This window comes from Herpailurus yagouaroundi, unplaced genomic scaffold (genome assembly GCF_014898765.1).
Source record: "Herpailurus yagouaroundi ecotype Mexico unplaced genomic scaffold, PumYag 29, whole genome shotgun sequence".
NCBI lineage: Eukaryota > Metazoa > Chordata > Mammalia > Carnivora > Felidae > Herpailurus > Herpailurus yagouaroundi.
Window position 1 is genome coordinate 66,149,744 of NW_024412377.1, and position 71,416 is coordinate 66,221,159.

Here is a 71,416-nt window from a genome sequence, read left to right on the forward strand (position 1 = left end):
AGCAAATAACTACAGATGATAATGTGAAACTACATGAAAAAAGAATTGGTAGGGGTGCCTCAGTGGCGTCCAACTCTTTATATAAGCTCAAATCGTGATCTCGAGGTCATGAGATCAAGCCCCACGTCAATCTCAGCATAGAGCCTGCTTGGGATTCTCTCTCCCCTCTCTCTGCCCTGCCCCCCACTCAGATGCGTTCCCTCTCATTCTCTCTCTCTCTCTCAAAATAAATAAACTCCAAAAAAAAGGAAATGACAAGTGTAAATCTAGATGCATCAATAATATTATATGAGAATGGGCTAAATACTCTAATCAAAAGTCAGAGATTGTCAGACTGGATAAAAAACATCCAATGATATGCTGACTCTACACACTATTTCAAATATAAAATTAAACTGAAACTAAAGGATGTAAAAAGATATCATGCACACAGCAGCCATAAGAAAACTGAAATGGCTCGAATGATATCATACAAAATAGACTAAAACAAAAAGGCTACTAGAGACAAAGAAGGATATTTTATAATGGTAAAAAAAGATCAATACATCAGAAGATATAACAGTTACAAACATCATGCATCTAAATAACAGACATAAAATATATGTGGCAAAAGCTGACAGAAATGAAAGGAAAAATAGACATCTCAACAATAAAATTTGGAGAATCTAATACCCTTCTTTCAATAATGGATAAAACAACTAAACAGATGATCAATGAGGAAAAGAAAACTTGAAAAACACTATAAGGCAACTAGGTCTAACAGACGACTATAAAACACTCCACCCAACAACAGAATATACATTCTTCTCAACACAACATGGGACATTCTCTAGGAGCAATCTTATGATAGACCATAAAACAAATCTCAAAAAATTTAAAAAGATAAAAATAATTCAAGGTATATTTTCTACCATAATGGAAAAAATTAGAAATCAACAGCAGAAAAATATTGGGGAGACATACAAATACATAGAATTTAAACAATGTATTTCCAAACAATCAAAAAGTCAAAGAAGAAATTAAAAGGGAAATCAAAAAAGGGCCCTAGTTGGGATGAGCACTGGGTGTTGTAAGCCAATTTGACAATAAATTATATTCATTTAAAAAAAGGGGGGGGGCTCTGGGTAGCTCAGTTGGTTAAACATCTGACTCTTGCTTTCAGCTCGGGTCACGGTCTTGAGGCTTGTGGGATCAGGCCCCACATCAGGCTCAATGCTGCCAGCGCAGATTCTCTCTCTCCCTCTCTCTTTGCCCCTCCCCTGCTCACACTCTCTTTCTCCCTCAAAATAAATAAATAAACTTAAAAATAAAGGGAAATCATAAAATACTTTGAGATGACTCAAAATCAAGGCACAACATATCCAAATTTAAAATATAGCTAACACAGTAGTTAGAAGGGTATTTATAGCTATAATGCTATTACTAAGAAAGGAAAGAGGGCACGTGGCTGGCTCAGTTGGAAGGGAATGCAACCCTTGATCTCGGGGTTGTGAGTTCAAGCCCTAGGTTAGGTGTAGAGATTACATACATACCTATATGCATACATACATACATGCACACATATATACATAAAGGAGAGAGATCACAAACCAATAACCTAACGTTCCACCCTAACACACTGGCAAGGGAAGAGCACACTAAACAACCTAATGCAAGCAGAAGGAAGGAATAATAATGAATAAAGCAAAAAATAATAAATAGAGAATATAAAAAACAGCAGAGAAAATCAGTGATATTAACTGCTGGTTCTTTGAAAAGATCTACACAATTGACAAATATTTAATAAGACTGATCAAGATAAAAACAGAGGTAAATTACTAGAATCAGAAATGAAAGATGGAACAATACTATTGACCTTGCAGAAATGAAAAGGATTATAAAAGAAAACTATGAACAATTGTAGGCCAAAATTTTGATAAATTATTTGGCATGGACAAATTCCTAGAGAGACACAAACTACCAAAACTGGCTCAGAAAGAAATAAGACAATTTGAGTAAGACAACCCAAAGAACGGGAGAAAATTCTTGCAAACCATATATCTAATAAGAGATTAAGGTCCAGAAAATATATTTTTAAAAACTTTATATCTCAACAACAACAAAACACAAACAACCCAATTCAAACAAAAGGTCTTAAATAGGCATTTCTCCAAAGATGATATGCAAATGTCTAATATGCATATAAGGGGTGCCCTGAGTGTCTCAATTGAACATCTGACTCTTGATTTTGGCTCAGGTCATGACCTCATGGTTCATGGGATCAAGCCATGTGCTAGGCCCTGTGCTGGCAGCACGGAGCCTGCTTGGGATTCTCTCTCTCCCAATCTCTCTGCTCCTCCCCCACACTTTCTCCCTCTCAAAATAAACATTTAATATGTGCATAAAAAGATGCTCAACAATATTAGTCAAACCAAAACCACAATGAAATACCACTTCACACACATTAGGATGATTGTTATTAAAAAAGTGGAGGGGCACCTGGGTGGCTTAGTCAGTTAAACATCTGACTCCTGATTTCACTCCTCATGATCTCACAATTCATGAGTTCAAGCCCCCCATTGGACTTTACACTGACAGTGCAGAGCCTGCTTGGGGTTCTCTCTCTCTCCCTCTCTCTCTGCCCTTCCCTGCTCACGCTCTCTCTCAATAAATAAATAAATAAATAAATAAATAAATAAATAAATAACTTTTTAAAAATGGAAAATAAAAAGTGGTCAGGATGTAGAGAAATCAGAACTGTATTACATTGCTAGTGGGAATGTAAAATGGTGTAGCCACTGTGGAAAACAGCTTGGTAGTCCCTCAGAGAGAAACACAAAATTACCAGATAATCCAGCAATTTTGCTCCTTGGTATACACCCAAAATAATTAAAAGCAGGGACTCATTGGGGTGCCTGAGTGGCTCAGTCAGTTAAGTGTCTGACTTTGGTTCAAATCATGATCTCACAGTTTGTGAGGTTGAGCCCTGGGTTGGGCTCTGTGCTGACAGCTCAGAGCCTGGAGCCTGCTTTGGATTTTGTGTCTCCCTCTCTCTCTGCCCCTCCCCTGCTCATGCTCTCTCTTTCTCTCTCTCTCTCTCTGTCTCAAAAATAAAATAAAAACATTTTTAAAAAATTTTTTAAAAAGCAGGGACTCATAATATCCAACGTATATAAAGAACTCATATAATTCAGTAGAAAAGAAGCAAATAATCTTATTTAAAAATGAGCAGAATATCTGAATAGACATTTTTCCAAAAAAGACATACAAATAGTTGACACACTCATGAAGAGGTGCTCAATATCACTAATCATCAGGGAAATGCAAATCAAAACCACACTGAGAAATCACCTCATATCTGTTAGAATGGCTATTATCAAAAAGACAAGAAATAACAAGTGTTGTCAAGGATGTGGAGAAAATGGAACACTTGTGCATTGTCGGTAGGAATGTAAAATGGTGTAGCCACTATGGAAAACATTTTGGAGGTTCCTCAAAGAGTTAAAAATAGAATTACCACATGATCCAGTAATTCCACCTCTGGTTATATACTCATAAGCAATGAAAGCAGAACCTCAAAAAATATTTGTAAATCCATGTTCATAGCAGCATTATTCACAACAGCTAAAACAAGGAAGCAACCCATGTGTCCACTGACAGATGAATAGATAAGCATAATGTGGTATAAACATACAATGAAATATCACTCAGCCTTGAAAAAGAAGGAAATTCTCCAATATGCTACAAGACGGATGATCCTTGAGGACATTATGCTAAATGGAATAAGCCAGTCACAAAAATACAATCACTATATGATTCCTTTTATAAAAGGTACTCCCAAGTTATCAAAATCATACAGACAGAAAGTATAATGGTGGTTGCCAGGGGCTGGAAGAAGGGAGGAATGGGGAGTTATTGTTTAATGGGTAGAGGGTTTCAATTTGACAAGACGAAGAAAGCTCTGGAGATGATGATTGCACAGCAATATGAATGTATTTAATACCACTGGACACTTAAAATGGTTAAGATATGGGGTACCTGGGTGGCTCAGTTGGTTAAGCATCTGACTTCAGCTCAGGTAATGATCTCCCAGTTTGTGCCCTGCATTGGGCTCTGTGCTGACAGCTCAGAGCCTGGAGTCTGATTCTGATTCTGTGTCTGCATCTCTCTCTGCCCCTCCCCACTCATGCTCTGTCTTTCTCTGTCTCTCAAAAATAAATAAACATTAAAAATATTTTTTTTGTTTTAATAGTCAAGATAATGGGGTACCTGGGTGGCTCAGTCTGTTGAGCATCCAACTCTTGGTCTCAGCTCAGGTCATAATCTTGAGGATCATGAGATCAAGCCCCACATTGTTATCAGTGCAGAGCCTGCTTGGGATTCTCTCTCTCCCTCTCTCTCTGTCCCTCCACCACTCACACACACACTCTCTCCTTCTCTCAAAACAAATAAACTTATAAAAAGTGGTTAAGATAGTACATTTTATGTTATGTGTATTTCACCACAATTAAAAAATGGAAAAACTCCCACAAATTCATTATCTTCTCCTCAAAACCTATATACCTGATATATTTCTTAACTCTGTTTTTGGTTTTTTAATTGTCAAGTTAGCTAATATACAGTGTAGTCTTAGCTTCAGGAGATTCCTGTGATTCACCACTTACATACAAAACCCAGTGCTCATTCCAATAAATGCCCTCCTCAAAGCCCATCACCCATTTTCCCTACCCCCCCAAGCTCCCCACCCCCATCAACCCTCAGTTTGCTCTCTGTATTCAAGAGTCTCTTATCGTTTGCCTTCTGTTAATGCTATTAATACCCAACCATTAAGAGTCAAAATTCCCTTACCTTCCTAGTGCTTATATTTCAATGATTACATTCTAGTTCCTTCATTTACTCAACAAATATTTACTGAGCTTACTCTGTCTGCCACTGTGCCAAATGGTAAATATATATATATATATATATATATATATACACACACACATATATATACACATATATACACACATATATATACACACATATATATATGTTTATATATATATGTATATATACATATATACACACATATATATACATGTTTATGTGTATATATATATATATATACATCTATGTATATGTGTATATATATATGTCTATATATAATAACAAGTCCTTACCTAAGGTTATTGTCGAGCTGATTCCAAATTTATATGATATATTATTGCCAAGGCAATCTTGAATAACAAGAAAAACAAAGTTTTAGGAAATATGCTACCAGACCTCAAGATGTATTATAAAGCTATAGTATAGCTTTATATGGGCAAATAAACCCATGAAAGACAGCATGGTTCTGGTACAAATGTAGGCAAGCAGAATATTTTTTTTAATGTTTATTTATTATTTTGAGAGAGAGAGCATGAGTGGGAGAGGGGCAAAGAGAGAGGGAGACACAGAATCCAAAGCAAGCTCCAGGCTCAGAGCTGTCAGCACAGAGCCTGATGTGGGGCTTGAACTCACAAACCATGAGACCATGACCTGAGCCAAAGTCAGACACTTAACCAACTCAGCCACCCAGGTGCCCCGGCAAGCAGAATATTGATACAGAATAGAGAATCCAGAAACAAACCCACACATACACGGACACCTGATATGTGACAAAGTTGGTACCTTAGTGCAGTGGGGAAAGGCTGATCTTTTTTCTTTTTTTTTTTTTTTTAATTTTTTTTTCAACGTTTTATTTATTTTTGGGACAGAGAGAGACAGAGCATGAACGGGGGAGGGGCAGAGAGAGAGGGAGACACAGAATCGGAAACAGGCTCCAGGCTCTGAGCCATCAGCCCAGAGCCCGACGCGGGGCTCGAACTCACGGACCGCGAGATCGTGACCTGGCTGAAGTCGGATGCTTAACCGACTGCGCCACCCAGGCGCCCCGAAAAAAAATTTAAAAAAAATAAAAATAAATAAATAAAAATAAGTTAATCAAACTGAGTATCAAATTGGTAACCACCTAAAGAAAAGGACTTTAGAAAAAGTCCTTTTGACTACAGTATTTGACTACACATCCTAAGTGGGACACAATCCAAGAACAAAAAGATCTCTAAAGAAATTTCAAACTTTTATCAGCACTTTTATTATCTGTAGTAATTTCAGATTTAATATTTTAGACTTTGTTTTATAGTATACATTAAAGCAAAGAAATAATTATGTTAATGATATTAGGAATCAAGATTTTCAATAAAAGACATTTATATATATAATTTGAAACTAAGGGAATGAGGGGCACCTGGGTGGCTCAGTTGGTTAAGCATGTGTCTCTCACTGTCTCTCAAAAATACATAAATATTAAAAAAAATTTTTTGAAATCAAGGAAATGAAATGAAAACACCCTGATGTTAAACTTGAATGGAAAACACCAATATGAACTAATTATTTTAATGTTTTTTTGTTTGTTTATTTGTTTTTGAGACAGAGAGAGACAAAGCATGAACGGGGCAGGGTCAGAGAGAGGGAGACACAGAATCTGAAACAGGCTCCAGGCTCTGAGCTGTCAGCACAGAGCCCGATGCGGGGCTCGAACTCATGGACTGCGAGATCATGACCTGGGCCGAAGTCAGCCGCTTAACCAACTGAGCCACCCAGGTGCCCCTAATGTTTATTTTTAAATTCCATCCTCCAAAATGGACTAGCAGCAATGTCTCCCCATTAACAAAGGGTTTTCTATCATCCAGATTGTAATGTCTAACATCATTCCCCACTAAAAATGAACAAACAAAGAACACAGGGCTTCTTAGAGGAATGGCTGAATCAAGTTCTGGTATGTAAAAAGTACAAGATGAGCCTAGACTATCTTATTTGTGCCAGAAAACAAATAAGCTTCCAAAGATTTGTAGGGTGATATCAAAAGGATCAAAATTGGAACGAAAGATCAATTAATGGGCAGAGTAATAAAAATCTGAGGTTCAGGGGCACATGGGTGGCTCAGTTGGTTAAACATTCGACTTTTGCTTTCGGCTCAGGTCAAGATCTCATGGTTTGTGGGACTGAGCCCTGCATTAGGCTCTGTGATGACCGTGCAGAGCCTGCTTGGGATTCTCTTCCTTCACTCCTCCCCCCCTTGCGCGCGCTCTCTCTCTCTCAATATAAATAAATATTAAAAAAAAAAATAATGGAGTCCAAATGGGTAAGGAGAACATCCATGTAGGAGAGTTGCCAAGAATGGAGAGTAGTATACATGTAGGATAAAAAGAACATCCTGCAGACCAGCAGCCTGGCACAGAATATCAAAGCCTGTGCATGAAAAGGAGGTTACCTGCATAGGAAGCCAGCCCAGTTTGAGAAGTCAGAGCCTGAATGGAGTAAGAAAGATTTCTCCATGGAGGGGTAGCCTATCTGGGGATGTCAGGGTCTGAATAGGGCAAGAAAAGTCGATCCAGAATGGGTGCCGTAGCTGTGTCTACTGAGAGGTCCCAAGAGCAGCAACTCCCCAATGGCAATGAGCATACCTAGTGCCTAGCCTATGGTTTCTAAGTATCATTTCTCCACTAAAATGATCCAGCATTCTTTGGGGAAATGACTGATTCCATTTCATTACATGGATGGGGCAGATTAAGTATGAGATGAGCCTGAAGCATCTTGTTATGCCAGAAAGCAAAGAAGTATGTAAATAAAGGTAATGAACCTATCAAAAGGAATTGGAGGGGCACCTAGGTGGCTCAGTTGGTTAAGTCTCCGACTTTGGCTCAGGTCATGATCTCACGGTTCGTGGGTTTGAGCCCTGCATTGGGCTCTGTGCTGATAGCTCAGAGCCTGCAGCCTGCTTTGGATTCTGTGTCTCCCTCTCTCTCTGCTCCTCCCCCATTCATGCTCTGTCTCTCTCTCTCAAAAACATTTTTAAAATTTTTAAATAATTATTAAAATAATTATTAAATTATTAATAATTTAAATAATTAAATAATTAATTTGAATAATTAAATTAGTTTAAATAATTAATAAAATAATTATTAAAAAATAAACATTTTTAAAAACAGGAAATGGAAAATAACAAGTTTGGCAATGATATAGAAAAACTGGAACCCTCATGTGTTGCTGGTAGGAATGTAAATTGGTATAGCTGCTGTAAAACATTAAAAAGTATGACAATTCCTCAAAAAGTTAAACACAGAATATACATATGATTCAGCAATTCCATTTCTAGGTATATAACCAAAGGAGTGAAAGCAGGGATTTGAACAGATATTTGAACACCAATGTTCATAGCAGCATTATTCACAATAGCCAAAAGGTGGAAGCAATCCAGTATCCATTGAGTGATGAATGAATGGGTAAACAAAATGTGGTATGTATACATATACGTTTGTATGCATATATATACACACAATGGAATTTTATTCAGCATTATAAAAGAAGTAAATTCTGATACATAATACACTTTGGATGAATGTTAAAAACATTATGCTAAGTGCAATAAGCCTAACACAGAAGGACAAATATTCTGATTCCACTTATAAGAAGTACCTAGAATAATTAAATTCATAAAGACAGAAAGTAGAATAGTAGTTATCAAGGGCTAAGGGGAGTGGAGAATAGAGAGTTACCATTAAATGGGTACAGAGTTTCAGTTCAGGAAGATGAAAACTTTCTGGAGACAGACCCTGGTGATGGTTGCACAATAATGCAAATTACCGAATGCCACTGAACCATACGCTTAAAAATGGTTACGTTGTTAAATTTTATTATTTATATTTCACCAGCATTTTATTTTTTAATTATTTTTAATTATTTTTATTTTATTTTATTTTATTTTATTTTATTTTTAATTTTTTTTTCAACGTTTATTTATTTTTGGGACAGAGAGAGACAGAGCATGAATGGGGGAGGGGAAGAGAGAGGGAGACACAGAATCGGAAACAGGCTCCAAGCTCTGAGCCATCAGCCCAGAGCCTGGCGCGGGGCTCGAACTCACGGACCGCGAGATCGTGACCTGGCTGAAGTCGGACGCTTAACCGACTGCGCCACCCAGGCGCCCCAATTATTTTTTATTTTAGAGAGAGAGAAAAACAAAGAGAAGTGGGGAGAGGGGCAGAGGGAGAGGAGACAATCCTAAGCATGCTCTGTGTTCAGCTGGGAGCCCGATGTGGGGCTTGATCCCTTGGTCCTGAGATCATGACCTGAGCAGAAATCAAGAATCAGATGATCAACCAACTGAATCACACAGGCACTTCTATTTTACCAGAATTAAAAAAAAAAAAAAAATTCCATGAAGGCAAAACAGGACATTTTCTGACAATCAAAAACTGAGAGGGTGCCTGGGTGGCTCAGTTAGTTAAGCATTTGACTTTATGTCAGGTCATGATCTCAAGGCTGAGCCCCGCATATGGCTATGTGCTAACAGCTCAGAGCCTGGAGCCTGCTTCAGATTCTGTATCTCCCTCTTTCTCTGTCCCTCTTCTGCTCATGCTCTGTCTCTCAAAAACAAATAAACATTAAAAAAAAAAAAAAAAAAAGCTGAGAGAATTCATCATGAGCAGACCAGCACTATAAGAAATACTAAATGGATATTTTTAGTCTGAAGGTAAAATGAGCCAGATGGAAACACGAAACTGCAAAACAGAATGAAGGACACCTCAAAGGGTGGCTAAGTTGGTAAATATAAATAAAAACTGACAATTTAAAACAACAACAAAAATAACATCTTGTGGATTTAAAACAATGCATTGAAATAAACTGACAACAATAACAAGAAAGCAGTAAGTGTTAAATGACTTTTTTTTTTTTTTAATGTTTATTTTTGAGACAGACACAGCATGAGCAGGGGAGGGGCAGAGAGAGAAAAAGAGACATAGAATCCGAAGCAGGCTCCAGGCTCTGAGCTGTCAGGATAGAGTCCAACACGGGGCTTGAGCTCAGGAACCATGAGATCATGACCTGAGCCGAAGTCGGATGCTTAACTGAATGAGCGACCCAGGCGCGCCTAGAGTGACACAATTTTAAAGTTCTAGCATTTTCAGGAAGTGTGGAAAATGCTAATTTAGTATTGTAACTGTGACGAGTTAAGGATGCATGTTATAATCTCTAGAGCAACTACTAAAAGAATAGTCATATCATGATCAAATATCTAAATAGTTAAATAACAATAAAAAACAAAGGATAAAAATGATAGTAAATATTGTTGAATAGGGCACCTGGGTGTTTCAGTCAGTTAAGCGGCCAACTCTTTTTTTTTTTTAATTTTTTTTTTCAACGTTTATTTATTTTTGGGACAGAGAGAGACAGAGCATGAACGGGGGAGGGGCAGAGAGAGAGGGAGACACAGAATCGGAAACAGGCTCCAGGCTCTGAGCCATCAGCCCAGAGCCTGACGCGGGGCTCGAACTCACAGACTGCGAGATCGTGACCTGGCTGAAGTCGGACGCTTAACCGACTGCGCCACCCAGGCGCCCCATAAGCGGCCAACTCTTGATTTCAGCTCAGATCATGATTCCATGGTTTGTGGGATTGAGCCCCAAGTGGGCCTCTGTGCTGACAGCACAGAGCCTGCTTGGGATTTTCTCTCTCCCTCTTTCCCTGTCCTTCCCCAGCTTGTGCACTCTCTCTCTCTCTCTCTCTCTCTCTCACAAAATAAACAAATAAACTTGAAAAAAAATTTAAATATATATTGTTCAATCCAAAAAAAGGCAAAAAAAAAAAACAAAAAAACAAGAGAATAAAGGAACAAAGAACAGATGGAGTGAATAGAAAACAAATAGTAAAATGGTAAAAACAACCTCACTATATCAGTAACTAAATTAAATGAAAATGGACTAAACACTCTAAAAGAAAAAGATGGACTAGATTAAAAAAAATTTTTATTAACTTTTATTTATTGGGGGGGGGCACGTGGGGAAGGGGCAGAAAGAGATGGAGAAAGAGAACTCCAATCAGGCTCTGCACAATCAGCACAGAACCCGATGACCATCTCGAACCCACGAACTGCGAGATCACAACCTGAGCCACAGTCAGACACTTAACTAACTGAGCCACTCGGGCACCCCTAGATTTTTTTTTAAAGCTTATTTTATTTTTGAGAGAAAGAGTGCAAGCAGGGGAAGGTCAGAGACAGAGGGAGACACAGGATCTGAAGCGGGCTCTGCACTGACAGCAGAGAGCCCAATGCAGGGTTCAGATTCATAAACCATGAAATCATGACCTGAGTTAATGTTAAATGCCTAACGGACTAAGCCACCCGGGGGACCCCAACAGACTGGATTTTTAAAATTCAACTATATGCTATACAGAGATACACTTTAAATATAACATCATCAAGTTCAAAAGAACATAAAACAACAGGATGGAAAAATAAATATTTTTCCACAGAAAAGATGTGGCTCAGCTAAATTAATATCAGATAAAGTAGACTTTCAATAATAAGTATTACTAGAGATAAGGATAAGACACTGATAAAAGTGTCTAACTGAAAATAAGATTTTCCTGGGGCGCCTGGGTGGCGCAGTCGGTTAAGCGTCCGACTTCAGCCAGGTCACGATCTCGCGCTTCGTGAGTTCGAGCCCCGCGTCGGGCTCTGGGCTGATGGCTCAGAGCCTGGAGCCTGTTTCCGATTCTGTGTCTCCCTCTCTCTCTGCCCCTCCCCCATTCATGCTCTATCTCTCTCTGTCCCAAAAATAAATAAACATTGAAAAAAAATTAAAAAAAAAAAGAAAATAAGATTTTCCTATTATATATTCAGAAATCAAACACGTGAAGCAAAAAATAACAGAACCAAAAAGAGAAGTAGACAAATCCACAGTCACAGCTAAAGATTTGAACACACACACACACACACACACACACACACACACCTCAGTAATCGATAGAACTAAATAAAAATCAGTAAGGATACAGAAGATCTGATCACATTATCAACCACATTGACACAATTAAATATTTATATGACAGTATGCCCAACAACTGCAAAACATGCATTCTTTTCAAATACAAATGTAATGTTCACCACATAGACCATATGCTGGACATAAAGCAAATCCCAAGAGATTTCAAAAGACTGAAGTCTTACAGAGTATGTGCTCTGATCACAATGGATTGAATTAGAAATTAATAACAATGAGAAATCTAGAAATGCCCCAAATATTTGGAAATTAGCAACTCATTTATACAAATTTCAAGAGTGGGCAAAACTAATCTATAACGACAGTATTCAAGATAATGATTTCTTTTGGCTGAGAAGAACAGTCAGCATTCAAGGACTTGAAATGTCCTATATTTTAATATAGGTAGTGATTATACAGCTCTATTTATATATAAAAATTTATTCAAGATTTGTACTTATATACATTATTCCATATAAGCTATACCTCAATAAAAAAGTAATCAGAAAAATAGAGAGACATTAAATTCCCTAGGACCTAACAAAATATCTAGTTCATGCAGGATGCTTAATAAATGATGCATTAAAAAAGGAAAGAGAGATAAATAGAATGAAAAGACCTACCATACATTTAATACCATTTATACCCACTAGATTGGCAAAAGATAAAGAAGTGTGACAGTACCAAATGCTGGAGAGAATGAAAATCAATAGGAACTCTTATCCTTTGCTGATGAGAATATAAATTGATACAATCACTTTAGAAAACAATCTGGCAATAGCTCATAAAGTATAGCATTCATATACACATACCCTACCAACTGGCAATTCAATTCCTAGGTGTATACCCTGAGAAACTCCTGTCCAAGTGCACCAGGAGTTAAGCATAAGAGTGTTGGGGGTGGGGATGGGGGTGGGGGCGCCTGGGTGGTTCAGTCAGTTGAGCATCCGACTTGTCTCAGGTCATGTTCTCACAGTTCATGGATTTGAGCCCTGCACCAGAATCTGTGCTGTCAGCACAGAGCTCACTTTGATCCTCTGTCTTCGTCTCTCTCTCTCTCTCTACCCCTCCTCCACCTTCTCTCTCTCTCTCTCAAAAATAAATTAACATTAAAACAAATTTTTTTACTTAAGGGCGTCTGGGTGGCTCAATTGGTTGGGTGTCCTACTTTAGCTCAGGTCATGATCTCACCATTCCTGAGTTCAAGCCCCCACGTCAGGCTCTGTGAGGACAGCTCAGAGTCTGGAGTCTGCTTAAGATTCTGTATCTCCTGGGGTGCCTGGGTGGCACAGTTGGATAAGTGGCTGACTTCAGCTCAGGTTGGGCTCTGTGCTGACAGCTCAGAGCCTAGAGCTTGCTTTGGATTCTGTGTGTGTGTGTGTCTCTCTGTTCCTCCCCTGCTTGTGCTCTGTTTCTCAAAAATAAATAAATGTTAAAAATTTTTGTTAAAGTATAAGAGACTCTTAAAAACTGAGAACAAACTGAGGGCTGATGGGGGGTGGGAGGGAGGGGAGGGTGAGTGATGGGTATTGAGGAGGGCACCTGTTGGGATGAGCACTGGGTGTTGTATGGAAACCAATTTGACAATAAATTTCATACATTTAAAAAAAATTTTCTTTTGTTAATAAAAAAATAGGTGGGTTGATAATTTCTAGCTCAGATTAGATGATGAATTCATGGGTGTTCATTATATTATTTCTCTTTATAAATTACATATAATATTTTTATATGTATTAAATAATGATAATTTAAAAATTTTAAATAAGGAAAAGACAGTAGAAAGTGTTATAGAAGTATGGAGAAATGAGTTATTTACTTCTTCCTAGAGGAAGACAAGAAGTCAAGGAGAATTTCATTTAGCAGGTGTGTTAGGGATCCACATGATCACCCAGGTTTGATGATCGACTCAAGGACTCATAGAATTCAGTATACAGTTGCACTCACAGCTATGATGTATTATAGTCAAAGAATACAAAGCAACATCAACAAAGTATGTCAAATGGACATGACAATATGGTGGAAGGGCATTAAAGGCAGTGGGAACAGTACACACAAAGGAAAAGAGCTGTGAAAGGATGCCCCAGCCAGAGAACAAACCACAAGGCTGAAAAGTCCTTTCAGTGTGGCTGGAGCACAGGTGCTTTGGAGAGTATTAGAAAAAGAGAGTGGAGAGGGAAGGAGTTAGACTATAGAGTCAGACTCTTATACCAGGTAGGACATTTTAACCTTGTCCTATAAGCAACAGGAAGCCATTAAGTATTGTCTGTAGGGGAGTATAGTACAGTGCCTGTCTGTAGTAAACTGCTTAAGTCCTCCAAAAATTAAAATGCTGAACTCCTAACCCTCAATGTGATGCTATTAAGAATTGGGGCCCTGGGGCGCCTGGGTGGCGCAGTCGGTTAAGCGTCCGACTTCAGCCAGGTCACGATCTCGCGGTCCGGGAGTTCGAGCCCCGCGTCGGGCTCTGGGCTGATGGCTCAGAGCCTGGAGCCTGTTTCCGATTCTGTGTCTCCCTCTCTCTCTGCCCCTCCCCCGTTCATGCTCTGTCTCTCTCTGTCCCAAAAATAAATAAACGTTGAAAGAAAAAAAAAAATTAAAAAAAAAAAAAAAGAATTGGGGCCTTTAGGAACTAATTAGGTGATGAGTGTGGAGCCCTCATGAATGAGATGAGTGACCTCATGAAAGAGACCATAGAGAGCTCTCTCACCCCTTCATCCATGTGAGGACAGAGGGAGAAGATGGCAGTCCATAAACTAGGAAGACAGTTCCCACCACACACCAGATCTACTGGTACTTTGATCTTGGACCTTTCAGCCTTCAGAACTATGAGAAATAAATTGTTCTTTAAGCCCTACTATCTACTTTATGGGAGCCCGTATGGACAAACATACTGACATATAATAGAGTAGGCCCAAAATAAAGCCTGTTGATGTGATGTGACTCAAATTACTATGACAGTTCAAGATCTTTACTGATTTCTTGACAGTTCTTCAGCAGAGATGACAGAGCTTCACTGGATCATTTTAAACCATTCTAGGGGCACCCAGGTGGTTCAGTCAGTTAAGCATCTGACTCTTGATTTCAGCTCAGGTCATTATCTCACAGTTCTTGAGTTCAAGCCCCAAGTCAGGCAGTGCACTGCTGGCACCTGTTTGGGTTTTCTCTCTTTTTCTCTGCCCCTCCACCAACATGCACACTCTCTCTCAAAATAAATACATACACATTTTTTAAACAAATAAATAAACCACTCTAGATTTCCTTGGATACATTAAACTAAACTAGATCCATAATCAAATGCACAATTAATTGAAACTGGTTCTAGAAACTGGGGGATCTAAAACTCATTCTAGAAAACTGGGGTTTAGCTTTACCAAAATGGAGCCTAATATCAGTTTGTGAAATTATCAGAAAAATACAGCATTCAGAATAAACCAGTAACAGCTACTATTTACTTTGTGCCAGGCAATGTGCTAAGTAGTTTATGGAGATTATTTTGGTTAATCTTCACAATCACCATTTAAAGTAGGTATCATTTCCAAATTTTATAGTTAAAGAAGCAGACTTACAAATGTTAAATAATTTACCTAAGGTCACATAGGTCATGACTGCAGAGTGGAGCAGTTGATGTCAGGCTGAGTACTTCATGGCTTTAATTGATGTCCTGTTTATTTCTCAGAGATTATAGGGGCTAATCCCAATACTGCTTACTTCAGACACTGTCAGGGTGTAAAACATCATGGCCATCCATTGCACCTCACATGGCTCTGAACATCCATCCCTCCTGCCCCAAGGGTGGCTCAGCAGGGTTAGAATGGTTGGAGTTGCTGGACCACCACTGGGGTGAGAAGAAGCTGCCATATCTGTTTACTTTAAGTTGACATATACATATGCTCATTTTCTAAATGGGCTGTGACAAGAAAAAGTTGGAAAGCTCTACTTGAATCTAATCCTCCACCTTCCCCTCTTTCTCAAAACCCTCTGGAAATCCTAATCCATGATCAGCAAACTCCCCTATATGTAGGCCACTTTCAGGCAAACAGGCTTGAGCAATGGAACGTGGAAAGGGCCCACAACTGCCACCTGACTGAGTACAGACAGGAGGAGACTCACCTCAAAATATCCAGAGGCCCTAACTAACCAATGGGCTACTTACAACTAGGCACAGTTACCAAAAAACGTAAAATTCCGTAAATTGCCATGCTTCCTCACCTTCCCTCCTTAAAAGCAGCCCCCTCCCACTGCCTTGTTGCAGACAGCCTCTCTGCTGTCTTGCTCACCCACTACCTTGCTACCTTGTGGTGTATTCAATAAACTTCTATCTCCTTTTTTCTGCCTCAGTGAATTCTTTCACCTCCTATGCAACCTGCTTGCTTCCACCCAATCATTGCCCCACATTTGGAGACCGTCATCTAATTGAGAGACACACCATTTAGACACCACACCCTAGACCTTCAATCTGTCTTTGGAAAGTCACAGATGTAAAACCTGGCATCTCCTAAAGACAAGGCTTACCTGTAACCCTGAAGTCACTATAAAACGACCCACCCTGGGGTGCCTGGGTGGCTCAGTCAATTAGGCATCCGACTTCAGTTCAGATCATGAGCTCACAGTTTGTGAATTCAAGCCCCGTGTTGGGCTCTGCGCTTACAGCTCAAAGCACAGAGCCTGCTTCAGGTTCTGTGTCTCCCTCTCTCTCTGCCCCACCTCTGCTTGTGCTCTTCTCTCAAAAATGAATAAACATTAAAAAAAAAATTTTAATATAATAAAAAATAAAATAAATAAAAATAAATAAAATAAAATAACCCATCCTGAGAAGTAGACTAGGATTGCAGCAAAGATGTGCCCTCATTCTCTCCCCTGCCCCCAGCATAGCTTTTCCAGTTTTCCTCAAGAGCAAACTCTGCTGTTTTGGACCAATCTCAGATTCTGACTCAAACCATGCTTGTTAACATCCTGTTAGTAAAACCTAAATTATGGTCACTTCTAACAACTAGAAATGTGTTCACAGAGCTGAGAAGTTGAAAGCCTCATATGAGGTAAGTCAGAAACCATCAAGACTCCCACAGCTGTGGCTTCATCATCCCACTCCATTCACACTGGCCTTGGTTGTTTTACTAATCATGTTGTTGTTGTTGTTGTTTTCTGTATTTTATTAAGCTTTGACATCTTTGAAGACTAGGGTGGAATGGCCCCTCTCAGGATTAGGCAAACGACTAAACACACATTTCATATGCAAATCAACCAATCCAAAGTCAGCATCTCCAGCCATCTCTTTTATCTAACTCACACACCAAGCCAATATTCCCCCTTTCCTAAATCAGCCCAAAGTTAGGTACCAGACTACTAGGGGTCCACTCCCATAGCCTGGAGCCCTGCTATAATTATTCAAACTAGTCAATCCTCAACTTCTTACCTAGCCCCACCTATTCCTTCCAGTGTTGACTACAATAAAGGCTCTGGGCCATGCTCTTGGCTGTTCTTTCTGCCTCCTGACCAACCCTGGTACTTTCCCTGTGTACTGTGGTTCTGCATGGCATGGCATAACCCTTCCTCTTGGGAAGTGTGCATAATAAAACTCTCAATGGCTCTGAACTCTTATCAGCATTCAGTCACCTCTATAAATCCCAGGTACAATCAAAACAGTTGTCACTTCTTACTATAGCAGTTAACACATACTGTATGATATTATGCATACGATAGATAATTTCACCTTTAGAGTTTAATCTCCCTGAGAACAAGAGCCATAGTTTACTAATCTCTGTACTATGGGTTTGCATGCCCGAGAACATACACAATCAGTGTTTACTCAAATGAAGAATCTGCCAAACAGTGGCCAATTTGTCCCTTGGCAAAGCCATTTCCCTGGGATTGTTGTTCTCTCATAGCAACAATACACAAAACATGTTGGGAAGTGGGTCTCATTATCCACAGGGAAGAAATAAACGCCAGCCCGAAATACAAGGCATCACATGCACTGTCAAGTTCCAACAAGGAGTCCAGGCCTGGGCCATTACTGAAAGCACTTACACAAGGACAAAGCAGAAAAAGGGCTATTCAGACACTCAGTGCCATAGCTCAGGACTCTGCCTCAGTGGCACAGAAAACAAATCATGGTAGCATTCACTGGAGAATAAATCTAAATTGTTTTCAGGGGCGCCTGGGTGACTCAGTCAGTTAAGCATCCAACTCCTGGCTTCAGCTCAGGTCATGATCTCACAGTTTCATGAGTTCAAGCCCCGTGCAGAGCCTGGTTGGGACTCTCTCTCCCCCTCTCTCTGCCCCTCCCCCACTCATTCTGTCTCTGTCTCTCTCAAAATAAATAAATAAATAAATAAATAAATAAATAAATAAATAAATAAAAATAAATATTTTTGAGCATCTAATTAGATGGGAGCAAGGGGAGGGGGACTGTATTTTGCTCCATTGTGTTAAATATATATGCTTGAATTCTGGGATTTTGACTAAAATGTCCTCTATACCTTGGGATTTCTAGTGAATAACTCAGGCTATGGAAATTTGGATAAGTAGAAACTTTCTTTAAGATTAATAAGTAATGTACAGTCCTTGGTTTTTAGGTTGGTCATCTGGTACTGACAAAAGGACATGGATGTGCAGTCTGAGGACTGGTGTTCAAGTATGGACTCTGTCATTAACTAGCTGTGTGACCCTGATAAAACGTTCACTTCTCCCAGTCTGTTTCTTTACTGTCCAATAAGAAAGAATCCTTCATAGGAAAACCACTCTGAGGATTTAATGTTATAATGTATGTTAAAGGTGCTTCATAAACTATAAAACACTGCATAAACATCAATCATCTATTACACTATAGAGGAGTCAGGCATGAAGGCTGCCACTAGCTAATGCTCAATATTTACAGTATAAATAAGTATCTCTTGCTGGTCAGCTGTGTGATCTCAGGCAAGAAACCTGTCTCTTTCTTTTTTTCTTTTTGCCTCCTCTGATATTACTTCTCCCTTGTTCACTGGGCTCCAGCCACAGTGTTCTTTTTCCTATTCCTTCCAACAGAGCAAGTTCACTCCTGCCATAGGGGCTTTGTACCTCCTGTTCCCTCTCCCTGGAACATTCTTCACCAGTTCTTTACATGGCCTCCCACTTCTCATCAATCAGGCTTAGGTAAAATGTCATTTCTTTAGAGGCTTTCTCTGACCACCCTGACTAATGTTCCTTGCACATCATTCACCCAATATATATTCGTTTTATGTTCTTAGTACTTATTACAATCTGTTGACTTATTACACTCTCCTCCAGTAGAATAAAAAACACAATACCAGAGATTCCCTTTCTGTCTTGTTCACCATTGTATTCCAATGCTCAAAACAACATCTAACTCATAATTAAACTCTCAATAAGCATTTGAATAAATGAAGTTGAAATAAGGTAATTATATCAAAAATTTCACTGACAGATATTTTATATGTACCTATGAGAACCCAGGCTCTATTTCAAGGTGCTGGAGTTCCATCTGAGAACAAAATAGACAAAAATCTCTACTTTCTAGGGGTGTGCCTACTAGTGGGGAAACAAACAAAAAAGATAAAAAGTAAAATCATACTATGTCTGATAATGTTAAGTGTTAAGAAGGAAAAAATAATAAAGCAGGAAAGAAGAACATGACATGTGTGTTTTAGATAGGGTAGCCAGAGAAAGAAGTGAAAGACTGAGCCATGAGAATATACGGGGAAAATGCAATCCAGGTGGTCAGGGTAACTGGGACAGTAATGAAGGTGTCGGAGGCTAACACAGGAGATAAAATCAGGGAGGTTAAAGGAAGTCAGACTGTATAGGGTCTTTTGGCTAAACTAAGGACTTTCTTTGGCTTTTATCAAGAGTAGGATAGGAAAGTGTTGGAAAATATGAGCATCAGGGTATCATGACATGGTTTGCTATGAGGACTGCTAGGGCTGTTGTGCTGAGAATATCTGAAGGGCAAGGGAAAGGACTAGTGAAGATGCCACAATAACCTTGCCAAGAGATGGTGGCTCCTGAAAGACTATGGATCTATGGGGATGGAAGATAAAATTTCAGGTTTGACAGTTGCATTGAGAGTTTAAGGGGTGGGGGGGTGGGGTCTGGGCTAGGAGTTAGAAGTTGAAACTCAACTGGTATTTATTACGGAGATGGAGTCCTAGCTCTACTACATTCTGGTGGCAAACTTGAGTAAACTTTTTTTAGGTTCTAGGCCTCAGTTTCCCTAACAGTAAAACGGAGAAAATATTCCCACGTAACGGGCCTTCAAGAGAACTATTTCGAAGTGTCAAAGGCTGATGGTGAGCAAGGTGAGAACCTGCACGAACCTGTATCAGAGTAAGGGGGCTACTGTGAAACCAGCGACTAACTTTCAGCTCCACGGAACACGCTCCGAGGCTCACCAGCGATCAAAGGGAAGCACCAAGGCCCGCATTGCAACGCGGGCTGCAGCTCCCAAACCTCGCGAGACTTGTTGGCCCGGCAAAGTCACCCTCCTACCCACATCTCGCGAGACCAAGGTTTATGAGCGGCTATCTGCCGGTTACGGCTTGCAGGAAAGATGGAGTATACTGCGTTGGGCACCGTGGAGGCCGCGGACAGCGGAGGGGCCCTGCCATACACCAGCTCGGAGGAGCGAGAAGGCCGGGAACCGGACGGACTGCGCTTCGACCGCGAGAGGGCGCGCCGCCTGTGGGAAGCAGTGTCCGGGGCCCAACCAGTGGGGAGGGAGGAAGGTGAGTCCGCGGACCTCAGAGGCAGTAAGTCCCTCGCCCACCCGCTCGTTTCGCTGGGAGCGGAGGAAGCGCGGGTTGGGAATGCGGGACTGCCCCCGGGTCTCCGGTCACACCCCCTGGCGCCCGGCCCGCCCCCTTGCGTGACGCGCCCGGGACTCCTTGACTCGTGCAGCCCAGCAGGGCCTGGGTACCGTGGGCTAGCTCCACGGAAAATTGAGGCCGCCGCACCCAGCGAATGAGGTCTCCGCTCTCCAGTAGTCAAGGGCCTTCTCATGCTCACACCGTTGGGGGTGGGGGTTCCCCCGCCTTTCTCATCCACCAGAGCGCAGCTCTTCCCTAAACTCGATGACTGTAATTCCTATCCGTGCCTTCCCGGAGACCCACAGAACCTTCTCCGCCAGACTGCTATCCCCCCACCATTTTCCCCTGACTCTCCATTGCCCCAGTCTCCAAGTTCCCCCACCCCTAGTGTATCTTGCCTCTCTTCTCTCATGCCCCACACTTGCAAGAACTCCAGAAGGCCTTCTTACCCCATGTTCTTCCTGGCCTTGGTGACTGAACCTGGTTTATCCCTGTTTCTATTTGTCGAGTTTCTACTACCTGGGTCCTTTTTATGCGATGGGGGCCAGGAGCCTGAAAAACTGGCCAGGGTATACTTTGGGTCCAACTTCTTTGTATCCTAGGCTTGTCCCGAAGTTGTGAAGAACAGGGTACACTGGGGGGCACTTCTGGGCTGAAGCTTCCTAGCTTGCTCTGCATTTGACCTGGCACTGGGTAAGATGGAGATAGAGGAGGATGGAAAGGGCTGGCCTGACCTGGTTGCGTGACTCCCTTCATGGTCCTTACCACTAGCTGCTTAACTCCAGTCCAGAAGTACAAGAACCGTCTGGCCTTCTGTGCTAATCCTGTCAAGTAATCTCGGAAATCAGAAGGTTTGTTTGTTTGCTGAGCAGACTAATCATGGAAAGTTTAATATGTTGCTTGTGAACTGATTGTCCTGGGATAAAATGGACTTTTTGACCACATCCAAAGAAGATATGTTTAAATTTGGGGTCTGTGGTACATAGACCTATACCCTTGTATGTACTTCTCCAGTTTGAAAACTAGTCTAGTCTGACTCCTACTAAATTAATATGGGCCTTCTGTCTCCCTCATAATTTCAAACTTGTTTGGTACAAATCCCCCCAAATGCACCCCAATTTTCCTTTCACTAATTTGACAATCATTGATGTATGCTCAGTTCCTAGGACTGGCTGGGCATCAGAGCTACAGAGATGAGGAAGATACTGTCCTTCCCCCTGGGAGGGGTTTATAGTCTAGTCCAGGAAGCAGACACCAAAACAGTTTCAGTATAATGTAATGGGTGCAGTAAAGAGGAATGTGTAAGAATTGGTCGTGCACAAAGAGGAAGTGACCTTTGTCCTTGAGGGACAGGGAAGGCATCTGCTGGACCTTGAAGCAGAGAACACAGCAGCTGTGCTCTAAAAAGTGAATTGCTTATGTGTGTATGAATGTACAATGTCACTTAGGACCCAGTTCATTTCCCTACTGTCCTCACTTTCCAGTATTTATATGAGGTCTAGATAGATATCTGTAACACCAGGTTCTACTCATCTTGGTTTTTGTTTTGTTTTTCTCTTAGCACTTTTATTGAGTTATAATTTATATACCATAAAATTCAGCCATTCTAACTGTACAATGCAATGATTTTTTGCTAAAAGTATAGAGTTGTGTAGCCACAATTCTGTTTTTGAATATTTCCGTCACTCCAGTTAGTTCCTTTCTGCTTCTTTACATTAAATCTCCACTCTTACCTCCTGCCCTGGGCTACCACTGTCTCTAAAATTTGCCTTTTCTGAACATTTCATATAAATAAAATCATACAATATGAATGCATTTGGCTTCTCTCAGCATGTTTTTGAGGTTCAGCCACGTTGTACCGTGCATTCATTATGTGCTTCATTATGTTTTGTTGCTAATAGAATCCCATTGTATAGATCTTGCTTTTTATCCTTTGACAGTCTCTGGCTTTTGAGTGGGCTGTTTAGACTGTTTGCATTTAATTTAATTATTGATAATGGCTAGATTTACATTTTCTATTTTGCTATTTATCTCCTTTTCATTTTGTTCTTCCTTTTCTCCTTTACTGACTTCCTTTGTGGTTAGTATTTTTTAGTGGACCATTTTACTTCCTCTGTCAATTTTTTATACTTTTTTTTTTAATGTATTTATTTTTGAGAAAGAGAGCACAAGCAGAGAAGGGGCAGAGTGAGAAGGAGACAGGATCTGAAGCAGGCTTTGTGCTGATAGCAGAGCCCAGTGTGGGGCTCAAATCCATGAACCGTGAGATTGTGACCTAAGCTGAAGTCAGACTCTCAACCAAGACACCCAGGTGCCCTTTTTTTTTTTTTTTTTTTTTTTTACTTTTTAATTGTATTTTCTTAGTGTTCGAGGGACTATATGATGCATCTTAACTCATCACAGTCTACTTCAAATTAATACTAACTTAAATCTGATAAAATGTATAAAAACATTCCTCTAATAGTGCTCCATTCCTCACCCTCCTTTGTACTATTATTGTCATATTTGTTACATTGATATATGTTATAAACCTAATTATTCAGTGTCATAATTATTGATTTATACAACATCTCTTCTAAAGAAGTGAAGAGAAGTTATTAAAAAAAGTATATTTGTGGGGCACCTGGTTGGCTCAGTCAGTTAACCCTCCGACTTCAGCTCAGGTCATGATCTCACAGTTTGTGGATTTGAGTGCCTCATCTGGCTCTGTGCTGACAGCTCAGAGCCTGGAGCCTGCTTTGGATTCTGTGTCTCCCTCTTTATCTACCCCTCCCCTACTCACACTCTGTCTCTCTCTCTCTTTCAAAAAAAACATTAAAAAATTTTTTGGGGGGGCGCCTGGGTGGCTCGGTCGGTTAAGCGTCCGACTTCGGCTCAGGTCATGATCTCACGGTCCGTGAGTTCGAGCCCCGCGTCGGGCTCTGGGCTGATGGCTCGGAACCTGGAGCCTGCTTCAGATTCTGTGTCTCCCTCCCTCTCTGCTCCGCCCCTGTTCATGCTCTGTCTCTCTCTGTCTTAAAAATAAACATTAGGGGCGCCTGGGTGGCGCAGTCGGTTAAGCATCCGACTTCAGCCGGGTCACGATCTCGCGGTCCGTGAGTTCGAGCCCCGCGTCGGGCTCTGGGCTGATGGCTCGGAGCCTGGAACCTGTTTCCGATTCTGTGTCTCCCTCTCTCTCTGCCCCTCCCCTGTTCATGCTGTGTCTCTCTCTGTCCCAAAAATAAATAAAAAACGTTGAAAAAAAAATTTAAAAAAAAATAAATAAAAAAAAATAAACATTAAAAATTTAAAGAAAAAAAAAATTTTTTTGGGGGGTGGGCGCCTGGATGGCTCAGTCAGTTAAGCATCCAACTTCAGCTCAGATCATGAACTCGCGTTTCGTGAGTTCAAGTGCCGTGTTGGACTCTGTGCTGACAGCCAGAGCCTGGAGCCTGCTTCAGATTCTGTGTCTCCCTCTGTCTCTGCCTCTACCCTTCCCCTATACTCTGTCTCTCTCTTTCTTAAAAGTAAATAAAGATTAAAAAAATTTTTTATTGATTTTATTTATTGATTTTATTTAAAGATTTAAAAAATATTAAAAAAATATTTATAATGTCTTTTATATTAGCATACATATTTACCATTTCTGGTGTTCTTTTTTCTTCTTCCGGATTCATTACCACTTAGTACCACTTCCTTTCAGCTAGCAGGGCTTTCTTTAGTATTTCTTGCAAGGCAAACCTGCTAACAGTGAATTCTCTCAGTCTTTATCTGGGAATGTCTTTATTGTGTTTTCAGTCTTAAAGTATATATATATATTTTTTTTTATTATTAAAAAATTTTTTTTAATGTTTATTTATTTTTGAGAGGGGGGGGAGACAGAGTGTGAGCAGGGGAGGGGCAGAGAGAGAGGGAGACACAGAATCTGAAGCAGGTTCCAGGCTCTGAGCTGTCAGCACAGACCCCGACACCAGACTCAAACTCACAAACCGCGAGATCATGACCTGAGCCAAAGTCGGACGCTCAGCCACTGAGCCGCCCAGGCGCCCCAAAGTATATATTTTTTAAAATAACATCTTTATTGATACATAATTCATATACCATAAAATGCATCTTTGTAAAATATATAATTTAGTGGTTTTTAGTATATTCACAGAATTGTACAACCATGACCACTATCTAATTTTAGAACATTTTCATCACCCCGGAAAGAAACCCTACACCCATTAGCAGTCACCTCTGACAATTGTTTATCTCCTTTCTGTTTCTATAGATTTGCTTATTCTGGATGTTTCATGTAAATTGAATTGTATAATATGTGGCCTTTTGTGACTGGCTTCTGTCACTTAGCATACTGTTTGAAGGATAGTTTTACTGGACATGGAATTATTAGTTGACAGTGTTGATCTTTCTCACTACTTTGAATATGTTATTCCACTGCTCTCTGGCTTTCATTGTTACAGATAAGAAGTAAGTCATTAATCAAATTATTCCACTGTACAGGATGAGTCATCTTTCTCTTGCTGCTTTACAGAGTTTCTATCTTCCAGTAGCTTGACTATGATGTATCTAGGTGTAGATCTCTTGGTATTTATCATATTTTGAGTACCTTGAGGCTTTTAGCTGTATGGATTAATGTTTTTCTTTGATCAAATATGGGAAGTTTTCAGACATTGTTTCTTAAAACATGTGGGGTTTTTTCCTATTCCTTTCTCTTCTTCTGAGACTCCCCATATATATGTTTGGTATGTATTTGTTTGGTATGCTTGATGTATCCCACATGTATCTGTGGCTCTGTTCATTATCAATTTTCTTTTTCTCTTTTCTTCAGTTTGAGTATTTCTGTTGATTTATCTGCAAGTTCACTGATTCTTCTGCTACTTAGAAACTGATACTGATTTTTTCTAGTGTTTTTTTCATTTCATTTATTGTGCTTTCAGCTCAACTCTGTGTTATACGTATTTTAAGTAGAAAACTTTTTAACACCACATTATCAATGCCATTACATTTGTTTTCTTCATGCCTTTTTTGATAATAAAATTTGAGTTTTTACACACCATCAACAGTATGGATTCACAAAATAGATAGAAGTGCTGAAGCTAAATAACCTTAACGGGGCTAATGTCCAATTCATTCTTGTAGACCACCCTGCCTGTTAGACTACACTGCCTAAACAGTCTGACCCACTGGTAGATTATGTCCAGCTTGCTTTTACTAGGATCTTTTGTTGTTTACTGCTTTCTAACTATAGCTGTACCTAGAAATCCACTACCTCCTAATAAGCAATAAGAAGCAGCGTTCTAAATAGGTTATATCTATCCCTGAGAACCAACTTCAGACAACTGATGAATTTCTGTGGAGCTGAGTTGAGATTCTAAGGCCCAAGGAATAGCAAGTCATGGGGCGCCTGGGTGGCTCATTTGGTTAAGTGTCCGACTCTGTGTTTCAGCTCAGGTCACGATCTCACGGTTTGTGGGTTTGAGCCCCACATTGAGCTCCTTGCTGGAAGTGTGGAACCTGCTTGGGATTCTCTCTCTCTCTCTCTCTCTCTCTCTCTCTCCCTCTCCCCCTCCCCCTCCCTCCCTCCCTCCCTCTTTCTACCCCTCTCTAGCTTGCTCTCTGTCAAAGCACATAAATAAACTTAAAAAAAAAAAAAAAAAGGAATAGTAAGTCATTATAGATTAGCGGTGTTCACCATTACTTGGAATATTGGAGATGGTTTAGTCACGCCAGCTATTCTGGCCCTAGTATCCTAAGGCAACTTAAGGTACATTAAGTCACCCAAAGACAATTGTAACTTGAATTGAGGTGTCACGATCATTTTCTCCCCCAAATACTACTTTCCCTAAATTCCTTAAGTTTATGAATTATCTTGCTTCTCTACACCAGCTGTCTCTGTCCATACTTCATTGACCCTGTGAAAATCAGCCCTATGCCAGATCTCTTAGTCTCTTCCCCATACATCTAGATAGTTGGCTACAATATGGATACAAATTAAATCCTGCCAATCATGTCTTATCATAATATAGGGAAGACACAAATTCATATGGCTGTTGGCTATTGTTATGGTCAATAAAGGTCATGGAGGGGTGCCTGGGTGACTCAGTCGGTTGGGCGGCTGACCCTTTGGCTCAGGTCATGATCCCAGCATCATGGGATCAAGCCCCATGTCAGGCTTTGTGCTGAGTATGGAGTCTGTTAAGATATTCTCTCTCTCTCTCCCTCCCTCCCTCCCTTTTCCCCTCCCTCCCTCTGATCCTCTCCCCCACTCATGCTCTCTCTCCCTCTCTCTAAAATAGGGGGGGGGGGGGAAGAAAGAAAGAAAGAAAGAGAAGAAAAGAAAAGAAAAGAAAAGAAAAGAAAAGAAAAGAAAAGAAGGTCATTGCATTATGAGATCATCCTACATCAGTGTTTCAGCATCAGCATCCTTTATCCAGCTTTATGGGCTGAGATGTAGGGTCATTGACAATGGAAGCTTCTTACTTCCAGCAAGGCTGTGATGGAAGCCTCAGACACTATAGATCTTCTGTTGAAACAGTCATATATTGTTCCTAGAGACATTTGTGGAGGCCCAACCTAGTACCTTCAGCCTGTCCAATGTTGTTTTTTTTTTTTTTTTAAGTTTACTTATTTTGAGAGAGAGAGAGAGAGAGAAATCATGAGTGGGGGAGGGACAGAAAGAGGAGGAGAGAGAGAATCCCAAGTAGACTCCATGCTGTCAGCATAGAGCCCAGTGCAAAGCTTGAACTACCAACTGTGAGATCATGACCTGAAGTTGGACACTTAACCAACTGAGCTACCCAGGCACCCCTCCAATGATTTTTCTAAGCATCAGATTTCTTATATCAAATCTGACCAATTTTGGAGAGGTAGTAGTGTTATGTATGGATATCAGGGCAACCGAGATGCATATTCAGGCCACCTTCTCAGAATTCTGATAATTTATCAAGTTCTTTTTCCCAACATGGACCTTAGCTTCCTCCAACCTTGTGAACCTCTCATGGTTTTTATGGGTCAGGAATTTAGGAAAGGCTTAGCTGGACAGTTCTCTCTCAGGGTTTGAAGGGCTCTAAGACTCTATCCCAGGGCCTCCTTCCTTTTCCATCTACACTAGGCATTCTTTTCTAGCCCATAGCCTTATTTATGATTGATATATTGATGATTCTCAACTTATATCTCCAGTTCTGACCTCTCCCTTGAGCTCCAGACTTGAATCTTCAACTGACTACTTGATATCTCTACACATATATCTGATAGACCACTCATGTTTAACATAGCCAAAGAAAAGTCTTAAATTCTCCTCCAAGGCTGTCTTCCTCCAGTTTTCATCTCATCTTAGTTTAGTTGCTCAAGTTCAAAACCTAAGAGTTACCCTTGACTCCTTCCTTCATTCTCTCACATCAAATCAAAGAAATTGTGTATCGGATCTACTTCTAGAACGTAATTCCAAATCCATGCACTTTTCTCTGTCTCCATTGCCAACCTCCATTGCCATCTCCATACAGTCTACTGACACAATGATCAGAGTATTCTTTCCAAAACATAAGCCAGATCTTATTGCCTCTTCTTGCACTAAAAACAAAATCCATAGTTCAAATCATGGCTTCTGAGGCCTTGTATTCATCCAAAATGATCTTGTAGGCCTCACACTGCCTCTCCAGCTTTATTTCCTGCCACTTTTGTCTCATTCACCATACTCATGCCACATTGACCTCCTTTCCCTTCTTTGAATATGCCAAACTCATCCCTGCCTCAGAGATTTGGCACTGTCTCAGGCTGCAACACTATTTCCCCCAGACCTCCTTGTGGCTGATGTCTCCTAAGATGGTCTTCACTGACTGTGTTGCCCCCATCATTCTCTAGCACTGATTTTGTTTTCATAGCATTTCTCCCTCTCTGTCACTATTTTGCTTTTTATTTACTTTGTACTGTGTTTTGTTGATATGGCCCCAGTGCTGGCACATAGGGTGTATTCTGAATATATATTTGTGGACTACGTGGATATACTCTGAGGCCAAAGAGGTGCCTCTTTATTCATTTAGTAGTTATTTACCAAGCTCCTGCTATGGGTCAGGTATCATACTAGATACTGGGGATACAAAGTCATAGACAACATGGTCTCTGCCCTGTTTAGTCTTTGGAAGTCAGATTCTGAATATCTTTGAAAAAGAATTTCATTGGGGCACCTGGGTGGCTCAGTCAGTTAAGCGTCAGATCAGGTCATGATCGCGCGGTTTGTAGGTTCGAGCCCCGCATCCGGCTCTCTTCTGTCGGTGCGAAGCCTGCTTCAGATCCTCTGTCCCCTCTCTCTCTGCCGCTCCCTCTCTCTTTCTCCCTCGAAAATAAATAAACATTAACAAATTATTTTAAAAAAAGAAATAAAGAAACTTAAAACAGTAAAAGAATTTCATCTCCTTTAATTGAAAAAAAAAAAAGAAAGAAAGAAAGAAAGAAATCCAGCATCTCCAGGTCTGGAGAGGATGGCTGGACTCTTACTCCTGGGTACCATCTCCCCCTTGTGGGCTTTGCAATCCTTTTTTTTTTTTTTTTCTTTTTTTTAACGTTTATTTATTTTTTGAGACAGAGAGAGACAGAGCATGAACGGGGGAGGGTCAAAGAGAGGGAGACACAGAATCCGAAACAGGCTCCAGGCTCTGAGCTGTCAGCACAAAGCCCGATGCGGGGCTCGAAGTCACTGACCGCGAGATCATGACCTGAGCCGAAGTCGGCCGCTTAACCGACTGAGCCACCCAGGCACCCCCTTTTTTTTTTTAAGTTTATTTATTTTGGGAGAGAGAGAGAGAGAGAGAGAGAGAATCCCAAGCAGACTCTGTGCTGTCAGCACAGAGCCCAACATAGGGCTCAATCTCAGGAACTGTGATATCATGACTTGAGCCAAAATCAAGAGTTGGACACTAAACCAATTGAGCCACCCAGGTGCCCTGAGCTTTGCATTCTGAGTAGCCTCTCATTTTCCCTTTAAAATAAAAGTTCTGGGACAGAACATCCAAGTCTTGATACCAGCTTAGGTCTTGATCTCAGGGTTGTTAGTTCAAGCCTCAAATTTGGCTCCACACCCAGTGTGGGGCCTACTTAAAAATTAATTAATTAATTAACTCTGGCCCAGATATGTTGACAGATCCACTTTCCTTGGTTTCTCTGAACCCAGATGAGCCTGGCAAGGTCTTTCACAAAAATTTACCAATCACCATAGGAGAAAAATGTGGAAATAAACAGATTCTAAGGGGCAGAAATACAGCCAGACAATAGCCTTTCTGCCCAAAAGGGCTGGCATAGATAAACTTTAGATCTTGTAGAGTAGGGAAAGTCACCTTAAAAGTTTCCTACCAAGAATCTCCCTCCAAGGCATTTTAGCCATGTTTTGCTCCAGAGTGAAAAATATAAAACATGGGCTTGCTGTCCCCTCATGGTTTTCTGAACTCTGCCCTGCCTCAGATTATTGGTGTCATTATAGAACTCATGCCTTGGGTGAAATTTTACTTCTCCCCAAAGGTAAGGCTTAGTTCTCTGGGCCCAGTGATTAAAAACAAGCTAATATGGGGGTGCCTGGGTGGTTCAGTCAGTTGAGCATCCGACTGTTGGTTTTGGCTAGGGTCATGATCGTGGTTTCTTTCTCTCTCTCTCTCTCCCCCTTCCCCCCCTCCACCACTCACGTTCTCTCCCTCTCCCTCCCTCCCTCTCTCTCCCTCCCTCTCCCTCCCTCCCTCCCTCTCCCTCCCACCCTTTCCTTTCCCTCTCTCCCTCTTCTCTCTCTCTCTAACTCTCTCTCAAAATAAACTTAAAAAAAAAGAACAGGTTAATATCATAGGTACCTACAGTGTAGAACTTGTGTAATATGTTAGCTGATTTTAGGTGTTTCAAAGTCAGATCAAGAACAGTGAGAAAAAATTTAACACATATCAAGTTATAGCATAAGAAATACCCTGGAGGGGCTCCTGGCTGGCTCATTCGGTTAAGTGTCCAACTTCACCTCAGGTCATGATCTCACAGCTTGTGAGTTCGAGCCATGCATCAGGCTCTGTGCTGACAGTTCAGAGCCTGGAGCCTGCTTCGGATTCTGTCTCTTCCTCTCTCTCTCTCTCAAAAATAAATAAACATTAAAAAATTTTAAAAAAAAAGAAATATCCTGGAGCATCTAGCTGACTTAGTTGGTGGAGCATGCAACTCTTGATCTTGGGCTTCAAGCCCATGTTGGGCATAAAGATTACTTAAAATAAAATCTTTAAAAAAAAAAAAACCTTCACAGGTACAACATAGAAAATAATTAATTTGCTTAGAACCACAGGACCCGAAAAAGAATTTGACATATAACACTGACAGCATGCACTAAGCCAGACATTGCACTGCTTTGTATGGAAAAACCACAAGGAGAATACATTCAATGAGATACAAGTTACTAGTACAGTAGTCTCCTTTATTCATGGGGGATATATTCCAAGACCCCTACTGAATTCCTAAAACCACAGATTGTACCAAACCCTATATACACTGTGTTTTTTCCTATATACATACATACCTATGATAAAGTTTAATTTAGAAATTAGGCACAGTAATAAGAGATTGACAACAATAACTTAGTAAAATAAAACAATTATAACGATATACTGTGGGGCGCCTGGGTGGCTCAGTTGGTTGAGCGACCGACTTCGGTTCAGGTCATGATCTCACAGTTTGTGAGTTCGAGCCCCGTGTCGGGCTCTGTGCTTACCGCTCGGAGCTTGGAGCCTGCTTCAGATTCTGTGTCTCCCCCTCTCTCTGCCCTTCCCCTGCTCATGCTCTGTGTGTGTCTCTCTCTCAATAATAAATAAACGTTAAAAAAAATTAAAAATAAAAATATATATACTGTAATAAAAGTCATGTGAATGTGGTATCTCTGTTTCTCTCTCAAAATATCTTACTGTGCTGTACTTACCCTGTGGTAACGTGAAATGATAAAATACCTATATGGTGAGATAAAGTGAGGCGAATGACGTAGGCATTGTGACACAGCGTTAGGCTACTATATTGATGTGTAAGAAAGAAGATCATCTGCTTCCAGACTGCGGTTAACTGTGGGTAACTGAAATCACAGGAAGTGAAACTGCAGATGAGGTAGGACTTCTGTATCCCCATTTTAAACAAAGGAAAACCACAGGAGGAGATTAAGCAATTTCTATAAAATCACACAGTAACAGTAACAGCTGCAGGATTTGAACCCAAGTCAACATGCCTGGGGAACCCAAGATCCTAACCGTGGTTTGTACCATACACATTTAACTGGTATTAGATTATAGTTTATGTTTACTATATAATAACAGGATTAATTTACCTTTTTTCCTGAAGGTAAAAGATTATCCAGCAGCATCTTCTAATTGATACTTATCCTCCAAAACTTCTTTTCAAATCTTCTGATTTATTCAAAAGAAACCAATTTTTAATGTTTCCCTAATAAACAAACACATTATTTCCATACAAAAAGAATGTTCTAGTCTTTTAATAACTAAACCCCAATGCAATTTTCTAACCAATTCTGTGTGTACAGTTATACCAATGTAAATTCTTAAAATCAGAAAATGTGGGGCACCTAGCTGGCTCAGTAGGCATCAAGTATGTAACACTTGATGTTGGGGTTGTGAGTTTGAGCCCCACATGGGGTGTAGAGATTACATAAAATATTTTAAAAATAAGATACAATAAAATAGTAAAATCAGCAAATGCTGTTGATCTTCTAGTGGAATAAATTTGGGGGTGGCTTCATTTTTAATTCCACAGAAAATGTTCACATATAATAAAAAGATAAAGAATTTATCATTACAATTTTTTTACAAAGAATGAAAAAATGATTCCCTTTTCAAGTCTTTCAATCTTTCTGATTCTATCTGGGAAGGAGTCTCAGGTGCTGCCATGTCTCAACACCTCTCTTCATAGTTGCTGCTCTCTTATTCTTTTAAGGGAGAGCTCCAAGCCTGTCACCAGTGTCTGGCTAGAATTATTTCATTTTTATTGGTATCTAGTTTAAGTTTATGATCTAAAGATTCATTTTTTTAAAAAAGAAAGAAAAAAAAAAAAAAACAGGAGGGGAGAGGCACAGAGAGAAGGAGAAAGAGAATTCCAAGCAGGCTCCACACTGAGCCCTAACACAGGGCTTAATCCCACAACCCTGGAATCATGACCCGAACCATAATCAAGAGTCATACGCTTAACCAATTGAGCCACCCAGGCGCCCTTAAAGATTCCTTTTTAAAAGAATTTATAGCATGGTGATTATAGTTAATGCTGTATTGTATATTTGAAAGTTGCTAAGAGAGTAAATCTGAAAAGTTCTCATCACGAGAAAAAGATTTATAACTATGTATGGTGACAGATGTTAACTAGATCTATCATGGTGACCATTTTGTAATATATACAAATATCAAATCATTATATTGTATACCTGAAACTAATACAGTGTTATATGTCAATTATATTTCAAAAAAAATTACTTAGTAAAGAAAATTGCCTTACACGAAGTTGTAAAGTAAGTAATTAGGTAAGTGATGTGAAAACATAGCATGCGTCATGAAAACATAGGTGAGGAGTGACAAAGCTTTGCCGAGATATGATGGTATGGCATTCCGTTACTCAGTGCCTATGTTTGAGAGGGTTCAAAGATGGCACTGTTGAAGCAGGTTTTTAACTCAAAGATTTTTTTATTTTCCTCTCTGTAGTGGAGCACATGATCCAGAAGAACCAGTGTCTCTTTACCAATACTCAGTGTAAGGTTTGCTGCGCCTTGCTAATTTCTGAGTCCCAGAAGCTGGCACACTACCAGGTATGCCACTGTACCTTTAAATACTTTACTCCCCCCGCCACACACACACACCAAAAAAAAAAGAAAAACTTTACTTTCCACACTCCGTGCCAAGCCCTCACTTCCTTCTTAGCCACCCAGACATCACCTCCATGCATGTTGACTGTGACTTGAAGATTGACTTAATTTTTTGCATCTCATTTCTCCCGTCCAAATCAAGATCATTATACTTACGTCTTCCTTCTCAGCTTAATGTAGTAGAAAGTATGCACTTTGGCTTTAAATAGACCGAGTTAGAATCACAGCTCTGCTGCTCATCTTGGGCAAGAAACCTCACCATCTTCAGCCTTAGTTTCCTTATCAGTACGACAGAGATGATGATAATTTTCTCATAGATTGCTGTGCAGATTAGATTTGATAGCATTTAAAGTGCTTTAAACAGAGTAGGAACTCAATAAACTAGGTTTCTTCTCCCACCCTCTCCTCAAAATTTTTGTGAGGATGAATCAAATGAAAATCTAGTGTTTTTGAGTGCCTTGTTAGATATGAAATGGCATTTGGCTATCTTTGATCTTTTTCCTGGGTTCTTGCAGAGCAAAAAACATGCCAACAAAGTGAAGAGATACCTAGCAATCCATGGAATGGAGACATTAAAGGGGGAAACGAAGAAGCTAGACTCAGATCAGGTAATCCAGCTGCCATGTTGAGACCACTCGCTTCCTGATGAAGCCAGCAGGCAGGTTGGTGTGGTGGAAAGAATGTGGGCTTTGAGTCAGACTGAATTGGCTTCAAATCCTAGCCATGTTGTGTGACTTGGACAAGTGTTGTTACTTCTCTGAGCCTTGATTTCTTCCTCCATAAAAATGAGGATGTTAATATCAACATTTTAGGATTTTTCCAACCTAAAATGAGGGAAAAATTATCAAAAGCACCAAACACACAGCGGCTCAGTATATGGAGCCATTGTTATGCATTACCACCCAGTGGTTTATTGGAGCAGGACCAAAAGCTTCTCATTTACTACTCAAGGAGAAAAAGTGGAAGGAAGCCAAGCTGCTTGCTTTCTTGAAATGGGAGGGAAAGAGCTGAGTTGAGCACTTGAATGTTTTGAATAAACAGGTGGAAGAAACAACTTTCCAAATGCCTGTTCTGATTGAGTTGTAAATGCATTGCTTTTTGGCTTAGAAATACTGTGAGAATTATGCTGAAACAATCCTAATCCCTCAAGGGTACCATTAATTTTGTTTTATGGGAGGTTGTTCAAATGTCATGGGATGAGAAGTAGCAGACTAGGGCCCTATACTAGCTCTGCAACTTATTGGTTTGATGACTTTGGGCAAATCACTTAATCTCTCTGTACTTTATTCATAAAATGGAGATAATAATTCCTACCTTTTAAGGGTATTGTAAGGTAAAATTACAATTCTTGATGGATGCTCAATGAATGAAAATTTACAGATAGCCTCCTATTACAGTGTTCACAGGCGTGGAAGGGCCTTGCTCATCCCTTCTCCAAATTCACTGGACCCATCCCCTAGTTGCCCTTCTGCTTATGATTTAGAATTCAGAGAGACAAGATCAACTCTGGGACCCTAGACAAGTCACTTCACCTCTTTGTATCTTGATTACTTCAACTCTCAGGGTGGCCCAGTAGTTCAAATGAAGTGACTGACTTTCTTCTTCCTCTGCAACAAAGAATTATTTACTCCAAAATGTCAATAGTGCCAGGATTAAAAAATCCTCTTAGAATGAATACTTTATTCAGAGATCAGACCTCAGAGAGAGGCTGGGAGCTCTTAACATAGGCTTGAAATACATTGTTTTCTGGTGTAATCACAATCAACAAATAATATCTGCTTGTTCAACAAATCCTGAGTATCTACTATTTGTCAGACTCCAGCAGGGTGCTAAGGATAGGAAATAAAGATGAGTCCAATGGTCCATACCCAAACACTGCACTTTGGTTCACAGAAAAGTCTCCTAAGCTATGACACTGTCAGTTTGGGTGACAAGTGCTATGATAGAGATCTGTTTAATGTACTCTAGGCATGCAGAGGAGGAACAAGATTAATTATTTTCTGAATACTCACACAAAGCAGCTCAATAATTGTGTACTGAGTTGAGTAAAAGTCTCCCAGAAGAAGTGACATATATGTATGAGTCTTGAAGGCTAAGCAGATATATGCCAGGCAGGAAAAAAGGAAGATCATTCTAGGGAGCAAGAATGACCTAAACAAAGCAAGGGAGTAACAGGGAATAAAGTGGGGAATGGTGAGTAGAGCCTAAAATGAAGTAGCTGGAGAAGGATCCAGAAAGGTAGGTTGGGGTTAGTGTGTGAAGGGGGCCTTGAATGCCCATTCTTCTGTGGGCAATGGGGAACCATGGAAGATTTTCTGGCTGGGCAGTGGCGTGATCAGACCTGTGTTCTTTCTCCCAACCAGAAGAACAGCAGAAGCAAAGACAAGAACCAGTGCTGCCCCATCTGTAACATGACCTTTTCCTCCCCTGTCGTGGCCCAGTCGCACTACCTGGGGAAGACCCACGCAAAGAACTTAAAGCTGAAGCAGCAATCCACTAAGGTGGAAGGTACTGGTTTTCCTGAGTAGTGCTGTATCGGTACCCCTCCCATCCTCAGGGCACCAATGCCAATGTCCAGAATGCAATGCCTAGGGCCACAGACTTGGAGAGGTCGAACTTCTGAGAGTCCTTAAAAATACCAAAGTAGGCCCAGCTAGATTGAAATGCAGTCTCAGAGTTGTGCTCACCTAACTTCCCTTTCTTTGGTTCCATCGGTTTTTCTTTGTAGAAGTGTCTTAGCCCTGAGCTTTTGTCCTGATGAATAATTATAATCGAGAGTGTCAAAGTCCTCCAGGCCATGCATACCATGAGAGCATTCTATCTCTTACCTCTCCCACTTAGATTTTTCCCTCCCAGCATCCACCTGCCATTATTACCATGTGTTCCAAGTTGAAAGCTAAATCCTTGTCTTTTTTGTGTGCTCAGGTTATGCCCTGTTCTCTTTAATCCTCAAAGCTGCCTGTTCTCCTCAAGACAGGGACTTGCTTTTCAAAGCTGAATACTTGAGTGCTGCCACTACTGCCCAGCAAGCCATGTTTGCAACTGCCATGAATTCATTCCAGTGCGTTGACTTCTAAAATAGTCCCCTTTATCTTGTCACCACTGTTGCTCAACCCTCGCTTTCATCTCATTAACTCCTGACTTTCTGGGATTTTTAACCTCCACTAACTGCAGTTAGTCAAGAGTGAAAGTTCTTTGATTTTTATGTCTTTTTTTTTTTTTTTTTTTTTGTAATTTTTGCTTCTTTATCTTGGACCAGGAAGTAGACTGACTATACTATTTATAATACTTATTCTTTTTTATAATACTGTATCATGAAAACAAGACAACAATGTTTTAGAAGACTTTGAAGATAAGGTGAAAAATTACTCATAATTATACCCTCTTAACACACCCAAATCTGGTTATTCATGCTATGAAACAACAGAATATGGACTTTGAAGCCACAGACATGCAGGTTTAAATCCTGATGCTGCTATTTACTATCTATATGACTTAACTTCTTTGTGCCTAAGTTTCCTCACCTGTAAGATGTTAATAATACTATCTATAGGTTGTGAGGATGAAATGTATTTAAGGAATCTAAGACATAATAGATGCTTAGTAAATGACAGCTGCTATCATTAGTATTATCACTGTCATTAAGATAGCCCACAAGTGGAATCCCCTTATAAAATGAAGTCTTTGGTGAGGCATCTACCACCTGGAGCATGTCATTGGCCTTGCTTATGGTTTGTTCATCATTAAGTTATACTAGTACTAATTGCTTTTGTTTGAAGTCGGTGTTGGGGGGTGCCTGTCTGGCTCAGTCAGTGGAACATACAACTCTTGATCTTGTGGTCATGAGTTCGAGCCCCATGCTGTGTGTAGAGATTACTTCAAAAAAAATAATAAAGTCAGTGTTGGTACCATTCATGGTACCAAAAAGATTAAAACATTAGGCCAAGAGAAAATAGCTTAAGAACAAAAACTTTATAAGGTTATTTGTCTTTATATGGATTGATCTTTTCTATAAATGGGAAAATTCCCTGATATATGCCAGGTCCCAAAGATTCCATACTTAAGAGGTTATTTTCCGGATTCATTTTCAGCCTTTGCCACGTACAGATATGCTTTTATATGGTTGTAATCATAGTGCATGTACTGTTTGTATCCTGCTTTTACTTTTCATTGAATTTTGTAGTTTAAGCACATTTCTATGTTTTTACATGAGTTTATAACTATATTTATGAAGTTAAACATGTTTCTAATGTGAAAGTAATAGAAGCATGTTGTAGAAAATATGGAAAATACAGATATATGAAAAGAGAAAGTACGCCTAATTTTGCCATTCAGAGGTAACCACTGTTAATATTTTGGAGTATTGTTTTTCCTATAATCTTTTGTTATGTGTATGTGTGTATATCTGTGTGTATAGTTTTATGTATGTACAGATTAAATCCATATATACGTGCATATAAACATAGAATACTTTAAATAACCTTATATTTATAAAAATGATGCATACTCATTATGAATAATTCTAGCTGAAATGATGCAAAAAAGTACAAAGAAGAAAATAAAATATCCCCCAAATCCTACCACAGAGAAACACTGTTAATATATTAGTGACATTTCAAAATGCTACTACCCACATATGATTGTGCATATATCTTTTAACAATGGTAAGATCATATTGTGTGTAATTTTCTTTTATACTCTTTCTGTTTAATATAACATTTGTATTTCCCCATGTTATTAAAAACTTTTTCATAAACATTTTAATGACTTTATAATATCCTATCATAACACCATTCCTCTAATGTTGAACATTTTCCCCCTCCCCTTTTTTGATATTTATAAATAACAGTATAGCAAACATCCCTGTAGAAAACTCTTTCCATATTTCAAGCTATTTCCTGAGAGAAGACTCCCATAGTTATTTTTTGGATGTCCGTGAAGCGGTTCCTCCAACTTAACCATTCACTTCTGATGCTTCAGTATCTTTTAAAGAATGGCCTTTTATGTCTTTTTTTTTTTTTTTTGCCTTTTATGTTTTAACGACCATTATTATCTCTTTTCTGATGTCAGAAGTCTATATTCATTATAGAAAAGTTGGATATTACTGAAAAGCACCCTTTTACTCTATGCTTTTGGCCTTTTTTCCATGCATCACCAGTATGTTTTTTCATTTGTTTTACAAAATTGAGGACATAAGAAACAGATTTCTGTATAACCTGCTTTCTTTTTAATGTAACACCACATATTGAATGTTTTCTCATATTATCAAATATTCTACAACATGTGCATTACTTTTCAAGCAACTTGCTGAGCAAGCATCTGAGCCATCTGTCTGAGTGCTGCTGAACCCCACTCCTCTTCCACCATTGGTGGGGGGTCTAGGCCACATTTTTAAAACAGTGGTTACTGGGTTGACACCATTCTAGCCACATGGACTCATTCGTGAGTCTTGGCATCCACTTTATAAAGCAGCTGTGTGGCCTGCCAGGAGTATCAGGACATTTGTTGACCCACAGGGGACTCATAACATACTCTGATTACCTGAATTCATTGACCAGAACCAAGGATGTTTTCTGAAAGTAAAAGCATGGACTATAGCCCTCCCTCAGGTTTCCCTATCACACTCTGGCAGCCTGGCATAGCGAAGAGGGCATAGTCTTTAGGGTCATGCAGATGGATTCACTCACTACCAGGGTAATCTTGGGCAAGTCACTTTACCCATCTGAGCCTTGATTTTTCTCTATAATGTGGTAAGATGATATTTATCTCATGGGGTAGTTCTGAGGACCAAAGGAGGAAATATATGTACAAAGCATGTAACTTAACGTCAGTATCCTCCTCTCTTTCTCCTACTCAGCCTAGAAGACAGTGTAACCCAAAAGGCCTCCTCGTACGGTTACCTTTTCTAAATGACCCTCCCAATCCTCAGGCTCTCAATTACTACATCTGTGCATTGGCTCCCAGTTTTTTGTCCCACTTGCTGTGAAGCTCTGGGGAATTCTGAGGGATAAAAGAACTAGAAACATGTACATTTCTAGACTGTTATAATTTGACAACTGGATAGCAGAAGTGCAGAACCTCCTCAGAATATGAGGAAATCAGGATTCATATGCCCAAAGTAGTGAAAACTGCTGACCAAAGTAGCTGGTCTTTGAGCTCTCCCAAATCTTGCCAGTTTTCCCAATTAGATAAGACTTTCACTGTGTGATTCACACAGGCAGTGCTACATCTGCAAGTGTGACTAGTGACCCAGCCTTTCTTTCCATTCAGCATACTCGAAAGCTTGGCACCTTCTGGGTCTTTTTTCATTGTTTCTGTTTGAACTCTCTCACCGCAGCTCTGTCGAAACGCCTTACAAACCCTTTCCTTGTGGCCTCCACCTTAGCCTTGCACCAGAATAGAGAAATGATAGACCCAGACAAGTTCTGCAGCCTCTGCCATGCGACTTTCAACGACCCTGTCATGGCTCAACAACATTATGTGGGCAAGAAACACAGGAAACAGGAAACCAAGCTCAAACTCATGGCACACTATGGGCGGCTGGCCGACCCTGCTGTCACTGACTCATCAGGTAAGGGGGCCCAGCTCACACCGAGAGCTGGATCAGGGCTTGAGGACTAGAGTTCTCCAGACTACCGATGCTGTCTTTTCCTCCTTACATCTCCCCTCGCAGGCATTGCACCCTCAAATGCCTGCAGAAACCAGATAGGAAATAAAAATAAGTAAATGAGCATGACCAGCTGAAGAGTGCATGCCTCTCCTAGCCAGCTCCAGTTAGTTATTACCAGATCTTTCAGTTTTTCAAGGAATCTAGAAAGTCAGATTTGTTTAAGAATTCCCCTCATTTTTGAGGCACCTGAATGGCTCAGTCAGTTAAGTGTCTGACTTTGGCTCAGGCTATGATCTCATAGTTATTGAGTTCAAGCCCCACGTTGGGCTCTGTGCTAACAGAGCCTAGAGCCTGCTTCAGAATCTGTGTCTCTCTGTCTCTCTCTTTGCCCCTCCTCTACTTACATTCTGTCTGTCTGTCTCTCTCTCAAAAATAAATAAACATTAACAAAATTTTTGAAAAAAAAGAATTTCCCTAATTTTTAGGGGGCCTGGCTGGCTCAGTCGGTAGAGTATGCAACTCTTGGTCTCAGGGCTGTGAGTTGAAATCCCATGTCGGATGTAGAGATTACTTAAAAATAATCTTAAAAAAAAAAAATAGAATTCCTCTCCATTTTAAATGTGTTACTAAATTTAAAAAATGTTAAACCGTGTATGAGCCAAATCTGTCTGCAAGCCAGATTTGGGCCAAGGGCCACCAGTTTGCAACCTCTGATTTAAGCTCCCTGTCATCCATATTCCTTGTGTGAAGGCCCTCAGCAGCCTCTGCCAGATATTAGAGTGTCCTCAGGGCCCCTCACTTCTCAACAGTTGAGGCCTGCCCATACCCCACTCTGACTCAGAGAATATTAGCTTTTACCCTGACTTCTAGATGCCAGTCAACATCACAGGAGTAAGTATTCATGAAGAGTTAAGAGCCCTTCCCATCACATTAACTTCTCAGGGCTTATAATAAGAGTGTAGGAGGGGAGATTATTATTTTCTCTTTCATTCAGTCAGTAAATATTTATTGAGTACCTACTGTGTACCCTCTTTGGGGTACAGTGGTGACCAAGACTGACACAGTACCTGTCTCATGGAGCCTACATTCGTATGAGTCCTCAGGGTTTCCACTCAGGCCATGGAGATGCAGCACCAGTCAACATTTGAGGTCCCCATGGCATCCAAGTACAAACAACTTGGCCTCAGGGAACCTGCTACTTGGAGTCATCTGTGCTCTTGCCACAGTCTTAGAAAGGTGAACACCCAGATACTGTAGATGTTCCAGACCACATATGGGCAAGGGAGATCATGCCTCTCTATCAATCCCCAAACCCAAAGCAGCCTTACAACACAGGTTGTCCTTGAGCAATACTGACACAGATGAGATGGGTGCAAAATAGTGGCTATGAAATAAGGGAAGGTCCCTTTAGCAGGGTGCCAAGGAGTGCTCTTCCAATGCCACTGAAGGACCCTGCTTTATAAACCTCTTCAAAATTAAGTGCTTGGTGTTCCCATATGCAGGCAGTGCCTTCCTCTTTAACAGGATCGGCCCCATATGCTGAGAAATACGGGAACTTCAGAACCAAGCTCCTCAGAACCCTCTGTGACACCCTGCTATTTTGGCCTGAGACTGATAGGGACAACACAGTATCCAGCTGGCACGACCCAGGGTTCTCTTGCAGCTGACTCTTCTTTGCTCCAGCTCTTGGCCATCTTTATTTGGCCCTGCTCTGGTCATATCCTCATTCTCTCTTGTCCACTAGCAGGACTCAGGCACTGCCATGTTTAATTTTTTTTTTTTTAATGTTTATTTATTTTTGAGAGAGAGAGAGAGAGCATGAGTGCGTGAGGGGCAGAGAGAGAGGAGGACAAAGAATCTGAAGCAGGCTCCAGGCTCCATGCTGTCAGCACAGAGTCCAATGAGGGGCTCAAACCCACCAACTGCGAGATCATGACCTAAGCTGAAGTCCAAAGCTTAACCGACTGAGCCACCCAGGCCCCTCCCCTTTTTTTTAATGTTTGGCACTGCCATATTTTAGGCTGCTTGTCTTAACTTGTACCCGTTCTATTCTTTTTATTTTTTAAGTTTATTTATTTTGAGAGAAAGAAAGTATGAGTGGGAAAGGGGCAGAGAGAAAGGGAGAGAGACAATCCCAAGCAGGCCCTGCACTGTCAGCATGGAGCCCAATGCGAGGCTTGAACCCACGAACCGGATCATGACCTGAGCGGAAGTCTGATGCAAGTCAGATGCTTAACCGACTGAGCCACCCAGGCACTCCCCCATTCTATACTTTTATCTCAAGCCAAAGTCTCCTTCCTATATCTACTCCTCCCTTTGCCTAAGGCTGATTACCAAACTTAATCCTAGAACTGTATCCTGGATGCTTTTTCTTGCTTAAGGCATCTGACTGCTTTACAGATCAGCCACAATTTTTCATGAAAACCTAGGCAGGGGCAGGGGCATCACATGCCTTTTGATATTAATATATACATTATAATTTAATTCCCACAGCATTCCTAAAAATAGGTATGATTTTCGCATTTTACAGATAAAGAAGTTGAGACTCAGAGTGACTTGCTCAAGGTCATAGAGCTGATAGGACCTGATGTTGATAAGTGAGAACATCAATATGTGTCTCTAGCTCTGTCTGGCTCCAAAACTTACTTACTTCCTCCTGCCTCCAGCTCTGAGTGTACTTGGCAGGAGGCTTTCCAACTGTAGGACATCAGAGGCATTGAACTCATTTTGACCCCCTTCTTACCCACAGAGGTGGAATGTTGACCTAGGATATGCAGGCAGTGACTTCAGCTAACAGGGATTCCACCTTAGCAAAGGTTTTAGGTTTGTTAGCAGCTTGACTTTTCCCTGCTGGCCTCTGTTGAAGCTTGTTCATTCATTCAGTCAGTCAGTCATCCTTTACTTACCTGTGGCTGTTACAGTCCAGACCTTAGGCTAGGTACTCTCACATGTAATTGCCGGATTTAATCCTCACAGCAGCTCTGCTGTGCAAGTTTGATTGTCCCCATTTTACAAATGAGGTCATTAGGATCAGAAAGATGAGGTGATTTTTCCTGGGTCCCACACTAGGCAGCACCTGAGCCACATTGAAATTTGGGTTAAATTCTATAGTGGGTCCAGAGAATAGTTTCCATGGGGCTCCTGTCAGAGTGTCTCATGACAAGTATGGGTCAAATGTGAGATGATCCAGAGTGTCCAGATCTCTTCCCCAAGGGGAAGATGCAGCGTCTACCAAGCAGATCAAAGACTTGAAATTTGCTTTATATTCCTGGCTCACATTTCTCTCATTTATCCAAGAATGCTAAAACTAAAGCCTGCATATCATTCAGGCAGCCAAATCCTTCCAACTGTCAGAGCATTCAACACTCACCCCAGGTTACTGGAATCCTCCTCTGCTTTACCCCATCACTTTCTTTCCCTGCTTAGGGCCTTGCCTCCTACATAGAACAGGGCTGCTTTCTCTGCCCCATGCTGATCCCCGAGTCTCTTCAACTATGCTTAGGACAGGTTTTCAGGTCTTGTTAAGTTCGTATATAGTCAAAGAGTGCCTGAGAGGCTCAGTCAGTATCCAACTCTTGATTTCAGTTCAGGTCATGATCCCAGGGTCATGGGATCAAGCCCTGTGTTGGAGCATGGAGCCTGCTTAAGATTCTCTCTCTCTCTCTCTCTCTCTCTCTCTCTTTCTCTCTCTTTCTCTCTCTTTCTCTCTCTTTCTCTCTATCTTTCTCTCTCTCTCCCTTTCTGTCTCTCTCTCCCTCTCCCTTTCTCCCTTTCTCCCTCTCTCCCTCTCTCCCTCTTCACCTCTCCCTCTGCCCCCCTCCCCCACTCAGGCACGCACTCACTCACGCGCACTCTCTCTCTCAAAACAAAAAATCATATATAGTCAAGAAATATTTGCTAAGTGCTTTCCTAATATTTGCCAGGCATTGTATATATGATAGTAAACAAGACAGGTGTTGTCCATGTTCTCGTGAAGCTTAGAGTTTAGTAGAAAAGACAGGCATTGAGCAAATAACTGCAAGTGTGACAAGCTTTAGAAAAGGAAACAAATGGGGCACATGGCTGACTCAGTTGGCAGAGCACACAGTTCTTGATCTCAGGGTTGTAAGTTCAAGCCCCATGTTAGGTGTAGAAATTACTTAAAAATAAAATAAAAAAAAAAAAAAAAGGAAAGGAAACGAATGGGACAACTTAAATTGGAACAGGGATCAGTGAAGGTTTCCCAGAGTGAAAGGAGGATAATGTGGGGCAAAACGATCCTGGGGAGATGACGGAGCATCCAGTCCTGGTATTGTTGGTCATGTTAGGGATTTGGGCCTTAACCTAAAAGCATTGGGAAGCCAATGACAATTTAAGCATTATTAGATCATTCTGCTTGCAAAGTGGAGAATGGTTTGGAAAAGGGAGGAAGAGGAGTGGGGAGACCCCAGCAATGACGGTATTGTAGTAATTCATACTAGAGAGGATGGGAGCTTGGACTAAGTAAGGTAGCAGTGGAGGAGATAGACAGAAGTAGATGGATTCAAGAGCTATGTAGGAAGTGGAATTGTCAGGATTTAGGGGCGTCTGGGTGGCTCAGTTAAACATCCAACTCTTGATTTCAGCTCGGATCATGATGTCACAGTTTGTAAGATTGAGCCCTACATCCAGCTCCGTGCTGTCAGTGTGGAGCCTGCTGGGGATTCTCTCTCCCCCTCTCTCTCTCTGCACCCTTGCTCACACTCTCCCTCTCTCACTCAAAATAAATCAATGAACTTAAAAAAGAAAAAAGAATTATCTGGATTTGGCCATCAAATGTGGGAAGTGAGGGGGGCCTGGCTGGGTCAGCCTTCAGAGCGTGCAATTCTTGATCTCGGAATTGTGAGTTCAAGCCCTACATTGGGTGTAGAGATGACATAAAAATAAGATCTTTACAAAAAAAAAAACAAAAAAAACAAAAAAACAAAATGTGGGAGGTGAAGGAGAGGGAATAGTCGAAGATGATAACCAGATTTAGTCTTAAGCAATTAGGTGGATAGCCAGGTTTTGTCAGCTTGGAGTTAAGATGCCCATGAGATATCCAAGTAGGCAGTTGGATATATAGGTCTAGAACTCAAATGAGAGGTCTGGGTTAGAGATACTGCCATTTTGGTAGGTCAGTAATTGTTAAATATTAGTGGTTTCATATATTTTAGGTGGTAATGAAAGTCAGCAGAATGAATGAAACCCCTAGAGAGTTTAGAAAGAGAAGAGCTGAGGGTCTAAGATTAAGCCTTCTGCAAATGCTGGCCATAAATGTCTAAAATGGACCTGAATTCTGATTGCAGTAATATTCCCCTTAAATGCTCTAAAGGGGTGTGTCTTCCAGGAAATACCTGAAGATACAAAGGAACATCGGCTAGCTAATTGGAGTAGAGGAGATCATTGGTGTTCTCAGCTACAGCTGCCATAGAAGGCTGGTTAAAAGATACTCTCCACCTCTTTGCCAGACTGATGCATGGAGCCCATAAGAGTGAAAAAATACTAGTAATAAGAGCTCACATTTGTTGAGCACTTACTATGTGTCAAATGCTTTTATTTAAATCATTCAGTAACTTTATGAGGTTGATACTAATATTAACCTCATTTTATAGGTAAGGAACCTGAGTCTCAGAGAAGCCCCACTTTTACAAATGAGGAAACCAAATCTCAGAGAGGTTAAGTAACTGGCCTGTGGTCCTACAGGTAAGAAATGATAGAGCTGGGATTTGAGCCTAGGTGATCTCACTCCAGAGCTGTGAAACTTTAGGGTGGCAGATGGTTAGAAGAGTGTCAGAACCAGAGGGCTCTTGAAGTCATGTGTACAGCTGCCTTTCTTGTACAGCTAACATCTGTCACGCTAGAATAAGTACAGCCTTTGTGGTCAGCCAAGCCTGAGTTTGCCACTTACTAACACTGTGTTCTTAGACATGTGACTTTGCCTTATTTTCCTTTATAAAATAATGATAATGATTTTCCCAGGAAAATCATTATGAGGGCCAAGCAAAATTATATAGCGTGCATGGCCTATATCAGGTACTTAGTTAATGATACTGGCTTTTATTATAAGTATTATGGTTATAAGTTATGGTATAATTGACTTACAGTTGAGAAAAGCTGAGGATCAGAAAGGGGAAGGGGTTTAGTCAAGATCACATGAAGGCAGAGCCAGGAGTCCAGCTCCATATCTTGGCCATGTGGACAAAGGCCACTTTGTCATTGGATCAGCCCTGGTAGTAAGAGTGTCTGTGAGCCCCAAGATAGGAAGACTAGGTTAATTTTCATAGCAGGCATTCTCATTAATTACTGTTATTGCAAGCCTAGGGAGAGTGGCAGTTTCCCAGAGATCTCTCAGTGAAGGGCATCCTTAATGAGGCCACTTAGCACAGTCCAGGTAAAAAGATACACCAAATGTCACCTCTTTGTTCTGTCAATCTTTTATTTACTCAACAGACAGCTACTGTAGACCAGGTTCGATTCTGGGACTTGGGGGTACAGAGGGGAGTGAGGAGGTTCCCAACCCCAGAAAGCACATAGGCACACAGCCAGTGTCCCCTGAGCATTGAGGCCTCTGGGATTCTCATCAGGGCCAACCACCTAATCTCACCCCACCATCCATCCTCAGAAGGGCATTTACTGTCAAAAGCAGCAGTCCCCAGGTCCCTTGTTCCTGGATAACTAAGTATCTTGACTTTTATGTGTGTTTCAGCTGGGAAGGGTTACCCCTGCAAGACGTGTAAGATAGTGCTGAACTCCATAGAACAGTATCAAGCTCATGTCAGCGGCTTCAAACACAAGAACCAGTGAGTAATCTTCCTTTGAAATTCAAGGGTCTGCTACAAGAACTCAAGGCTTCTAAATCAAAACAAAGCCAGGTACTACTTTGCTAAAATGGAATCCTGGCAGCCTTTTCTCAGTCAACATAAAATCAATCAGTTAACAAAAGTGTCTCCTCTGTAAGTTTTTCCTCCCATCAGCTTCTCCACAGCCTTTGGACCTGCCACTGAAGGTTTGAGTAGAGAAACTTAAGACACTTTCCTTGGCGGTCTCCTAAAAGTACTTAGATTTCCTGCCCTATAGCAATCTGACTAGGGAAGTTTCCCTTCCCTCAAGCCTGTCACTGGCCTAAGAACCTAGTCTCTACTGCCATCAGTTCTATGGCAAAAGCTCCCTCTCCAGGTTATTACCAAATATGACCAGATTTGTTCATTCATTGATCAAGTATTTATTGAACACCCTCTGGGTGGTGGCCAAAACAGATCCAGTCCCTGCTCTTGTGACCTTACGTTCTGATGGGAGGAGACAAACAATAAACGAGTAAACAACCAATAATTACAAATTCTGATAAGTGCTTTGAAGGGAAGAGGTAAACACAGTCATCTGTTCATGATAACCTTGAAAATGACTAACACTCTTTGAACCCCTGTTCTGTTGCAGGGCATATGCCAAGCAAATCCTCTCAGGTAATCCACACAACAACCCTAGGAAGAAGGTATTATTATTATAGACAGAGGCAACCACCATTCAAGTGATACTATGAGACAGAGCCTATAATTCGAACTGAGTCTTGTCTGGCTCACAGCATGCTTTTCTAGGGCATCATGCTAACAAGGAGGTTATGGCACCGTGTGATATGAGGAGGCTAGGGCCTGGTAAGGGGAGGGCTTATGCAGTTCTGTCTCTTCCTCTCAGAAGGGAACTGGGTAGTGTGGACAGTGTGATACAACATAACTTTCTGAGATGAGAATATACTCATTTTATAGATAAGGAAATTGAGTTTCAGGCAACCAAGTCTAATAAACTGATTTCTTTGACTTAAATGGTAGGTTCTGCATTGTTCACAGAGCTGAATTAACTAAAGGTGGTGGAAACACAAAATATTAGTCAAAATGTCCTTGGTCCTCTCCACTCTGACTGAAGTTTTCCCTTCCACATTGCAGCAGATCTGAGGACTTTTGAGGCTTCTTTTAGATATGGACTTGAGACAAGCCTGCACAGTCCAGCCTGGGGCTCACCCCCATTTCAGCACATCTCCCTTGCAGCTTGACTGGTGGCAGTTTCAGCATACAACCTGGAGACAACCAGAGCCCTACCCTGGGGGTGCCCAGTCTTGAAAATGCTAGTATTTACTCTTTTCTTTCTATATTTTCAGCTATGTGACTTTGGGTGAGTCAGTAAACTTCTCTGAGCCTCCACTTCCTCTTCTGTAAGATTATAGCTACTATTTGTTGAACACCTAAGTTAATTTCATTTAATTCACAGTAGCAGCTCTGAATTAAGACACACACACACACACCCCCCTTTACGACCTGAGGAAACCCAATGTCAGGTAGGTTAAGTAACTTGCCCAAGCCACTTAGTTACTTGGAGTTAGACCCAGAATTCAAACCTTTTGATTCCAAAGTACATTTATTTTGCTCTGCCATTGCATATGGGGCTCATTATCCTCACCTTATGGGATGACCTGAGAGTTAGAGATAAAGTATGTGAAATGCTGGTACCAGAAAAGGGAACTATTAGAGGTAAGCTTTCATTCATTCAACAAATATTTATTGAGTACCTACTATGTGCCAGGTCCTATATGGAACACTAGGGCTACAGTAGGAACCAGGATCAATGCTGTTCCCTGAGTTTTTTGGATCCCCATCTAGTGGTAGAAGCAGATCCTAAACAAATCCATAAACAAATAAGACAATATCAGTTATTACTAGGTACGCAGAAAGTGGGATAGAGTGACTGGAGAGCCACTTTTGACTCAGTGTGAAGGAAAGAATGATCAGTCTGTACTATCCAGGTCATATAGGGCCCTATAGGCAGAATAAATGGTTTGGTAGTGGAGAGATGTGGGCTGCTGTCCTGAACCTGCCACACTTTTAAAAAGCTTAAGGATGGAGGGATGGTCAACAACAACAACAACATAATTATTTAATTTTCAAAATTAAAAAAAAAAAAACAGAAAACAACAATAAAAAGCCTACTGGGGTCAGGTGACTTAGACTTTCTGAACTTTAGTTTCCTTATATACAAAACAGGGGTACTATCCCCGCCTTGTAGAATTGCCATGAAGATTAAATAGGATGCTAGAAGCAAAGCACCCAGCATTGTGCCTAGCATGCAGTGACCCTCAGTAAAGGAGACCTGGTCACCTTATTACTCCAAGGCCTTGGAAGAGCTGTACTATCTTTAGAAAATTACCTGGAGCACCATCATAACCACCACAAACTGACCCTGTGTGTTTATTCCTTCTCAAACTACAGGTCACCAAAAACAATGGCATCACCCCTGGGCCAGATTCCAATGCAAAGGCAGCCCATTCAGAAAGACTCAGCCACCTTGGAAGACTAGAGGTGTTTCTGTCCAGCACCCCAGGTTGAACCAGCCGTGAGCCAGCTTCCCGTGACCATGGTCAGCCCTTGGCTCCCTCTTCCTCCTTTCTTATACCTGGAGAACACATAGGCCTTAGGCAGGAGTGGGCCACAGATAGCCTCTGATTGGTCCAGGCTAATCCACTCCTGCTCTTCCCCTTTGGAATGGGCCCTCTAGGTCAGGACAAGGGAAGGGGGTGGATCTTGAAAGGACTTGGGGCCTCACAGAATAGTAGTTTGGAGGATGGCCTTTCCCCTTCCCCAGCCTCTTTGGGCCATATGTCATGAGCCCCAGGCCTGTCTTTCCTTTGCAGGTCAGTTTTGAACCAGTCTCTGCGGCTAAAGAACTGAGCTGTCCCTGGGCTCCAGGTAGCTCCAGTGAAACCTGGAGCTTTCACACCAGAGTTCTGCCTAGGTAGGAAAGGGCAGATGGAAGTGGCTGCCCTATGGGAGCTTGGAGCTAACATGACACACTCCCTTTCCCCAAAAAGTGCAGGCTTTCCTGAGCCTGAGACCAGATGCTGGCCAGTTACACAGTTTTCTGCCCACTGTGAAGTCTCCTCCTGGAGCAATGACACAGTCCTGGCAGAGCAGTGCTGTCCTTCTGCCTCTTCTCCACAGTTCCTGAATGGTGCTAAGGATATGCATCAGCTGGGGAAAAGCTAGAGCTGGAGGAGGCCTCGGTATCCGGTGGGATTATGAAAGCTCTAAGAGGGGGGCCTTTTCCCCTCCCCCATCAGAGAGGTGCTCTGACCCAGGGTCATGTGGGAAAGCCCCCACATGCAGGTTTTCTTGATGATTCTGTGCCCTTAAAAGGTGAACTATCTCATGCCAGCCAGCTCAAAGGTCCATGCTGCTCCTTGGCTCTACTAGCCCTCTCCTCCTCATGTAGGAGACCACCTGTCCAGGTTGCTGTGGTGCTAGCCCTCTTCCATTATCCACCAGGAGATTCCTGGGTACCAGGGAAAGAAAGGAGAGCCAGTGCAGGTTTCTGCAGTGAGGAAACAGGTGTTCCCCAGGCCCCAAACCTAGATATCTCCAACTCTGCTGTCTTTTACGGCCTGGGATTTCACTGGGAGTGGATATTTCCTTGTAGTTTTCAAGCGGGAATTCCAAGGAGTGTCACCATCATAGGCCCCCCTTCATTGAGTCAAAGAAGCCCCTAGCTGCTGTCGTGGCCTCTCCCCCCCACCCCCACCCCCGCCCCATTGCCTATCCCTTTGCCTGTGAAATGCCTTTATGTATTGTGTATGGGTGTGTGTGTGCGCGTGCTTATGCTCTGTCTCTTGGTCACTGAAGCATCTAAATAAAGAATTTCTCCCATGAGCCAGACTGCAACTTAACAAACCTGGGATTTGGGGCCATATTACCGTTGGATTAGTATGTGTGTCTTGACCCCTCACCCTCAACCCTCTCATACTCCCAGGGCTCTAAACACTGATCTAAGAAGGTGGGACAAAGATAAACTTTTAATTATTTGGTAACCTGTGGGAGACTTCCCAGGTGCCCTAAACTTAATACAACGTCATCCACTTATCCATCTCCCCCTGTCACAGAGGGTCTGATGGAGGTCGTTAGAAGGTTTAAGATGAGAATCTACTTTGTTTGAGAGGATCATTTGGCTGTTAGGTGGAGAAGGAATGCAGGGGAGCAGGATAAGAGATAGATAAGGAAGCCAAAATGGAGGTTGTGTCCAGTCTGGCTCTCTCCAGGCTAATGCCTTCAGGACAGAGACCTAACCTTTTTCATCTCAACTTCTGTAATGTGGAGTGGTGTGTCATGAAGTGTTTGTTGAATGAATGAATGAGTATGAGGAAAGATGGCCTTTTCCCTCACAGCTCTTACTCAGCACTAGGTTTGTTCCATGGACTTACAGGCCTGGAGATTCTTGCAGGAAGCTTTTCTATGACCCAGAAATGAGCTAGGGAAGGAGTGAGTGTGATGGCCTCAGGAGCCTTTTGTCAACCTTAGTTTCAGACAGCCAGACCTGAGGAAGGTTCCCAGGCAGCCTCAGCTCCCATTCTTCACTCAGCAAGCCTTTCTTGGGTACCTGCTCTTGACCAGCTGGGAAAGGCCCTATGTGGCCCCCATGGTGGGTTCTCAGCTCTCAGCTTCCAAAGCCCAGACTGTCTCAGCAATTTCCCTGCAATCCTTCTAATTTATCCAGGATGTCCGAATCAGCCTCATCTATCACGCAAGGAAATGAAGGGCAGAAGGGTGGGTGGGCTGCTGTATCATGAACCTTGGCCTGCAAGACCTTAGTCTGGATTCAGGAGTCCCTGTTAGCCGCGTGCCCAGCCCTTTCGGCAAGAGGGCACAGGGATGAACACTTTCTTGCTCTTGGGAAGCTCACATACTTGTTAAAGATCATTATGGCAGTGGTCAGAGGGTCCTACAGAGCCCAGCAAGAATGCCCAGGATAAAGGTCTTAACTCACCTCAGGGTATGAAAAAGCTGGAAAAGTTGGGAAACTTGCATTTGATCTGCATAACAGCCTTTTGAGCTAGGTAATGATACTCCATTTTATAGAAAAGGGTCAAAGTGATGTACTATTTTATCCAAGGTCCTGGCACTAAGAAGCAACAAAATGGAGAGTAGAATCCAGTTCTCTAGATTCCTCGTCCAGTACCCTTTCCAAAAAGGACCAGAATCCTTCTGATATAACCCCTGGGCCTGCCTCACCTACCATCTGACAGGGCCATGGGCTCATAGAGCAAGCAGCCACAAAACAGATTGGACAAGGGTCAGTGGTTATTTTTTATTCCAAGCTCCCCCATATTTCTCATAATTTTACCCAAGATTCCCAGTTTATTAGACTCAAGTTTATAACTGTAAGAAACTGATGGGATGCCTGAGTGGCTCAGTTGGCTAAGTGTCCGACTTCGGCTTAGGTCGTGATCTCACAGTTCGTGAGTTCGAGCCCCAAGTCCAGCTCTGTGCTGACAGCTCAGAACCTGGAGCCCGCTTCGGATTCTGTGTCTCTCTCTCTTTCTGCCCATCCCCTGCTCGTACTCTGTCTCTCTCTCAAAAATAAACATTAAAATATACTGAAATCAAAGTGGTTAGCTAAAAAAGGAAATTTATTGATTCACCTAATGAAAAATTTCAGTACAGGGATGGCTAGATCCAGGTTCTGACACACTGTCATCAGGAAGAATTTAATTTCACTCTGCTTTCCTCTGTGTGGCCTCTTTCTCAGGCCAACTCTCTCCAGAAGGTAGCAAGATGGCCACTGGCAGCTCCAGGCTTGTCTCCTGATGGAGAGGCAACTACATTGGAAAGATCATCTTTTCCTACTAGTTCCAACAAAAAAATTCTGGGATTCATTCATTAACCAGCTTGGCCCTGTTCCAGTTCTTAAACCAATCACTGCGACTAGGCCCCTGATTTGGGGACTGAGAAAGAGTGAGCTACACCTAAAACACATTGACTGAAACAGAAAAGAGGAAAGTATGGGGCTCCTTTCAGACTAAGGGAGAAGAATGGATGTGGGTAGGCAAAAATAACTTGTCAGCCATACCCAGAAGTTGTCTGTATTTGAAATATCACTTTTTCCCTTTTTGAGATATATTTAGTAACGTGCTCCAGTTTTTAGAGCACAATTTGATGAATCCTTACATGTATGTGTACATCTGGGTGGTCACCCTCCAGATCAAGATACAGAACATTGCCAGCTCCCCAGAAGTTTCCTTTGTTTCCCTTCCTAGTTATTATCTCCCAGAAGTAAACACTATTTTCACCTCTATCCCCCTAGATTAGTTTTGCTTGCTCTTGAATTCTATAAAAATGGAATCACATCCTCTTTTGCTCAATACTATGTCTGTGAGATTCATCCATGTTTGTGTGTGTATGTGTGTCAGAAGTTTTTTTTTTTTTTTTTTCATGCTCTGTAGTAGTAGTCCTTTATATGAATACACCACAATTTAGCCATTCTGTTGATGGACAGTTGGGTTATTTCTAGTTTTGAACTATTATAAATAAAGCTCTTCTGAAAAATTTTGTATGTGTCATTTGGTGTGCATGTGCACACATATATCCAGGAGTAGAATCACTGCATTATAGGATAGGTGTATGTTTAATTTGTCTAGATACTACCAAATGGTTTTCCACAGTGGTTCTACCAACTTACCAGCATTTGGTGTTGTCAGTCTTTCTAATTTTGGACATTCTGGTGGCACATGGGAATTTGAACCCAAGGGTTCATATTGACTTCATATCAGAGCTCCTCTTACTCTAAGCATTCCTGAGATCAGGTTTGAATTTCTCTAGCCTGGAATGGTCTCTGATGTCAGTGCCCAGGACCCACAATACACAATCCAGCAGGTAAACATCAGAGGGAGCTCCTGCTCATGGCTCTGGTGGCTAAGGAAGGTCTCATGACGGGAGAGGCAGTCTAGTGTACAGCAAAAAAAAAAAACAGGCTCTGGAACCAGGCAGCTGCAGTTCAGATCTTAGCTCTGTGGGGCTGTGTGATCTTGATGAGCTAACCTGTACTTAAGGGTGAAACACTAGTACCTACCGTATGGGTTATTGTGGGAATGAAAAGAATAGATACATATGAAACAATTACAGTACCTGACATATGGTAGATACTATGTAAATGATGACTGCTGCTCCTTCTATTATTGGCCTGAAGTAATCTCTGGGTCTTCCTGGGGAGGTGAGCCTGGAGGCAGATGGCATCTGGCACAGAGTCCTGTATTAAGTCTCAATGAGTTATGAAATGCCAGAAACCTAATTCAATCTGATGAGAGGAGGGGGGCAACGTGCTGGCCAGAGGTGGTTCTTCCCTGGGTTCCAGCAAGAAGCCACCTTTCACTGCTAGGGAACCTCATCTTATCCCAGGAACCTCAGGGGCACCTCAGGTTCTGCAGCCAATGACACCTGAGGAGAATTATGCATGTAAAGCTCTTAGCCCTGAGCTGGATGAAAAGCAGGTGTTGGGATGTAATAACCCGTAAGTGCAGACATAGAGCTATGTATGTAGACATACAGCAACCATGAAGTGTGTCACAGGGGACACTACTCTGGGATTCAGGGTTCTTGGGTGTTGGTCTTGCACCCTGTCACCAGCTTCATGTGACCTGAAGCCTCCTATTTTCTGTCTGGCTCAGAAGTTGTAAGAAATCACAGTTTGAGCCCAAGTACTACAGAGGCAGTGATGGGCAGCTAGGGGTTCTTCCCAAAGCAGGTAACAAAGAAACCCTTCACCAAAGCCTCTACCAGATGAGCTGTTCCCATCCCTATCCAGACCTGATCAGCCGTCATTAGTGTCAAATAGAATAGGAAAAAACAATTTCTACTTCTGACCATTTGTCCACCTAACAACCTCACCTACTCTGCCCCATGCAAGTCCACATTACAGAAAGGGCAGGCATATCCCTCTTCTGGCACTCGCAGGCTCACTGTCCTCCACAAATTCTGCTTCATCTGTCCAGGGGCTCACAAGAAACCTTAGAGGGTTCTGTAAATGGGTCAATGCTACAGCGCGGTGACCCTGATGGCCACTAGGTGGAGAACGCTCCTTTTTTTTTTTTTTTTTTTTTTTTTTTTTTTTTTTTTTACTGGGCAAAGTAGACCTGCGCCAGGACCTTACTATTTGAATACTGAAGAGAATAGGATGACTTCTGAGCTCCTGTATTTGGTATTTCATTTAGCCCTCAAGACAACCTGAAAAAGGCTTGATTTCACAGCAGAAATTCAGAGGTGAAACCTTGCAGAGCTTACACAACCAAGAAGTAATCATGGAGGGATTTGACCCCTGTGTTCCCAAGTCTTTGTTAGCACACCTCTACTTCCAAAGGCCATCTTGCCCTTCCCTCAGAACATTTCCTTCCAGAGGACACTGTTTGAAGACTGTAATTTAGTCAGCTGCTTGGGAGTACACCTGATGTTGGCCCTACTCATCAGCCTTTCTTTCACTCTTTTACCTTGGGTAACATCTCTCTTCCATTCTTCTATCCTGTGGTTCTGAGAGACTGACCCCAGTCCCTAGTTCCAGGGATGAACTTGTGACCCAAGCCTGGGCAATCAGAATAATTCTGGAGCTGTTAGTAGTCATCTTTGCCACTACATAAAGACAATCTGTGTGAAAATTAAATCACAGGAGAAAACAGCTGAGAGTTGGGAAGAGACTGGTTTCTGATGAACACCTAGATCTAACGAGGCCCGAAGCTAATACTCTCAGGACTTTTTAGTTACCAGTCAATACTCTTTCTCTTTAAGTCAACTTAAGTTGGATTTCTATCATAACCAGGAGTACTGTTTCCCCCCACCCCAGGAGTACTAATACATGTTTCAGCTTCTTCATCAACCCAGTGACCTCCACTTACCTAAGAAGATATATATGCCACCAGCATAAACAACCTCAGAAGAGACTAGCCAGAGAACTGCCAAGCTGAGCCCACCTAATCCACAGAATTTTGACAAATAGTAAATGTTTCAAATCACTATGTGTGGGAATGGTTTATTTTGCAGAAAGACTTCCAGAATCACACCTAGTAACCATACCTTGTTTTGGTCTCCTGGTATCTATTTACCTTTCTTCTTCCTTGAGGAATCCCACCCTCAGCTGATGTGGTCTGGCTCGAGATGACCTCCACCCCCCTGGCTTCTGCTAAAACAATTGGGAAAGAGTTGCTAAATGGGAAGGTTTTGAGCGCAGAGCTGTTGGTTAGCCTTCTTTGTTACTTCTTGGGAAGCACCTGCCACAGAATGGAGCCAGAGGAAAGAAAGAAAAAGAGAGAGTCTTGGTCAAGCTATTCCTAAAGCCTGATCCACCTCTGGACTTTAAAATTGCATAAGCCAGGGGCACCTGGTTGACCCAGTTGGTTAAGCGTCCAACTCTTGATATCAGTTCAGGTCATGATCTCATGATTCATGAATTCAAGCCCCACATAGGGCTCTGCGCTGACAGCACGGAGCCTGCTTGGAATTTTCTCTTTCTTGCTCGCTCTCTGCCCCTCCCCCACTCATGCTCGCTCTCTCTCAAAATAAATAAACCAACATTTTTAAATTGCTTAAGTCAATAAACTCACTATTTTTTGTAAGTCCCTTTGAGTTGGGATATCTTACTTGCACCTGAATGAAAATATTCCTTGAAAGTCAGGAAATTTAATAGAGGCTGAGCAGTGCCTGGCAGAGGGCTATTAAGATAGGACAGAGGTCCCTAGAGAGGTGGGAAGGGAAATTTATTTTTCCTTAGCCCCCACTGTATGCTAGAACCCTGGAATGAGACACAGTTTCATGTCATAGAGGACCTCATTCCAACTGTGATAAAATGCTACAAAGGAAAATGCCAATGTAGACGAAGCATAAAATAGAAGGACAGAGCCTAAGCTGGGGGCGGGGCAGGGCAGGTGACATGCAAGCTGAAACTTGAAGGCTGAATAGGAATTAGTCCATGGGTAAGTAGAGAGAGGTGGGGAGAGGATGTTCCAGGTAGAGGGAACAGCATTTGCTAAGGCCCTACGGCAAGATGATGCCTAGCACCTTGAAAGAGGGAGAATATGTCACCAGATAAGAAAGCTGGGGAAGCCAGGTCCCTCAGGGTGTATCAAGATTTTCAGCTGAAAGCAAAAGAAACAAACTCTAGCAAGTTTAAGTTCACAGAACTACCAAAAACACTAAAGAGTGAGGCATGGGCTATAAGACCAGCATCCTGCCTGTGTCACATCACAGAATGGAAGGACAGGACCATGGAGGAAGGACACCATTATCTCTACCAACACTAAAATGCTGGACTCTGCTGCCTGTGCCACTAGCCCAGCCAATCCAGATACTGATCAAGAAATCACCACCCTGTGCCCAAGAGCTCAGTCTTGTTACCACAGCCCCCACCAGAGAACATTCCTCTTGGGCCTTCCAAGCCCTATACCTGGGCATCACTGGCTCGCTGGAATGGATGTTATGAATTTGCAGAACTTAGGCCTCAGCTGGAAGAGAAACTGGGGGAATAGCTAACATTTTCAGCTTCTATTGTGAAAGGTGAATGCTGCCACATGAAATGGGGGTATTCCCCAAATCCAGAAAAGGGTTCATATGACAAACATGAACAAACAAACAAAAGGGTTCATATCCTTTTCTGAGATAAGAAAGGAAAGAAGGTGTTTTTTTTTTTTATTATTAACGTTTATTTATTTTTGAGACAGAGACAGAGCATGAACGGGGGAGGGGCAGAGAGAGAGGGAGACACAGAATCGGAAGCAGGCTCCAGGCTCTGAGCCATCAGCCCAGAGCCCGACGCGGGGCTCGAACTCACGGACCGTGAGATTGTGACCTGAGTTGAAGTCGGACGCTTAACGGACTGAGCCACACAGATGCCCCTCTTTTGCTTTTTTTATAAATTTTTTTTAATGTTTATTTCAGAGAGAGACAGACAGAGGGTGAACAGGGGAGGAGCAGAGACAGATGGAGACACAGAATCCGAAGCAGGCTCCAGGCTCCAGGCTCTGAGCTGTCAGCACAGAGCCCAACGGGGGGCTCCAACTCACTGTAAGATCATGAGCTGAGCCAAAGTCAGATGCTTAAATTGACTGAGCCATCCAGGTGCTCCATGGGAGAGGAGTCATTTCTACTGGGGAGGACATTTATTAGGGGCCTTTCATTTATAAAGAGTAAAAAAAAAAAGAAAGAAAAAGGCAAATCAGCTTAAGAAAAATTATTTGTCTCACATTAATGAGACAAAGTAGTAATTTTTGCCTTTAGACATAGCTAAATCCAGGCATGTTCCATCTCTTGGCCTTCTTGTTTCCTGTGTTGGCCTCATTCATAAGCAGCCTCTCTCAAGAAGTTCTAGGCTTCCATAGTCACGCCTCAGTAACCTCTGAGAGTGTTAGTTTCCCATTAGTTGCAATAAAAGACCCAGACTGGGGGCGCCTGGGTGGCGCAGTCGGTTAAGCTTCCGACTTCAGCCAGGTCACGATCTCGCGGTCCGTGAGTTCGAGCCCCGCGTCAGGCTCTGGGCTGATGGCTCGGAGCCTGGAGCCTGTTTCCGATTCTGTGTCTCCCTCTCTCTCTGCCCCTCCCCCGTTCATGCTCTGTCTCTCTCTGTCCCAAAAATAAATAAAAACGTTGAGGGGAAAAAAAAAAAAAAAAAAGACCCAGACTGGCTCTCATTAGCCCTGCTTGGATCACATCCTCATCCCTGACCCAATAATAATAGCCTGGGGGATGGAATATTCTCATTAGCCAAGTCCAGGGGCACATGCCCACCACAGGAACCAGGGAGAAGTTGGCTCCACCCAAATCCTGGTTGGCCTGGGAGTAGAGGAAGTCTAGGACTTCAAAGAAAATGGAAGAGCTGTTTTCAGAGAGAGGAAGTGTGTTTGAATGTCCAGCTCAAGGTGGTCAGGAAGGTTCTCAGAGAAGAGGGAAGTCCTGAGAGGAGTCAGAAAGCTGAATGGCAGGCATCTGATGTGATGGCCGGAGGGAAGAGAGGAGGGGAGGTAGGACCAAGGAAGTGATACTCCCAGCAACAAGAGCAGCAAGAGCAAAGGCACCAAGGTGTGTGAACCAACCAGACACCTTCGGGAGGGCTTGCCTGGAGTTCAGTGCAGCTGGAACACAGAACCCATATCTCTGGTGAGAGGGGAGATAGGACAGGAGAGAGCAGTAGAGGCCAGTCTTGAAGGACACTGAGGGCCAGGCTGAGGAGCTGGGGATGCCACTGGGAGGTAGGGAGAGAGTAAAGCTGAGGAGTAAGTTGGTTAAATCTGTGTTTTATTTTTTAATGTTTATTTTTGAGAGAATGTGCACAGGGCTGGGGGGCTGGTGCACAGAGCAGGGAGGTTGGGTGGCAGAGAGAGGGAGACAGAGGATCTGAAGTAGGCTCCAAGCTATCAGGGCAGAGCCTGATGCGGGGCTGGAACTCACAAATCATGCGATCTTGACCCAAGCCAAAGTCAGACACTTAACCAACTGAGCCACTCAGGTGCCCCTAAATCTGTGTTTTCAAAAAGTCATTTTGTTGGGGTTCCTGGCTGGCTCAGTCAGTGGAGTATGCAACTCACGATCTCTGAATCATGAGTTCAAGCCCCCATCAGGGAGGGGATAGAAGTTTTAAAAAAACTATAAATAAAAAAAATAGGAGCACCTAGGTGGCTCAGTCAGTTAAGCATCTGACTTTGGCTCAGGTCATAATCTCACAGTTCATAAGTTCATAAGTGCATCCTGTGAGCTTGAGTCCCACTTCGGGTGAGCACAAGCCCTGCTTTCTCACTCTCTCTCTCCCTTGCCCACTTCCCCCTCTCTGCCCCTCATGGGATTCTCTCTCTCTCCCTCCCTTTCTCCTCTCTTTCTCTCTGCCCTTCACTTACCTGTGCCCTCACTGAAAGAAAGAAAGAAAGAAAGAAAGAAAGAAAGAAAGAAAGAAAGAAAGAAAGTCATTTTGGTGCTGAAGAGTGATGATACAGAGACTATGAGCTACCTGCCAAATTCTCAGTCACCCCTTCTTTTTAGCAGACCTTCCTGACCTCCATTGTAGTTAGGGGTGCCCATGTGTCACAGTCTGGCCAAAGAAATAAGATCAGAAGTTGCTGGATACAGATTCAACTCTTTGTGGCTTCTTTTTAACTCTGTGTAAACACAAATGTGATGGCAGGAGCTGAAGCCACCATCTTGCCACCATTAGGGGAAGGTGTAGAGAATTTAAGAGACCTCCACCCTGATTTCAGACCCGCCTTCACCCATCTCCAGACTTGGGAGACCTGGGACTAATAGGGATGAATTAACCTGTTTTGTTTAAGCCCTTGACATTTAGGTTTTCTGGTTTTTGGTGTTTTGTTTTGTTTTGTTTTGTTTTGTTTTGTTTTATGCCCAAACAAAATCCTACATGGTCCAGGTGGACATCAGGCAAGGTGGAGGAGGTTGAGGGCCCCTCTGAGGCTTCTTTCTTGATTCCTTTCAGACTATCAACCCTCTAACCCTGCATGCCCAGCTTCTGCCACTTCACAGCTGTCCTGGCCCTATCTCTCCTCCAAAAATATGTGCCTGTCAAGCCCCAGTAGGTATGACGTTTGTAGGCCCAAGTCTAGAGAGAGCTGAGTCTGGCAAACCCTGAAAGCCTCCCAAGACATGGATCCACAGTGTCTGGGACCAACTGACAAGGGGGCCAAGGGTGCTGCTGAGACTCTGGGAAGCACCAGAATATCCCAGAAAGAGCCTCAGCTTCCTCCTAGCCCATTCCCCTCTATCTGGCTTCGTCCGAGGGGCCTCCCCAAGAGCTCTCTAAGGCTGCCAACATCAGTGCCAGGTTCCCTGCCTCTACCATAATGTCCTGGGCAGCTTGCAATTCCTGGCTTTGTTGTCTCCCATAGAAATTAGACATAGATGTGTTGAAAGAGTGGGGAATGAGGAGATATAAGGGCTGGAGGAGGGGTGACCCTAATAGTCCCTCCCTCTTGGTCACAAAAGTAGGTTACCCATACATTTGGGTAGGTCCTACCTAGACCCATAGCTACTAATATGAATATTGGCCACTTTTTACTGAGCATGGGCTATGTGCCAGGCATTGGCATAAGACTTAATACATCACTACATTGAGTCCTCACAGAAAAGTTACTATTCCCACTTTACAGAAAATGAAACTGAGGTTTAATATTAAGTGACTTGTCAAAGGTCACAAGCTTTCAGGATTCAAACCTGCATCAGTCTGGCTCTAACACCCAACTTCTCACCACTCAGTTGCTGTCAGTGTCACCTCCATTCTGACAAGCCAAGCCAGACCTCCCTGGAGTCTGTGGGAGAAGCCAGGGTGAAAAAGGGTTGGAAAAAATGGTAAAGTAATAACAATTGTCAATTGAGTAGCAAGTATATGATATAACCCTGTGCATTTTTTCTATATTTTAAAACTTTCTCAAAATAAACCTCATTTTAAAGGAAAGAAATAAAGGAAAGAAGACAAGAAAGCACAGGACTGGCTCAGAGGCCAGGGCTTGGGCCAGGCCTGGGCTGGAATGGGGCCTGGGCAGGGGCTCAGGGCAGCTCTTCCGCACAAGAGCCCCAGTGTTCCCTGGGTCCGGCTACCATCCAAGAGCAACATGGTCGGCACCAGGCAACGTCTGCCCCCTCCCCCCAACTCTGCTCCCAGGCAGGTGGGGGGCAGGGCCTGGCCTCAGGAGTTCCTCCTGGCCTAGCCTTGCACTTCAGGAGCCCAGAGTCTGCAAACCCCTGCCTAGGGCCTGGTACTTCGTACGTGTCCCATCAGTATTAGCCAAATGGACAGGGAGATCAGTGCCCAGCCCCAGCTCCCTCTCAAACTCACCTTCAGGTGAATCTGTATCTTCCAGGGCTGAAGTTAAGAATGGGGGCAGAAAGCAGGCTGATGCAGTAGCATCAAAAGTCCCAGCTCTGTGGAGAGTCACCCTGAGCTCTCTCTCTTTGTCCCAGAAGATCAATGTTCAAGTCTCAGTTCTGTTGTTCACTTGCTTTGTGACTTTATTTTTTTTATTATTTTTTTGAGTAAGCTCTAATGGGGCTTGAACTCATGACCCTGAGATCAAGAATTGCATACTCAACCGAGCATGCAACTCTTGGTCTGTAGAGTTGTATCATGTAGCCAGCCAGCTACCCTGCTACATGACTTTAGACAAGTCATTCTATCTGCCTGAGCTTCTGTTTCCTTACCTGCAAAATGGAGCTAAGGATTCCAACCCCCATTTGGCTTACGGGGAGGTCAAAGGATATAATGCATATATAACACCTAGCTTAGCATATCACTTGGCAGATAGTGGGAGCTGATCCAAGACAAGAGCTTCCTCCCCTACTTCCTGTTTTGATGAAACCCAGTCCCATCTCTTAATTCATTCACTTCCTCCAACATCCCTGGGGCAAAGGAAGCAGGAGTGTGCCCATTTTCTGGATGGAGAAACTAAGGCAGAGGCAGGCTAAAGGCAGGATCTTACGACGTCAGGCTCGTGAGCCCCTGCTAGGCGTGTGTGTGTGTGTGTGTGTGTGTGTGTGTGTGTGGTTGTGTTTGAAAGGTTTTGAGAGAAAGACTGCAAATGTAACTGGTGGAAGATCGTTACCAAGAGAGTGAGGCCGTGATGAGGAGACAGGCTTGGATGCCTCTCCCAGACTCCCTCAGCATGTCTCCTTCTGTGCTTTGTTTACATATCTATCTCTCCCCACTACAGTGTCAGCAGCTCCTTGAAGGGGAGAGGTTGGGTCGGATTACTGCTTTATCCCCACGATTTGGAACAATGCATACCATATAGTGAACCTTTAATTGACACCTGGCAAATGAATGTGTGTATGAATGAACGACGTGAAAGAGCATCACATGCCACAGAGGGTCAGTGTGAGAGGTCGTTGAGTGTGGGATGGGAGGCAAACAGGGCATGTGCAGACTCAGGGGGTGTGGGGTATAGGGTTGCCAGTCTAAGGGACTTGGGCATCTCAGGAGGCAAGGAGTATGCACAGGCTGGGCTATGAAAACCTTTCCTCTGCCTTTGGCTCCAGTAAACCTGAGAAGTGCCTGAAGTTGAATGAAAGCTGTGTGGGGTCCATCTCCTGCTGGCAGCTCACCCCAACCCCAAACAACCACATTCACTAAGGGGAGCCAGCAGAGGACCAGAGTTGGGGAGCTGAGTCACTCCAGGAGTCTGGGAGGTCTGGTGAGGCCCCTCTGGGCAGGAGGCTTCCATTTGCTGGGCACCCCCAGTGCCAGGAGCTTTATCCTTTCCAGGTGTTCCAGCAAGGAAGGACCCTGAGAAGGAATCAGAACGAGTTGGTTTTAAAAGATAGCCAAAGGGCACCTGGGTGCCCAAGTGGCTCAGCAGGTTGATTGTCTGACTTCAGCTCAGGTCATGATCTCACAGTTCTAGTTTGAGCCCCACATTGGGCATGCTGCTGTCAGCACGGAGCCTGCTTTGGATCCTCTGTCCCCTTCTTTCTCTCTGCCCCTGCCCCACTTGGGTTCTCTCTCTCTCTCTCAAAAATAAATAAATAAAAAACAAAAAAAGATAGCCAATTATTTTCTGATTAATCTTTGGGAGGAGACCATTATTTTTTTGAGAAGGAAAAAAAAATCCCTTTGATGGGCTTTTTAGTTATGCAAAGGAAAGACGTCTATTCCATTGGGAATAATGTTAATGAGAGCTAGACTCCTTCGCATAACAATGGAAAAGGAAGCTGGTTCCCCTGGGGCAAGTCTCCACCTGCCAGAGGAATTGGGAGGTGAGTCTGAGACCCCAGCTAAGGGGTTTTCTTCTCCTTCTTAGGAGTGGAGGGCTTAGACTTCAGGTGAGGATGGGGCAGAAGACAAAGGTCAACTGACCTCCTCATTTGGCCACTATCTAGATGCTCAAGAGGAGGGGTACTTACAAGCGAGGCAGACCTGAGCAAGGTGGAGCAGCACCTACTGTGTGCAGGTGTTGAAGTCTATAGGCAGTTCCTGGCTTCTATTTACACAACTGTTTTAGTTACAGTTCTGGAATGTTCCATGAAGTTGAAAAACTAACAGGTCCTAAATAATCATAGTGAACATTACAAAGCAAATGTTAAACACCAGGCAATGTTCTAAAGGCTTACACATGTTTACTTTTCACAAAAAAATTCATGAGGATGATACTATCATTATACTTACTCTACTGTTGAGAAAATGAAAACACAGGGATGGACTAACCTGCCAAGGTTACTCCAAGTGTGATGGCACTGAGATTTGAGTCCTGAAATCTGTGCTTTATTTCCTGCCTCTTTCTCCATGCCCACAGGACAGAAGGCATCTAAGTGGAGCCTGACAGGTCCAGAGGGCTTCTCTGAGGAAGTGAGCTGACATCTAAGAATGAAATGGAATCAACCAGACCTAGAGGGGAAAGATCATTCCAGGAAGAAGGAATCATATGTGCAAAGGCCCAGAGGTAGAGTGGGAGCAAGGAAGAAATAAAGAATTCATCAGGAGATGTGGATAGGGGCCTGGTCATGCCAAGAATCATTATAGAAAACTGCCAGAAAGTTTTAAAGGGGTGATGGATACATTCAGATTTGTATTTTTTTTTTAAGATTTTTTAAAAGTTTATTTAAGCAATCTCCACACCCAACGTGAGGCTTGAACTCACAACCGCGAGATCAAGAGCCCCATGCTCCACCTACTGAGCCAGCCAGCAGCCCCCAGATTTGTTTTGCAAATATCACCCTGAGAGTTGTGCAGAGAACGGACAGAGTGGGTTGGGGGCAGAGGGGATCTCCCAGCCACTTACAGAAGACAGAAGTAGGCAGGCAGGATCAAGGTCTGGCGAGGGTGGCTGTTCAGGACTGCTGGGTCTTGCTGTCTAAGGGGTGACTAGCAGAGGATAGAGCAAATAACTAGAACTTGGAAGCCTGGTCTGGGTGCATCGAAAAGAGGCGGAGTCTGATGGGGTGTGCAGCAACCTGGGGCGGGGCCCCGGGATTGGGCTGACCCAGATGGCCACTCGGCTCTGTTGGGTTTGGGGACTGATGTCCAAGCGGACGGGACACTGTACTTCCAGCAGCTTTGGCGATGGTCCTGATAGTGCTGATCCAGGAGGGGCGGGCCCAAGGTGGGCGGGGCCTTGGGTTGTCCCCCGCCAAGTCACTGTCAGGTTAGAGCTGGTCCAGGAGGGGCGGGGCCCAAGGTGGGCGGGGCGCTGGGCCTCCAGCGGCCACGCCACTGTCGCGGGTGCATTCCTGGCTCTCTGGCCCCGGGCGGAGGAGCGCCCTGGCTGAGTCTGCAGTCCCCACTAGGAGCGGGTGTCGGGGCTGGCCGGAGCTGGGAGCGCGGCCGCGGAGGACCCAGGTGAGCTGGGACCCTGTGCCTGGAGAGGGACCAAGGAGGCTCGAAGTGAGCCGGGACCCCTTGAGGACCCAGGTTGCGCTCCCAGCCGCCAGGGGGCGAGCAGCGGCGGGGCTCAGGGACTGCCCCCTCCCAGCACTGGGGACCTGGGCGTCCTCTCGGAAGGGGGGTGGAGGGGACGGTAAATCAGTAACCCACAGCGCACACAGGGCCTTTTGTCCCGCTCCGTCCAAAGAGCACCCTGGCCGCGGAGCTGGTTACTCATTGCCCACCGGGGCGGGGGCGGGCCGGCTGTCTCTGCTGCTCCCCTCTGGACCTGCCTGCTTGCACCTCCCCCCAGGGTGGCCGGGTAGGGGGGGAGGAGGAAAAACGCGCGCTGGTCCCTTGGCCGCACGCTGGACTGTCTGCGCTCCCCGAGTGGAGATGAGGAAGCTGAGGATCCGATACGTGCCGTCATTTGCCCCGGGTCCCCCAACGCTTTAGTGCGGAAAGCTGAAGGAGAACCCAGGACTGTCTGATGACAGTGTCAGGCCCTGTCTGACAGTCTGACAGTCTGACCGACCCTGAGCAAGGCAGTGGGTCGGTCTGTCTGCCGCCGCGTGTGATCCGACTAAGTGTCCTGAGGTTACAAGATCAGGGCAGCCCGGAATGGGAATAAAATCCTGGGCCTCCCCACTCCTTTCCCAACTAGAGCTGTGGACCCTGAGAGCCGCACTCCCTGCAGAGCAGAGCAGGGTGGAGGGATTTTGTGGAGGAGAGCCATAGAAACTGGGGGTGTGTGCAGGGACAGTAGCATCTGAGTCCGATGAAGAAGAGAAATGGGGACGCAGAGGTGTGTATGTGCAAGAGAGAAGATATGCCCAGTTTTGAAAGTCACTGGTTTCAGTGCTGAAGAGGCTGAAGGAGCAGACTGTGCAAAGAGGATTGACAAGGGCAAGGAGGGCGGCTTGGGATGCTGGATAAACTGTAGATTGGATCCTACTGGACAAGGGCAGCCATTAAGGGTTTGAAAGCTGAGGGGGTGTGGGGTGGTGACATGGCAAATATTTGTAATTTTTAAAGCCCTGCTGGAGAGTGGAGGCTGGAGAGTCAAGGGGGATGTCTGCAAAGGCCCAAGCTAGAGATGACTATGGCCTGCCCTGGGTCCAAGCAACGGTGATGGGATGGACCACAGAAGGATTGAGGAGGCAGATGGACTGGAGGTGGAGGAGGGGTGAGGAGGCATGAGATGAGATGATACCCCAGCTTCAGGGGCAACCCAGGGAAGGAGCAGTTTGAAGGGGGAGATAATGGCTTTGGCCAAGACAAACTTCGTGCCCCCTGCCTCAGAGCCAGAGCTGGAAGGGGGGCAGCAGCTGATGAGAAGGGTGCAGTTGGCTTCCTGGGCAAGGTAAATTCAGAGACACCAGTGCCTAGTGACTCTTATTCAGCAGGTAATAGCCAGTAGCCCCTGGGACTATACTGGTCACCAAGGATGCAGACATCCTTGGTGGCATATGGAGGAGGATAACCAGATAGGGTGGGTGTGTACACCACACCTGAACTGCACCAGAATCAGAGGTGATTGGCCAAGGGCAGACCCAGAATGACAGTCGTGGGGAGGAAGGGGGAGGAGAACATTCCAACATCCTGTGCTCCCTGTGTTCCCTACATATGTTCTCTTTTATCCTCAAAGCAGTCCTGTGAGGACAGCACCCAGAGAGGGACTGGAACTTGCAAGTTGGTTAGAGTCAGGATTTGAACTTCACTTTGTTGGACGCAAGAGCCCGTGTTGCCTCAAATAGAGTTGTGAGGACACAAAAAGCAGAGGTATTCCCAGCATGCATTTCTGGTTCAGCATGAGGAAGAACTGCTTGCCATGGAATGTACTGCCTTGTCAGTAGTGAGCGCCCTGCCACCAGAGGTATTCAAAGCTGGTCACGAAAATGTCAGTAATGCTATAAGAAGTGTGGGTCAGATCAGATAACATCCAGATGCTGAGGTTTGGCCTTGTATTGTATTTCATATATATATTTTTTGTTCTCCAGCAATAAATTCATTTATTCAGCAAAAAAATAAATGATGTGTGCTGAGAGTGAGCAGAAGATCTGTCTCCGTTCTCTGCTTTCCTCCAAGGAAAGAATCCCCAAACTGCCCTTTCTGTGAACTTGTGCCAAGGTCTCAGCAGGACCGGAGGAGAGCAGGAAGCCCAGCCCTGCCCCCCTGCACAACCTACTGTGAAGAAGCTTTGGGCTCTGGCAACAGCAAAGCTGCTTCCAGTCTCTGCCTTGCTGCTGTGTGGTGGGGGGGGGGGGGGAGGGGGGGTTTGTACAAGACTTCTAACCACTTCCTGTCTCAGTTTCTTCATCTGCAAAATAGGGGAATAGTACCAACAAAGGTGCATGCATAGCAGGGGTTCTTCTCCCTCCTTTTCAGGAAGGCAGTTGGTGGGAAGCCCAGCCTGGGTCCTTGTGAGCAGCAGGAAGGATATGCAGCTGCTGTTGGCCCTGTTGGGGGTCCTGCTGGAGGTGCCTGGGGCTCCAGCTTTGTCCCTTGAGACCTCTGAGGAAATGGAGCTAGGTATGGCCTTTAAGGTGAGAGAGGATGGCAGGGGTGGGCACGTGGAGGGGGCTACTAGCTGAGAAAAGCAGGAGAAGATCCTGGCCCAGTCCCTTGAAGAGGTGACAGCAGGGCAGGGCCCAACCATTTGAGACAAAGTGTCTGGCTCCCAGCAAGCATCCACCTATCTCTGTGTCCACAAGAGAGGACTGACCTTGCAGGGTGAAGGGTCCTGTGCTGGGCTGCAGAACTGGTGGTGAGCCCGTCGGCTGTGTGTGTGTACGTGTGTGTGCGGGTGGGTGTGTGGGTGTGTGTGTGTTCTATGCACTGGGTTTGGGAGGCCCAGACAGCATGTATGGTATATGCACTGTGAGTGTGGTATGCCTGGGAGATGTGGCATGTGCCCTGTATGTGGCATCTATAGCATGTGTTGTATGTGTGTGTGTATGTATGTGTGTGTCAGGCAATGGCATGACCAGTTCAGCATGTGTGCTCTGCACTGCGTGTGTGATGTGCACCAGAGGCGTGGTAATTGCCTTACACAGAGCATCTGTAGCATGCGATCATGTGTGTGTAAGTTGAGGAGCAGCAGGTGTCCAGCATGTGTCGAGAGGTGCTTGTGCCCTGCCTGTGCAGCATGTTCCCCATATGCAGGGGGCTCCCTCAGCTGGGGCTGTGGGGCTCACTGACCTCTGCCCTTGGCCCACAGAGCCCTGCCTGGCCCCCAGCCCAGAGCAGCAAGAGCAGGAGCTGACCGTGGCCCTTGGGCAGCCTGTGCGGTTATGCTGTGGGCGGGCTGAGCGTGGTGGCCACTGGTACAAGGAGGGCAGCCGCCTAGCACCTGCTGGCCGGGTACGAGGCTGGAGGGGCCGCTTGGAGATCGCCAGCTTCCTACCGGAGGATGCTGGCTGCTACCTCTGCCTGGCACGAGGCTCCATGCTTGTCCTGCACAATGTTACCTTGGTTGTGGATGGTAAGGGGGTCTAGAAGGGGCTAAAGGGTGCCTGGGGAGAGAGATCCTCCCCATCCTAGACCTCAGACATCTCTTTTTATTCTTGACACAGACTCCTTGACCTCCAGCAATGGTAATAAGGACCCTAAGGCCCACGGGAACCCCTCGAATGGGCACATTTACCCCCAGCAAGGTCAGTATGAGTCCTCAAGGACTCATTTTCCTACTTCCCAGCTGGTCACTGAGAAGAAGAGACCTGTGTGGAAGCAGGTGGTCATCCTGGGGACACTAAGTTCTCCTTTCCCCTCCTCTCCAGCACCCTACTGGACACACCCTCAGCGCATGGAGAAGAAATTGCATGCAGTGCCTGCTGGGAACACTGTAAAGTTCCGCTGTCCAGCTGCAGGCAACCCCATGCCCACCATCCGCTGGCTCAAGGATGGAAAGGATTTCCACGGGGAGCATCGCATTGGAGGCATTCGGGTGAGTCTCCAGGTTCCAAGACCATCTGTTCCTCCATTTTCACTCCCCTCTTGGTCCCCTCATACCTATAAGTCATTCCTTCTCTAATGAGGAAGGCAGCTGTGGGCCCTAGCAGCACTAAACTGTGGACTTGGACAGCTCTGATTCAAGTACCCACTCTGCCACCCTGCGGCAAATGACTTAATCTCGCAGCCTTAGCTTTCTGTGGGAAGTGGGAAGGATCAATAACTGGCAGGTATTGAGTTTCAGCAACTAATTCTCATGATAAGATCCTGCAGAGCCTGCTCCAGGCTGTAGTGAGGAAGCTGAAACTGAGAGAGGGCAAAAACTGGCCCAAGGTGGTACAGCCAGGAAGAGCCCCTGCTAAAACTCAAAGACCCAGACCCAGGGCTCAGAAACTTCCTGGAGCCTTCTTCTTCATCTCAGGGTCTCTGGCCTTGGCCTGGCTTCCCCAGGGCCTAGAAAGCTTGAGAAGACCCCTGTGAATGGGATCTAGCCCCCTCATTCCCTTGACCCCTGGATGGGCACAGGTGAGTGGCCCCTCATGGACACTTTCCCTGTCCCCAGCTGCGCCACCAGCACTGGAGCCTGGTGATGGAAAGTGTGGTGCCCTCGGACCGTGGCACATACACTTGCCTCGTGGAGAACTCTATGGGCAGCATCCGCTACAGCTATCTGCTGGATGTGCTGGGTGAGCGGACGGGCAGGCAAGGCGGTATGGGGGTGGGAGCCCTGACACTGCCCTCGGGTAGGGCCCAGTCTGGCAGGCAACATGGACTTGGTCTTAGATGGCTCAAGCTGCCCTAAGTGTCCTAGTGGGTCAGAGGGAAGCACAGGGGGTAATGTTGGCCTGGAGGAATAGGGTCAGCTGAGAGAAAAAGTGAGGAAGACATCCAGGCAGAGGGCACAGGCTGAATAAAGGTCCTAGGTGTGACAGATACAATGCATTTGTGAAGAGCTGTATGCCTGGAGTGTGGCATGTAAGTGGGGAGCCATGTCGTGGAGGGCTTTAAATGATAGACCGTGAAGCTGTCCTTGACTGCAAAGGCAATGGGGAGCTATGGTAAGCAGGGGGTGGACAAGATCTGAGCTGCATATCAGGAAGTTCCTTCCCTGGAGCTGGGGGGAGGCAGGAGGCAGATGACCAGGGTGCTTCTGTGGGTGCCACTGGTCAGGGTTGACCGCCTGGCCCGGCCCCCAGAGCGGTCCCCGCACCGGCCCATCCTGCAGGCGGGGCTCCCAGCCAACACCACAGCTGTGGTAGGCAGCGACGTAGAGCTGCTGTGCAAGGTATACAGCGACGCCCAACCCCACATCCAGTGGCTGAAGCACATCGTCATCAATGGCAGCAGTTTCGGTGCCGACGGCTTCCCCTACGTGCAAGTCCTGAAGGTCTAGCCCCCACCAGCACCTGAAGCCTACTACTCTCCCATGGGGTGTGGGGGGTTGGTCCCCAGCCTCCTTCTTAGCCACAATATCGCCCCAGGCCCTGTGGTGACCCCTGATTATGTCCCCGGTCCCCAGACAGCAGACATCAATAGCTCAGAGGTGGAGGTCCTATACCTTCGGAACGTGTCAGCCGAGGACGCAGGCGAATACACCTGCCTGGCAGGCAACTCCATTGGCCTCTCCTACCAGTCAGCCTGGCTCACGGTGCTGCCAGGTGAGCACTTGAGGGGGCCAGGAGAGGCTGCAGGAACCCTGCTCTGATCCAGCAGTGGGCTGTGTCCTGTGGGGCTTGGGACATAGCATGCGGATTTGTGTGTTTTTCATCCCTCATTAGCGGTCCTTCTGTGCATGTCCACATATGATTGCCTTGTGAGCCTCTGGGGTATGGGTGTGCAGGACTGGGTATAGCTCCAGCTTGCTTGTCAAATGTCCCCATGTGTGCTGGGAGCTGAGAGGGCCTGAGTTAGAAGATGTGGAGCTGGCCATCTGACCACTGACCTGTCAGTTTTCTGTCTATATATGTGTCTGTCTGTGGACAGAGGAGGACCTCACATGGACAGCACCAGCACCTGAAGCCAGGTACACGGACATCATCCTGTACGTGTCAGGTTCTCTGGCATTGGTTGTCCTCCTGCTGCTGGCCGGGCTATATCGAGGGCAGATACTCATCAGCCGGCACCCTAGGCGGCCCGCCACTGTGCAGAAGCTGTCCCGCTTCCCTCTGGCCCGACAGGTACCTTGCTGTCACCCACGCCTTCCTGTGTCCCCATAGCGAGGCTCTTGGCCTGCCTTCCC

General features: G+C 43.7%; 2 protein-coding genes across 8 annotated transcripts in view; both read left to right on the plus strand.

The window, feature by feature from the left end:
- Positions 1 to 20,328: 20,328 nt before the first annotated feature.
- On the plus strand, positions 20,329 to 50,774 carry ZNF346 (zinc finger protein 346). 7 transcript variants are annotated; one of them, XM_040446089.1, is made up of 7 exons: positions 20,329 to 20,548; positions 33,316 to 33,419; positions 33,992 to 34,084; positions 35,840 to 35,984; positions 39,814 to 40,047; positions 46,793 to 46,886; positions 47,521 to 50,774. In XM_040446089.1, exons 1-7 carry the CDS (start codon positions 20,374 to 20,376, stop codon positions 47,588 to 47,590), a joined length of 915 nt encoding a protein of 304 aa, XP_040302023.1. In that variant the 5' UTR covers positions 20,329 to 20,373; the 3' UTR covers positions 47,591 to 50,774. The 7 variants fall into 7 exon arrangements, with proteins under 7 accessions (XP_040302023.1, XP_040302041.1, XP_040302064.1 ...); XM_040446107.1 differs by lacking the exon at positions 47,521 to 50,774 and adding an exon at positions 45,699 to 45,789; XM_040446080.1 differs by having other exon boundaries at positions 20,330 to 20,548; positions 49,341 to 50,774.
- Positions 50,775 to 65,051: 14,277 nt separating this feature from the next.
- FGFR4 (fibroblast growth factor receptor 4) overlaps positions 65,052 to 71,416 on the plus strand; it is a 10,319-nt gene continuing 3,954 nt past the window's right edge. Inside the window, 9 exon segments of the mRNA XM_040446141.1 lie at positions 65,052 to 65,202; positions 67,615 to 67,758; positions 68,447 to 68,710; positions 68,802 to 68,882; positions 69,006 to 69,172; positions 69,740 to 69,863; positions 70,374 to 70,564; positions 70,697 to 70,835; positions 71,161 to 71,354. Of these exon segments, the coding sequence (XP_040302075.1) occupies positions 67,668 to 67,758; positions 68,447 to 68,710; positions 68,802 to 68,882; positions 69,006 to 69,172; positions 69,740 to 69,863; positions 70,374 to 70,564; positions 70,697 to 70,835; positions 71,161 to 71,354 (1,251 nt within the window). The 5' untranslated portion in view covers positions 65,052 to 65,202; positions 67,615 to 67,667.

What these genes read in the sequence shown, in the direction of transcription:
- ZNF346 (XM_040446080.1), top strand. Translation starts at nt 20,374, where the DNA reads ATGGAGTATACTGCGTTGGGCACCGTGGAGGCCGCGGACAGCGGAGGG. An exon ending in ACCAGTGGGGAGGGAGGAAG is followed by an intron (nt 20,549 to 33,315) that starts GTGAGTCCGCGG and finishes TCCTCTCTGTAG; the next exon opens with TGGAGCACATGATCCAGAAG. An exon ending in GCAATCCACTAAGGTGGAAG is followed by an intron (nt 35,985 to 39,813) that starts GTACTGGTTTTC and finishes CTCTCACCGCAG; the next exon opens with CTCTGTCGAAACGCCTTACA.